This window comes from Nicotiana sylvestris, chromosome 3, assembly GCF_000393655.2.
Source record: "Nicotiana sylvestris chromosome 3, ASM39365v2, whole genome shotgun sequence".
Taxonomy (NCBI): domain Eukaryota; kingdom Viridiplantae; phylum Streptophyta; class Magnoliopsida; order Solanales; family Solanaceae; genus Nicotiana; species Nicotiana sylvestris.
Window position 1 is genome coordinate 35206021 of NC_091059.1, and position 72089 is coordinate 35278109.

At 39.6% G+C, this 72089-nt stretch overlaps 1 protein-coding gene across 1 annotated transcript; it reads right to left on the minus strand.

Annotated features, from left to right (window-relative positions):
* Nucleotides 1-14549: 14549 nt before the first annotated feature.
* LOC138887233 (uncharacterized) lies at nucleotides 14550-17892 on the minus strand. Its single transcript, XM_070168957.1, has 3 exons — nucleotides 17042-17892; nucleotides 16091-16877; nucleotides 14550-14813 (listed from the first exon to the last, which is right to left on the minus strand). Exons 1-3 carry the CDS (start codon nucleotides 17890-17892, stop codon nucleotides 14550-14552), a joined length of 1902 nt encoding a protein of 633 aa, XP_070025058.1.
* Nucleotides 17893-72089: the final 54197 nt, after the last annotated feature.

Genomic DNA, 72089 nt, shown 5'->3' on the forward strand with positions numbered 1-72089 from the left:
CCAGGTCCAGGCCCAGGTCCCAGCAGTAGAATAATAGGCCATAGGGAACCAGTCTAAGGTTCCGAGCATATTGAGGACCCAGGGACCACTCAGGAGCCCATGCATACAGACGGGCCATATAGAGTCTCTATCTCCTTTTCCCCTTTTCTTTTTGGTGCTTATTTGGTTTAGTTGGTATTGGGGACAATACCAACTTTCATTGGGGTGGGGGGGGGGTAGGCCCTACTTTATGGATTTGGATTATTGTATATATTTAACAGTTTTTATGCTTTCTTTATTTTTCATCTTTGGTTTGTATATAATTTTAACATTTCGTTACATTTCTTAACCTTTTATTTTACTTTGGGTCTGTATATAAAGTTATATTACATTGTACATATTCATCCCATCTATTGTATATTCGATTAAATCCCCTCTTGTATATATTCATTTTACTTTCCACAATTTTTCTTTCTTAGCTTCTTATTTATGTTCGTAGCTTCTTGTTCTGAACGTTTGCAATAAGCCTTTGGTTTTCTTAATGCCACAGTTCTTTTCAAAGGTGGAGTTTGTGTGAACCGGGTGGCTCTTCCCAATGATGGATGGAGTGACAACCTTCTTAAGGGTTTGAGTTCATTTTTCTCTTTGATTTTTAGTAGTTAGTAGTAAGGGTACCTCAAGCAAAGCTTCACTTGGGCCTAGCACATTTTCCTCTGATCTTAAGGTCAAAAATAAATTGTTGTGTTTAGGATGGTGAAAGTCGTGACCTTGAGACTCTTGTGTTGACCGATAATCATCAAGTGGTTTTTCGGGACCATTGTATGTTCAAATCTTATATAATATCATTGTGGACCTCCGACTCTATGTCTTTAGTGATCCCATATCTTGTGTGGTGAGAAATCGCATTGCAAGTCCAAGTCCCAAGCCATTGGTCTAGAACTTGCACTGAATGTTTGTTGAGGCGAAATCCTAAGTGAATTCTAACTTGAGACATGATTATAGGCTCTCTTTGGTCCAAATGATAGCTTGAACACTTCCATAACCTACCAATGATAAGATCCCTAGTCAACCCTTTTGAGCCTTAGACTTTTTTCCTTCAAGAATCGTGATACAAGCCTTTACCCATTCTAAAAGATACCCTCTCTTGGCACCCGATCTTCTCTTTAGCACATGGAAAAAGTATAAATTTGGGGGGAGAGACGAGGATTGCAACAAAGTGGCAAAAAGATGCAAAAAAAAAATGAAGAAAAGGAAAGGCAATGAAAAACAAAGAAAAGCAAAAAGACAAAAAGAATGTTCAATGTGTAAGAGAATAAAAAGGGATTCAAGAAAAGCAAAGAATGAAAAGGTGTGAAAAATTGAGAAAGGAGAAAAGAATTGAAATGTATAAGAAAGAGTGATAGTGTGTCTCTCTAACCCCTTAGAAAGTAGTGAAAAAACTCAAAAAATCAAGTGAATGTGTGCCAAAATGAAACAAAAGAAGTGCTTAAGGGAAGATGGAACCTACTTAGACCAAACATTGCCTACCAGGAACCAAAAGCCTTCACTATGTCTCCACAAAAGCTCTATATGATCTCTAGTTGAATGAAACTTACATTAGTGGTGACTCACATAAGGGGCAAGCATATGGTACTTAGAGCCGGACTTGTGACTTTTCCTTGAGAGAGATGAGTGATTTTACATTAACCTCGTTCTGAGTGCTACTATTCTAAAGGTGAGGTTTGCTTATGGAGAGTTGAGGATGTGTGAGTTTGGGTTCCACAATGACCAAAGCAATAGAAAGAGCTCTTTGATGTGTTGTGTCAACTCTTGATGCTCTTGTGTCGCACTTAATCAATGGTGTTTCAAAGAGTAAATGTTGTTAATGATTCATTTGTATTGAGGGAAATTGTTAGTCCCAATTGATGCTAGATGAGGGCACTTTAGGACAACTGAATTTTCTTGGAATTTTCCTTAAGGGGTGGGTCTTATTTTGTTTGCTTGAGGACAAGCAAAAACTTAAGTTTGGGGGAGTTGATAACTAGGGATTTTGATACATTTTATACTCTTTCTTGCTTATGTTTTGATTAGAAATTTGTACAAAATAGTCCCAAAAAGCTCACAAGTTGTGCTTGATTGCAGGTTTGATCAATAAAGTGACAAGATATCAAAGATTAGCTCAAAAGGAGTGAAACTTGCACAAGTACCAAGACAAGACAAAGCTCAGGCAAAACAGGCCCAATGCGGCTGCACACTATTCTGTGCGGTCCGCACAAGTGAGGTTTAGAGAGGTTGATTTCCAGGCCAACAGGCAATGCGGCCGCATGAGATTTAATGCAGTCCGCATTGCAGTCACTACGGCTGCACTCGATTTAGTGCGGTCCGCAGAACCAAGGATCAGAGAAGTGCCAATTTGGAGATTGAAGCCAATGCGGTTCGCGCTCCATTTCACGCGGACCGCACTAGAAGCCACCGTGGCCGTACTCGATTCTGTGCGGTCCGCATTGCCCGAGTTTAGAGAGTTGGATTTTCAAGTTCAGAGCCCTAGTGCGGCGACACGTGATTTTGTGCGGTCCGCACTAGCCCCGCAGAGGTATTTTTGTCCAGATTTTTCAGCTTAGTATAAATAGCTTCTTTTTCCATTTTTAGGTCATCAGAAAGTTTAAGTACTGAGCTGCGCTCGTGACTTCGATAGTTTAGCTATTTTTAGCAATTTTAGCTTCATTTCAACATTGAATCTTCTAGTTTATCTTAGCAATTAATTAATATGAGTTTTTATTCATCTATTTCTTTATTTTCTTCTCTAATTATGAGTATCTAGACCCATAAGTTAGGGTTGTAGCTCAACCCTAGTGTGGGTAATTGATGAGTCTTGTGTTTTGATGCTTGATTGTCAATGAGTGTTTGATATTTGGACTAATTTCATGGTTATTGCTGAATTAGTGGTTGCAAACACTAGTTTGTGTTTAGTTGACTTGGGCTCTTCTTGAGAAAAAGAGCCTAAGTCTCTGAAATTGGTCCAACAAGGAATTAGGGCGTATTCAAGAGATTGATAGCCCCAATTAAAGGGTTAAATCTAGAGATAGTAATACCCGACTTGAACCTGGATTACTTGTGCAAATTTGCATACCCAATAGGCTAAATCACTCGGACCACAAGAGGTGTAGAGTGGGTAGAATCGTGCTATGTTATATCATACTCCCCAAATGTGTCAATCATGCCTTAGACTCAAGTACCCGTCAATTGACCACCTAGGTGAAAGTCACTACCCTAGTGCCTTTAAACCATTTGAACAACTCGCAGTAGTTTACTCTTACTTATTCTAGTTTAATTGTGCATTGTAGTTTATATAATTAGAAGTAAATCAAAACCCAAAAATGTTTAGAAGTACAATTTGGAATACATACACAACTCCACTTTAGATAGACACCCGACTCCAACTTCTAACTCCCTGTGGAAATCGATCCCGACCTTAATCGGGTAAAAGCTGCTTCGACCCTCTCTCGCTACTCAATAGTAGTGCAGGGTTGGCTTCGATCATTACGCTTCGCAGTAATGATCGATACAATGTAAGCCCTAGCGGCAAAGTATTACGTTAGAAGTTTCAGGTTATCAGTTGTATATTGTAAATCAATATTGAGGTGAATCAACAATGGATGTACAAAAGTCATAAAGTATGAGATGATATTAGGCCGTCATTCTAAAGATGAGCAGTAATGAGGAAGCATTAAAGGACTTAAATTTATACATATGGAATAAGCAACGAGAGTAAGCTAAGATTTGGTAGCAGACCTCAGCAATGATAAATTAAAGTAAGAGTTATGGTAGTATATTCATATGGATGGCTAAATGAACCTATGCAATGAGATATAGCAATATTTGTGAGTTCAACAAAGTACCGAGTGAAGAACTTCAGTAAACTCATAGATGCCCAAATGGACATCTTATCAAGCTCTACATATGAAGCCTAGAGATTGAGCACACTTACAAGGTCAAAAATTGTACAGGCTGCATGATGAAAGGTAGCAACAGTTACGAGATTGGAAGGATTCCGACTACAAGTTGTGGTGTGAAAAGAATGCCTAAGGGGGGAATGCCCTAGACTTTGGACTTATTCACAGAACAGTCGCCTAGATGGCAAGGAAAGTTGTAAAGTATTCGGAAAATATAAGTTATGAAAATGATAAGTGCATCAGTCAACATTCGAGGACGAATGTTCCAGGGGGGGGGGTGATGTTACGCCCCGCAATATTACGTCGATATTACGTCCCGCAGTATTATATTACGACGATGTTATCCTCTGCAGTAATATATTACGATGATGTTACCCTCTGTAGTAATATATTATGATTGATGTTACGTCCTGCAGTATTAAGTTACGACAGTGTTGTACCCGACAGTATTACATTACGGTGATATTACGCTTTGTAGTAATAAGTTATGACAATGTTGCACCCTGTAGTATTACATTACAATGATGTTACGCATTGCAGTAATAAGTTACGACGATGTTGCACCCTGCAGTATTTTACATTGAATTTGTCATAAGGCAATTGACATCAATCCAAAGAAAAGATTATTTGGGGATTATAAGGATTATGCTATTTCACAAGTTATTAGTAAATTCATGAAGGTGAAAGCGGGAGCAAGTCTAAGAAAACGAATTTTGTCAAAGTTTGGCATTTTGGGATAAAATATGGCCCGAACTAAAATACCCAGTATTTATGGACTAGTACCATGCAAAGTACCATATGACCATAGTAGTATAAAATATAAAGTATATATGAAGTATTTTAGTAATAAATGAACTTTAAGTAATTTGGGATAATTTTTAAATTATGCGGGTAATTGGTTAATTACCGGATGACGAGACATTACCCGGCTAACTAATAAGTGGATAAAATTAACAAGATCATAACTAAGGGACGTGGCAGCCCCTTTTATGTTTAAGGTGAGTCATAAGTCACCTTTACATGTGTCAAGGCTAAATTACAAAGCCTTATCCATAAAGATTCTTATATAGAAAGAAAGGAAGATAAAACAACAATTTTACAATTTGATTTTGAACCCAAAAACGTGAGCACCAGAGAAACATTCCATCTTGTCCAAAGAACTATTAGCCAAAGAGGAAAATAGCATCTTCCATTGACAATTTCACTAATTAACCCAACTAAAAATACTGTTTGCTTTGTGTCCAAAGAAGAAAAACTATAATACCAACCTAACGTAACAAAATATATCATATCTGTATGATTGCGTAAGCATACATAAGCAAGGGATTAGCGTCTAGAAGTTAGAATATATGGAGCAGGAATTGCAATCAAATTCTCTTACAAGGTTCCAATGAGAGTTTTTAAGAATCGTAGCAACGTAAAATTTTGCGGGTCTAAAGGAGTACGGTGCAATCTTCTCCAAGAATATTATACGGAATTGTTCCTACTCTAGGTATATTAAGGCTATCCCTTCTTTCTTTTGGCATGATCCATACGATATGAACGAAACGTGCAAATGCACAAATTCCACAAATGACTATATTCATAGAAATATTAGAGATATCTGTGTTCTTGAATTTCCATGTGTCATAATATTTTATCATCCGTTCCTAGGTCCCAGAAAAATATGAAAGTTGAAAAAAAGTTTACTTTATGATATTACTCAAAGGCAAAATGGTCTTATGAAATTATGAAAGATATTATTAACATATTTTTCATACATTGCATTCATGTGCATTGATCCATGACCAGACGGCGTTATATACGCGTATATGTGTATGTATATATATGTATATGGGATATTGGAAATATTATGGCATTATATACACACCACCACCTGATCAGTTGGTATACAATGATGATTTACCCACAATGACCGATATGATATGATGGGATGCCCTCAGGGGCTGATGATGTTATGAAACATGTACCTATGCACGACATGGCATTCATACGTATATGCATGATGCTAAAAGTAATTTATGATTTACAAAGTTATTCAGACTTACAGGTTGAGTCTTGTACTCTATATTTCTTCCATGTCTCTTATGTATTTATTTTATGTACCTTACATACTCGGTAAATTATTCGTACTGACGTCCCTTCTGCCTGGGGACACTGTGTTTCATGCCCGCAGGTCTCGATAGACAGATCGAGAGCCCTCCAAGTAGGCTATCAACTCAGTGGAAGATGTTGGTGCGCTCCATTTGCTTCGGAGTTGCTCGTTTGGTTAGTATGATTTAGACGTGTATTGGTTGGTATGGTGGGACTCTGTCCGTCCTTTATGACATTTATGTACTCTTAGAGGCTTGTAGATATATGTCATGTACATAAAAGATTGTACGGCCTTTTCGGCCTATGTTTTGAGTTTATAAAGGATCATGTTGGCCTATTAGGCTCGTATGTCATGTGTATATGATGATGTAATAAAAAAGATACGTTACGTTGGTACTCGGTTGAGTAAGGTACTGGGTGCATGTCACGGCCCATCGGTTTGGGTCGTGACATTCCTAGATTGTGTAGGTTGTAATCTAAAAATATTCATAGTGAAGTTGAAATCCTACCAGTGTAGATCATGATATTTTATCCCCTTGAGCAAGGATTTTTCCATAAAAGTTCCTTGTTCCATTTACTTACCGTGGCATTAGTATTATCTGTGGAAACCTATATAAAACCTGGTTTCTATATAGTTTGGTGGACTCATATATTCAATCAAAGCCCCTCTTAAATGACAATTACGGGGGCTATTGAAGAATGTGCAATGGCAGGCTATGAATGTCAAAATTCTCTATAATGGTATATGTATTTAATACTACAGAATATTCCACATTGAATTCCACCGGGTTACAGGTATTCATTTGTCTTTATTAATAATATTCTCTTAGGTGACTTCCCGGTGGCAACCGTAGCAGCTGCCCCCGGTCTTGGTTTCCATCTGTCTCCGATTCCATGTATCGCTCTGTTATACTAGTATTTAATACGAATCGATTTTACCCTATACACCAATCCTCGACTGTTTTATCACATTTGACTTGATACGTTATTTGGTATAGACTTCTGAGGGAAAGAAAGAGACCGAAACAAAAATTTGAGAAGGTAAACAAATTTGGTTTTCTTTATATCGTTTTCTTTTGAAGTAAAGGCGAGGAAGATTGTCAACATCAGTACCTTATTTTTAATCTTCTATGTTCGTCAACTTAGCATGAAAGCCCAAGAGAAATAATTTCAGTTTGTTTACTTTGTCTTCCTGTTACCCCATCCAAACAAAAATTTGGCAAGAATTTTTTTACAACTTCCCTTCCCCTTCTCTAATTTCCTCTGATTTCCAAATAATAGGTTTTCTATGTCTTTGAACTTATGTTTTGATGATCTAACAAACTTTGTCAAGAACTAGATAGGGAACCTGACACACTTGAGCTATACTGCAAGTCAATGGATTCCAGCTAAATATGAAATGCTATAGCTTCAGGGGATAGAGAACCAAACAAGGACCTAATACCCTTGTTGTTCCCTCATAGCAGTACGAAGTCAATGGGACACAGTTGGAAGCGACGTGACTGCCTGCACTGTTTCTGCCTGCACTGCACTGTTTCTAGTGGCCACTTATTTTTTGACCAACTAAAGTGCTTACATTATTTCAAGTGATGTCATCCAGGTGTATCAACAATGAATTATATCAAAACATCACTTGAACACTTCAATTTCTCATTCAAGTCTTTTGTAAAACAGAGAAATTAATTCTCCCGAGCCTGAAGAACAAAGTTAAACGCAACTACGGACCAGTTCCTAAAGCTAGTATTTTGTTATCCTTAGATGTATAGTAACTTTGTGATTTTTCTTATTGTATCTCCTAAGTTTCTTAGTAATAAGTGTTGATTAGGAACCCTCTTATAAAATTCGTAAACACTCTAAGTTTATGTTGTGACTAGGTTTAGTCATAAGTTAAAGTCTTTGTAACTAGAGAGTGACAAAGTGGCTTGTGGTAAGAGCATCACAAGTTAGTTGAGTTGAATTCTTTGTAATGGAGTCATTACAAAGTGGATTGTAATAGGTGTTTACAAGTTAGTGAAGTTGAAAGCCTACAGGTGTAGGTCGTGGTTTTTGTCCCCTTGAGTTTGGATTTTTCCACGTAAAAATCTCGTGTCTTATTTACTTACTGTTTCATTAGCATTCTCAGTACAACCTCATAGAGGACCAGGTACTCTACTTTTTGGTGGACTCATACAAACTAACAATTGGTATCAGAGCAGGTTCCTCCTATCAGGCTAACACCTAGGAAGGATCCTTATGGCTGCTCCACCAAACTTTGAAGAAGGTCAATCTACATACCGACCACCCAAGTTCAATGGACAATACTATGGGTGGTGGAAAACAAGAATGCATGATTTTATCATGGGTGATGATTCTAAGTTATGCGATGTCATATGTGACGATCCTTATGTTCCAACAAATGTACTGGAAGAACTTCCATTTTTAATGCCAAAAACCAGTAAAGAATACACCGACGTGGACAAGAAAGCTGTGGAGAAGAATTTTCGTGCCAAGAAGATTCTGGTATGTGGAGTATGACCTGAAGAATACAATAAAATCTCCGCCTGTGACACTGCCAAGGAGATATGGGAAACTTTGCAAACAGATCATGAGGGAACCACCCAAGTAAAACAATCTAAGATCGATATGGTCACTACCGAGTATGAACTCTTCAGGATGAAGGACGATGAATCTATTCAATATATGCGCACAAGATTCACTTCCATCATAAACGATTTACACTCACTTGGTGAAACCATTCTTAGGAACAAGCTGGTGAGGAAAATCCTCAGTATTCTTCCTAGTCCATGGGAAAGCAAGGTGAATGCCATTACTTAGTCAAAGGACTTGCAGGAGCTGACCATAGAAGAGCTGGTTGGAAATCTGAAGACCTACGAGATGAAGAGGAAGATAGACAATGAAAGAAGAGAACCGAAGAAAGAAAAAAACCTGGTACTCAAAGCTAATAGTAATGACTCAAGTGAGGAAGACAGTGACATGGCTTACTTAACCAAAAGATTTCAGAAGATGGTTAGAAGAAATGGAGAAATGCTAAAAAGGGGCAGCTCTAGCAAACCAAAAAACTATGATCTCTGTCATAAGTGTGGAAAGCGTGGACACTTCATCAAAGACTGTCATCTCTTGAAGCAAGATTTCTCCAAGTAAAACCATGAGAAAGCAGCTAAGAGGAACCCGGTTCCTCTCAATGACTTCAAAAGAAAGAGATCTGCTGACCATGGGATGAAATAGGCTCTTACAGCATAGGGGGATTCCTCTAGTGAGTCTGAAGATGAAACTGATGCTGGCGATAGTTCCATGATGGCAGTTGAAAGCGAGGAAAATGAATATGACTCAACTTTTGCTTTGATGGCCCAATCAGATGGTAATGAAGACGATGACGACAAAGAGGTAAATTTCAAGGATGTTCAGAAAAATCTGAAATCCTACTCTCCTAAGAAACTTATGTCTTTAGCTAATATATTGATTGATGCCTATCATAATCTTGTGGAGGATAAGGATGACCTGATCTTAGAACTAAGGGAAGATGATAAAATAAGAGATGATCTCTTGGTAGAAATTGCATACCTAAGGGAAATAATGGAAGGACTAGAAACTAAGTCTAAACCTGGAAATATTGGAAAAGGAGAAGAGATACCCAATGAGGAACACATTAGGCTTGAAAAAATGAGTTGAAAGCTGTGAGAACTAGGATGTGCATTGAAACTGAGAAAAACAAGCACCTCCAAACTGAACTAGATAGAATAAAAAATGATCTTGAAAAGTCCCTAAAGTGGACCTGGCCCTCAGAAGCTATCACTGCCATAAACACTAATAATGGTGGAAACGGGCAGGGAATAGGGTTCCAAAGGGAGAAAACTCCTTACAACCCTCATAGTAATTACGTCACTGTTCCTGATAACTGACTTTGTACCCACTATGAGAACAATGGGCACTTCAAAGAAAATTGTCAGGCCAGGGTTCAATTTATTCAGAAAAACAAAGTGTTTGCTGAAAAAGTGACTACAAAAGAGGGACCAGGTTCCACTCACAAAAATCGCATATTACCTGCATGGACTAAGAGAGCTCTTATTCATCCTCTTGTCTACTACAAGGGACCCAAACTTTCTTGGGTTCCTAAAACTAACTCTTGATCTTCTTGTGTAGGGAACAGTGAAAGGAAGCGGTCAACAATGGTTCATGGATATTGGGTATTCAAAGCACATGACTGCGAACACCATGAACTTTCTTTCACTAAAAGCCCTGCAAGGAGGGAGTTTATCCTTTGGCAATGGGAAAAGGGGTACATTCTTGGAGTTAGAAAAGTCGGGAAATCACTCACTCATTCTATTGAAAATGTGTACTATGTCAATGGCCTTAAGTACTGTCTTTTAAGTGTCTCTCAGATCTGTGATAAAGGAAACAAGGTGGAATTCTTGTCCAAGATATGTACAGTTACTAATCTAGTAACCGGTGAAGTGGTACTTATGGTGTCACGACCCGGATTTCCCACCCTCGGGAGTCGTGATGGCGCCTATTAATGAGAGCTAGGCAAGCTAAGTCTTACTACTTTTATCTAATATTAGTAATAGCATGAAAAATGACTAAATGAAAATGCGGAATCCAACATAAATCTCTACCCAAGAACTGGTGTCACATTACTCACGAACTTCTAAGAATACTGAATACAATCGTCTGAAAGAAAATAATAAACTGTTTGTCTCGAATACAATGAGACAACAGACTAAAATAATAGATAGAGGAGACACCGGGCCTGCGATCACCTGCAAGGCTACCTCGGTATCTCACTAGTCTGACTGCTCACACTCGCGTTACTGTTGCTGCTGTCCGAAACCTGTATCTCTGCAAAAGAGCATAGAGTGTAGTATCAACACAACCGACTCTATGTGTTGGTAAGTGCCTAGCATAACCCCGGTGAAGTAGTGACGAGGCTAGGACCAGACAATCAAATAAACCTGTGCAGTTCAAGTATATATATATAGACAACAAAGGAAGTACTGGAAGCAACCAATCAATGTGGGAGGGGGGAACATGTTGTGGGGAGGTACCAATTTCAAATAGAAATATTCAATAAAAGAAGGAGACAACAAAGTCATAATATCAACAAATATCAAAAGGAATCAACAATTTTCACGGCATCACCCTTCGTGCTTTTACTCTCTTCCTCACCCAAGCAATATATAAAATAAAATTGTACACGGCATCACCCTTCGTGCTTTTACTCTCTCCCTCATAATATAATCAATATATATCAGTACAGAATGGCACATCGTACGACACGACATCACCCTTTGTGTTTTACACTCTTTCCTCACCATATCAAACAATACACGGCATCACCCTTCGTGCTTTATCACTCTTCCTCACCCAAACAACAATCACAGATAAGGGGCAAGGAAGTAAACTGGATAATAATCGGGATTCCAATAAGGGCACAACAATTAACAATAAGATTCCCGACAAGGAATATATCAACAATTCCACAATTATCTCGGCAAGGGAATAATTCAATAATTCTTTCTCTATCTTTCATTTCTTACTTAGTAATTCATTTTATAACTTGAGTCAACGCTCCTCAAATATTAAATATCACTATTTCTTTCACATGCACTTCACAACATATAGAAGTCATCATTTAGTCATGGAAGATATAACAAAATTCGAATATTCGCGATATAAGACACTCGTCACTATGCCTATACATCGTACTCGACAAATGGCAAGTAGCAACTAAGACTCAACTCCTATTCCCTCAAGCTAAGGTTAGACCAAACACTTACCTCGCTTTGCAACCGATTCAGAATTCCAATAAGCCTTTGCCTCGCGAATTCGGGTCCGAAATTCTCAAATCTAGTCATAAATAATTTGATTCAGTCAATAAAAATTATAGGAATTAATTCCATATGAAATTCTACATTTTCCATTAAAAATTCGAAATTGCACTAAAAATTCGCCCGTGGGGCCCACATTTCGGAACCCGACAAAAATTACGGAATATGAAACCTCATCCAACCACGAGTCCAACCATAACTATTTTACCAAAATACGACATCAACTCGACCGTCAAATCTTCAAATTAAACTAAGAGGGTTTTCAAGATTTTCCCAACTAAAATCACCAATTAAGTGCCAAAACTAGTAATAGATTCGGGTAATCTAACCAAAATTAAGTTAAGAACACTTACCCCGTTGTTTTCTCTGAAAATGTACCGAAAATTGTCTCTCCCCGAGCTCCAATTTGCTAAAAAATGGAAAATGAGATACTGTTCATGGCCAGAATGTTACATTCTGCCCAGAATGTTTCGGGTACTGTTCACGCGTTTTACTATTCACGGGGTATTGTTCACGTGGTACTATTCACCGGGTACTATTCATGGGTATTGTTCATTGGTACTGTTCACGAGGTACTACTATTCATGGGACTGTTCATGGGGTACTATTTCTGCAATTTTTCTAAAATTTTCTGCAATTCCGAAATAACTCCGAGACACCTCCAAAACACTCTCGAGCCCTCGGGGCTCCTAACCAAACACATACACTAACTCAACAACATCCTAGGAACTTAACCGTGCGATCAAATCGCCTAAAAACGTCATATACCGCGAATTAAGCTTTAAAATCCAAGAATTCCTTCAAATTTCATAAAACATCAAATTTTCCATTTTGAGTCCGAAACACGTCAAACGACGTCCGTTTTCAACCAAACTTTACAGAAAGTGCTTAAACCATATATAAGACCTGTAACAGGCGCCAAAACCAAAATACGGGTCCGATACCATCACTTTCTAATCAAATTTCATTTCCATTTTTCTTAAATATTTTCAGAAAACAATTTTACTCAAAAATTTCTTTCTCGGGCTTGGGACCTCGGAATTCGATTCCTGGCATACTCCCAAGTCCTATATTTTCCTACAGACCTCCCGGGACCATCAAATCACGGGTCCGGGTTCGTTTACCCAAAATGTTGACGGAAGTCAAATTTATTCATTTTAATATCAAAACTTAGCAAATTTTCACAGAATTTCATATTTGAGGTTCCGGCTACACGCTCGGACTGCGCACGCAAATTTAGGCGACAGTAAATGAGGTTTTCAAGGCCTCGGAAGCTCGAAATGGATAAGAAAACAGGTGATGACCCTTTGGGTCGTCACATTCTCCACCTCTAAAACAACCATTCGTCCTCGAACGGACAGAAGAAGGAAGTACCTGAGTCGGGGAATAGGTGAGGATAACGGCTCAGCATGTCGGACTCGGACTCCCAGGTCGAAGCCTCGGGAGGCTGACCTCTCCACTGAACACGAAGAGAGGGGAAACTCTTGGATCTTAACTGACAGATCTGCCGGTCTAGAATAGCCACTGACTCCTCCTCATAAGACAAGTCCTTGTCCAACTGGACAGTGCTGAAATCTAACACGTGGGATGGATCGCCGTGATACTTCCGAAGCATAGACACATGAAAAACTGGATGCACGGTTGATAAGCTAGGCGGCAATGCAAGTCTATAAGCCACCTCTCCCACTCACTCAAGAATCTCAAACGGGCCAATAAACCTAGGGCTAAGCTTGCCCTTCTTCCCAAATCTCATCACGCCCTTCATAGGCGACACTCGGAGCAATACCCGCTCACCAACCATGAAAACCACATCTCGAACCTTACGATCTGCATAGCTCTTTTGCCTGGACTGAGCTGTACGAAGCCTATCCTGAATTATCCTGACCTTGTCTAAGGCCTCATGAACCAAATTTGTACCCAACAACCGAGCCTATCCCGACTCAAACCATCCAACTGGAGATCGACACTGCCTACCATATAAAGCCTCATAAGGAGCTATCTGGATACTCGACTGGTAGCTGTTATTGTAAACAAACTCTACTAAAGGCAAGAACTGATCCCATGAACCTACAAAATCAATAACACAAGCTCGGAGCATGTCCTCCAATATTTGAATAGTCCGCTCGGACTGTCCGTCCATTTGAGGATGAAATGTTGTGCTCAACTGCACCTGGGTGCCTAACTCTCGTTGAACTACTCTCCAGAAATGTGAGGTAAACTGCGTGCCTCGATCCGAAATGGTAGATACCGGCACACCATGAAGGCGAACAATCTCCCGGATATAAATATTAGCTAACCTCTCGGATGAATAGGAGACTGCCATAAGAATGAAATGCGCTGACTTGGTCAGCCTATCCACAATGACCCAAACTGCATCAAGCTTCTTCCGAGTCAACGGAAGTCCAGTAACGAAATCCATAGTGATTCGCTCTCACTTCCACTTAGGAAGCTCAAACCTCTGGAACAAACCACCAGGTCTCTGATGCTCATACTTAACCTACTGACAATTCAAACCCCGAGCCACGTATGCAACAATATCCTTCTTCATTCTACGCCACCAATAATGCTGTCACAAATCCTGATACATCTTCGCGGCACCTGGATGAATAGAATACTGGGAACTATGGGCCTCCTCTAAAATCAACTCTCGAAGACCATCAACATTAGGCACACAAACTCGCCCTTGCAATCTCAAAGCTCCATCAGCATCCAATGTAACCTACTTGGCACCTCCTCGCTGCACCGTGTCTCTAAGGACACACAAATGGGGATCATCAAACTGCCGATCACAGATACGCTCCAATAATGAAGAATGAGCGACAATGCAAGCTAATATCTGACTAGGCTCAGAAATATATAACCTCACAAATCGATTGGTCAAAGCCTGAACGTCCAAAGCAAACGGCCTCTGACTGACCGGAATATAAACAAGACTGCCCATACTAGCTGACTTCCTACTCAAAGCATCGACCACCACATTAGCCTTTCCCGGATGATATAAGATAGTGATATCATAATCTTTCAACAACTCCAACCACCTCCTCTGCCTCGAATTCAACTCATTTTGCTTAAACAAGTACTGAAGACTCTTGTGATCAGTGAACAGCTCACATGTCATGCCATACAAATAGTGCCTCCAAATCTCAATGCATGAACAATAGCTGCCAACTCCAAATCATGTACTGGATAGTTCTTCTCATGAATCTTCAACTGTCTCTATGCATAGGCAATGACCTTGCCATCCTGCATCAATACTGCGCCAAGCCCAATACGAGAAGCATCACAATAAACTATATATGGCCCTGAACCTGTGGGCAAAACTAATACCAGTGACGTAGTCAAAGCTGTCATGAGCTTCTGAAAGCTCACCTCACACTAGTCTGACCATCTGAACTGGGCACCCTTCTGGGTCAACCTGGTCATCGAGGCTGCAATTGATGAAAACCCATCCACAAACCGACGATAGTAGCCTGCCAACCCCAGGAAACTCTGAATCTCTGTAGCTCATACCGGTCTAGGCCAGTTCTTGACTGCCTCAATTTTCTTCGGATCAACCTGAATACCCTTTGCTGATACAATATGACCCAGAAATGCAACTGAACTTAACTAGAACTCACACTTTGAAAATTTAGCATATAACTGACTATCCTTCAGAGTCTGAAGAACCACTCTGAGATGCTGCTCGTGCTTCTCTTGGGTGGGAATATATCAAAATATCATCAATGAAGACTATCACGAACAAATCCAAATAAGGCCTGAACACTCGGTTCATCAGATCCATGAAAGCTGCTGGGGCGTTTGTCAGCCCAAATGACATAACCAAGAACTCATAATGTCCGTACCGAGTGCGGAAAGCTATCTTAGGGACATCGGATGCCCTAATACTCAACTGATGGTAGCCAGATCTCAAGTCTATTTTGGAAAACACCTTGGCACCCTGAAGCTGATCGAACAAATCATCAATCCTCGGCAGTGGATACTTATTCTTGATTGTAACCTTGTTCAATTGCCGGTAATCAATGCACATTCTCATCGGACCATCCTTTTTCTTTACAAACAACACCGGCGCACCCCACAGCGAAACACTAGGTCTAATGAAACCCTTCTCAAGCAGGTCTTGCAACTACTCCTTCAACTCTTTCAACTCTGGCGGGGCCATGTGATATGGCATAATAGAAATGGGCTGAGTGCCCGGAGCCAAATCAATACAGATATCAATATCCTGTCGGGTGGCATACCCGGCAGGTCTGAAGGAAAAACCTCAGGAAACTCGCGAACCATGGGCACTGAATCAATAGAGGGGACCTCGGCATTGGAATCACGAACATAAGCCAAATAAGCCAAACACCCCTTCTCGACCATACGTCGAGCCTTCATATACGAAATAACACTACGAGTAGAATAACCAGGAACCCCTCTCCACTCTAAAAGGGGCAAATTCGGTAAGGCTAAGGTCACGGTCTTGGCATGACAGTCCAAGATAGCATGATACGGGGATAACCAGTCTATTCCCAATATAACATCAAAGTCGACCATATCTAAAAGCAACAAATCAACACGGGTCTCAAGACCCCCAATCACCATAATACAGGAATAATGAACTCGATCGACCATAATAGAATCACCCACCGGTGTAGACACATAAACAGGAATACTCAGTGGATCACTAGGCAGAACCAAGTACGGTGCAAAATAAGAGGACACATACGAATACGTAGACCCTGGATCATATAGCATTGAAGCCTCTCTATCACAAACCAGAATAATACCTGTAATGACTGCATCTGAAGACTCAGCCTCTGACCTGGCTGGAAGAGCATAACATCGGGGTTGGGCCCCACCACCCTGAACCATATCTCTGTGATGGCCGGCTGCTGGCTGGCCTCCATCTCTGGCAGTCTGAGCTCCACCTCTATGACCTCTACCTCCACCTCTAGCACCTTTACCCCTACCTCTAGCTGGCTGGGCGGGCTGTGAAACACCTGGTACCGATATCATGGCACGAGAACTCTGATGCTGAGAACTACCCGGTGCTCGAGGGCAAAATCTGGCAATGTGACCTGGTTCACCACAAGTGTAACAAGCTCTCGGCTGCTGACCTTATCGACCTGAATGACCACCTTGGAAACTCTGAAGTGATGGTGCACTATAAGGCTGCTGATAAGAATAGTGCGTGTGAGAACCACGACCACCTAAAGTACCATGGGAAACCTGGAGAGCTGACTGGAAGGGCCTGGGAGGATGGACTCTGCCATATGAATCTCTACCTCCAGACGAGGTACCACTAAATTTTCCTGAATGACGGGGCCTCTTATCCGACCCATGACCACCTCCCTGTGACAAAACCATCCAACTCGGTGGGCCACATTGGCCGCCTTCTGAAATGAGATCTCACTCCCGGCCTCCTTGGCAATCTGAAGACGAATCAGCTGAATAAGACCATCAATAAACCTCCTCACCCTCTCTCTCTCGGTGGGAAGTATAATGAGAGAATGGCGAGCTAGATCAATGAACCTGGTCTCATACTGAGTGACCATCATGGAACCTTGCTGAAGGCGATCAAACTGCCTCCGAAAGGCCTCTCGCTGAGTAACAAGGAGAAACTTCTCCAGAAATAACACTGCGAACTGCTCCCAAGTCAAAGATGGCGAACCGGCTGGTCTAGCTAAGCAATAATCCCTCCACCAAGTCTTGGCGGATCCAGACAGTCTAAAGGTAACAAAATCAACTCCATTGGTCTCGAAGATGCCCATGTTCCTAAGAACCTTATGACAGCTATCTAGATAATCCTGGGGATCCTCAGAAAATGCACCGCTGAAAGTGGTAGTGAAGAGCTTGGTAAACCTATCCAATCTCCACAAGGCATCGGCGGACATAGCCGCTCCATCGTCAGGCTGAGCCACTACACCCGGCTGAACTGCCATAGCTGGCTGAACCACTGGGACCTGAACCTGGGGAGCTACTGGCTCCGGAGTGCGCGTAGCAGGAGTCTGGGCCCCTCCTCCAGCCTGAGAAGGGGCCGGTGCTACCGGAAGCAAAACCGCTCGGGTGACACTCTCCATGAGGCCTACCAATCGGACTAGAGCGTCCTGAAGAAATAGAGTAGCAATAAATCCCTTTAGGACCTGAGCTGGGCCCACCAGAATTGCCTAGGCTGGAGCCTCATCATCAAAGTCAATCTGAAACTCCACCGCTGGTGCTGTTGCTCTGGGCTGAGCTCTGCCCCTACCTCGGCCTCGTCCTTGCCCTCTGCCCTTCGTCGGAGTTGCTGCTAGGGGCTCGGGCTGCTGAGCGGTAGATGAGGAAGCACGTGTTCTCGCCATCTGCGAAAGAACAGAGTTGAAAGGCAATTAGTATTGAGGAACAAAACCACACAACAAAAAAGAAGAAATGTGAAGTTTTCCTAACTCGGTAGCCTCTGGGGGTAAATACAGACGTCTCCGTACCGAGCCCTCAGACTCTACTAAGCTTGTCCATGAGTTGTAAGACCAATGTAATATAGAGCTCTGATACCAACTTGTCACGACCCGGATTTTCCACCCTCGTGAGTCGTGATGGCGCCTACTAATGAGAGCTAGGCAAGCCAACTCTTACTACTTTTATCTAATATTAGTAATAGCATGAAAAATGACTGAATGAAAATGCGGAATCCAACATAAATCTCGACCCAAGAACTGGTGTCACATTACTCATGAACTTCTAAGAATACTGAATACAATCGTTTGAAAGAAAATAATAAACTTTTTGTCTCGAATACAATGATATAACAGACTAAAATAATAGATAGAGGAGACGCCGGGCCTGCGGTCGCCTGCAAGGCTACCTCGGTATCTCACTAGTCTGACTGCTCACACCCGCGTTACTGCTGCTGCTGTTCGAAACCTGTATCTGTGCAAAAGAGAACAGAGTGTAGTATCAGCACAACCGACCCTATGTGTTGGTAAGTGCCTAGCATAACCCCGGCGAAGTAGTGACGAGGCTAGGACCAGACAATCAAATAAACCTGTGCAGTTCAAGTATATATATAGACAACAAAGGAAGTACTGGAAGCAACCAATCAATGTGGGAGGGGGGAACATGTTGTGGGGAGGTACCAGTTTCAAATAGAAATATTCAATAAAAGAAAGAGACAACAAAGTCATAATATCAAAAAGTATCAAAAGGAATCAACAATTTGCACGGCATCACCCTTCGTGCTTTTACTCTCTTCCTCACCCAAGCAATATATAAAATAAAATTGTACACGGCATCACCCTTCGTGCTTTTACTCTTTTTCCACACAATATAATCAATAGATATCAGTACGGAATGGCATATCGTACGACATGACATTACCCTTCGTGATTTACACTCTTTCCTCACCATATCAAACAATACACGGCATCACCCTTCGTGCTTTATCACTCTTCCTCACCCAAACAACAATCACAGATAAGGGGAAAGGAAGTAAACTTGATAATAATCGGGATTTCAATAAGGGCACAACAATTAACAATAAGATTCCCGACAAGGAATATATCAACAATTCCACAATTATCTCGGCAAGGGAATAATTCAATAATTCTTTCTCTATCTTTCATTTCTTACTTAGTAATTCATTTTATAACTTGAGCCAACGCTCCTCAAATATTAAATATCACTATTTCTTTCACATGCACTTCACAACATATAGAAGTCATCATTTAGTCATGGAAGATATAACAAAATTCGAATATTCGCGATATAAGGACTCACGGTCATGCTAGACACCAGCGTATAGACACTCGTCACTATGCCTATACATCGTACTCGACAAATGGCAAGTAGCAACTAAGACTCAACTCCTATTCCCTCAAGCTAAGGTTAGACCAAACACTTACCTCGCTTTGCAACCGATTCAGAATTCCAATAAGCCCTTGCCTCGCGAATTCGGGTCCGAAATTCTCTAATCTAATCATAAATAATTTGATTCAGTCAATAAAAATTATAGGAATTAATTCCATATGAAATTCTACATTTTCCATTAAAATTTCGAAATTGCACTAAAAATTCGCCCGTGGGGCCCACATTTCGGAACCCGACAAAAATTACGGAATATGAAACCTCATCCAACCACGAGTCCAACCATACCAATTTTACCAAAATCCGACATCAACTCGACCCTCAAATCTTCAAATTAAACTAAGAGGGTTTTCAAGATTTTCCCAACTAAAATCACCAATTAAGTGCCAAAACTAGTAATAGATTCGGGTAATCTAACCAAAATTAAGTTAAGAACACTTACCCCGTTGTTTTCTCTGAAAATGTCCAGAAAATCGCCTCCCCGAGCTCCAATATGCTAAAAAATGGAAAATGAGATACTGTTCATGGCCAGAATGTTACATTCTGCCCAGAATGTTTTCGGGTACTGTTCACACATTTTACTATTCACGGGGTACTGTTCACGGGGTCCTATTCACCGGGTACTATTCATGGCTACTGTTCATGGGTACTGTTCACTGGGTACTATTCATGGGTTGTTCACGGGGTACTATTTCTGCAATTTTTCTGAAAATTTTCTGCAATTCCGAAATAACTCCGAGACATCTCCAAAACACTCTCGAGCCCTCGGGGCTCCTAACCAAACACATACACTAAATCAACAACATCCTACGAACTTAACCGTGCGATCAAATCGCCTAAAACGTCATATACCGCAAATTAAGCTTTAAAATCCAAGAATTCCTTCAAATTTCATAAAACATCAAATTTTCCATTTTGAGTCCGAAACACGTCAAACGACGTCCGTTTTCAACCAAACTTTACAGAAAGTGCTTAAACCATATATAAGACCTGTACCGGGCGCCGAAACCAAAATACGGGCCTGATATCATCACTTTCTAATCAAATTTCATTTGCATTTTTCTTAAATATTTTCAGAAAACAATTTTACTCAAAAATTCATTTCTCGGGCTTGGGACCTCGGAATTCGATTTCAGGCATACTCCCAAGTCCCATATTTTCCTACAGACCTCCTGGAACCGTCAAATCACGGGTCCGGGTTCGTTTACCCAAAATGTTGACGGAAGTCAAATTTATTCATTTTAATATCAAAACTTAGCAAATTTTCACAGAATTTCATATTTGAGCTTCCAGCTACGCGCTCGGACTGCGCACGCAAATTGAGGCGATAGTAAATGAGGTTTTCAAGGCCTCGGAAGCTCGAAATGGATAAGAAAATAGGTGATGACCCTTTGGGTCGTCACATATGGCCAAGAGATACAAGAACATCTATGTTGCTGATTTCGAGTCCTTACAAAGTGGTGATCTGAGTTGTCTGAAAGCTGTTGATGATGATACTAAACTGTGGCACAGAAGATTGGGGCACGCAAGCTATTCTCTTCTGAACAAACTAATTCAAAAGGACCTGGTCCATGGTCTGCCCATGTCAAAGTTCAAGGTGCAAAAAGTGTGTGATGCCTATGTGAAGTCCTCTTTTAAGTCTAAAAGGGATGTGATCACCTCAAAGCCACTCGAGCTTCTGGTTATGGATCTACGTGGTCTTATAAGAGTGCAAAGCAGGGGAGGAAAAAGATACTTTTTCGTGATAGTGGATTACTACTCCAGATTCACATGGACTCTATTTCTTAGAACTAAAGATGAAATTATTGAGGTGTTTGTGGCATTTGTGAAGAAAATCCAGGTGAATATGGAGTCTAGAGTCACATGCATTAGATCACATCATGGAGCAAAATTTGACAATGCCAAATTTGATGATTTCTGCAATGAAAATGGCATCACTCACAACTTCTCAACTCCCATAACTCCCCAGCAAAATAGAGTAGTGGAAAGGAAGAACATAACTCTTGAAGAGATGGCAAGAACAATGTTAATCGATAGTGGAATTGCAAAGAACTTCTGGGCTGAAGTAGTCAACACTGCCTGCTACTTGATGAATAGGTACATGATCAGATCACTTCTGAACAAAACCCCATATGAGTTGCTGAATGGAAGGAAACCCAAGCTGACTCACCTAAGAACATTTGGGTGCAAATGCTATATTCTCAATAATGGAAAGGATTAGCTTGGTAAATTTGATGCCAAGAGTGATGAAGAAATATTTCTGGGCTACTCTTCTCAAAACAAAGAGTACAAGATATACAATAAGCGGACTCAATGTGTTGAGGAAAGTGTTCATGTTATTTTTGATAAGTCTTTTCCATCATGTGAGAAGAATGATGAAGAAGATCAAGATGGAGAACCCTTACTAGTCCCTGGTGAAGTCATTGACATGATAAATGGAAAGAAAGATATGATGAGCCAAGTAAAAGAGATGAGTGAAAACAATGCTTCCTCATCTTCAATGGAACCAGATACTTCAATTACAACCACTGAAGCTGAAGAAAGAGTGTTTGACGCAGTTCAGGGTACTCCACTAGCACCTGAGAGAATAATACAGGAAAACCAGTCAAATATACCCACATTCTCTACAAATGAACCTCAGACGTCTAACTGGAGACATAAAAGCTCTCATCCTCTTGACAACATAGTCACCCCTCAAGATTCCAGAGTACAAACCAGGTCAAAAGCCAAAAATTCACTTGTCTTCTTAGCCTTTCTCTCCTAAATGGAACCCAAGAATATCAAGGAAGCCTTGAAATATGCATATTGGATTACAACAATGCAAGATGAGTTACATCAGTTTGAAAGGAACAATGTCTGGCACCTGGTACCTAGACCCTAAGACTGAACCATTATAGGAACCAGGTGGGTATTCAGGAACAAGCTTGATGAACATGGAAATACCACAAGGAACAAGGCCAGGCTAGTGGTTCAAGGATACAATCAGGAGGAAGAATTGATTATGATGAAATGTTTGCTCCAGTCGCTCGCATGGAAGCTATTAGAATTCTAATAGCTTTCGCATCTCATATGTAATTCACCTTGTTCCAAATGGATGTCAAAAGTGCTTTTCTGAATGGAGTTCTTAAGGAAGAAGTCTATGTGAAGATACCTCCAGGGTTTGAATGTCATGAACACCCTGATATGTATTTAAACTGGACAAAGCATTGTATGGGTTGAAGCAGGCTCCTAGAGCTTGGTATGAAAGACTGTCAAAGTTCCTCTTAGAAAATGGTTTTAAAAGAGGGAAAATTGACAACACCCTATTCCTTAAGAAATGGGGAAGGAACCTGCTCATTGTTCAGGTCTATGTTGATGACATCATTTTTGGGGCAACAACTGAGTCTCTATGTGAAGAATTTGCAAAACTCATGGGAAGTGAGTTTGAAATGAGCATGATGGGGAACTGAACTTCTTCTTGGGTCTTCAAGTAAAACAGTCCTCAAAGGGTACATTCATTTGTCAGCAAAAATACATCAGGGAGATTTTGAATAGGTTTGACACAGAAGCATCAAAGGTGATAGATACTCCCATTGCGACGACCACTCGACTGGACATGGATGAAACTGGATCTCTTGTGAATCAAACCATGTATATAGGCATCATTGGGTCTCTTCTCTATCTTACTGCCAGCAGACCCGATATTGTCTTCAGTGTAGGGCTATGTGCAAGGTTTCAATCAAATCCCAAGGAATCTCATTTGAAGGCTGCCAAAATAATTCTAAGATACCTTAAAAGAACACATGACCTGGTTCTTTATTATCCCTCAGGGGACAGTTTTAATCTCATTGGATATGCTGATGCAGACTGTACAGGTTATCTTGCGGACAGGAAAAACACTTCTAGAATGGCTCACTTTCTAGGATCATGTCTCATCTCCTGGGGAACAAGGAAGTAAAATTCAGTTACCCTTTCAACAACTGAAGCAGAATATGTAGCTGCAACATCCTACTGTGCTCAACTTCTATGGATTAAGCAGCAACTAGAAGATTTTGGGGTACTTACTGAGAGTGTGCCTCTTCTATGTGACAACACCAGTGCACTCAACATGGCCAAGAATCCAGTTTAATAGAAAAGGACCAAGTATATTGATGTTAGGCATCACTTTCTAAGGGACAATATGGAGAAAGGGTTGATCTGTATGAAATTCTGTAGCACAGAAGACCAAATTGCAGATATCTTTACCAAAGTATTAAGTAGGGAATATTTTGAAAGAAATAGAGTAAAGTTGGGGATGCTAAAGCCCAATTGAGGACCCGATTCCTCATCATTTGGCTATGAAAATCACCTTCAGGTAAAACTAGCTAAAAGTGTTTTCTGGCCAAGTCTAACTCACTTCAATACCATTGTAGGTAAACACACATGATAAGTATAGAAGCTATAAATACAGTTCATGGACGATAAAAGAGGATTGGTAATTTCAAATAACAGGTCAAGAACCTGGTTCTTGTACCTAAGGTGAGTAGTTCTGTGTATTCTTTAATATACGTCTTAAAAAGGTACAAAACACAACTACCGTGTCATCCACCTTTTCAAATCCTGTTGTCACGTCTCTTCACTTCAAATTGTTACATCTCCCTCTGAAATGTTGCACTTCTCCACGCACAACCGCCATTTCAGAACTGATCCCTATCTCTCTCTTTATAATTATCCATCCTTATTAAAACCCTTTTCTTTTCTCCACAAACCATAAATCTTCAATTAGAACTTCTTAGAGTACCTTCACTCCATCTTTTCAATGGCTGATACAAACTCCGACATTCCTACCTCAGTCATCCCTGGTACTGAAAATCCTGTGGAGTCTTTCGTCCCCTCTAAGTCTTTTATAACTGCAACTACTCTCCCCACTGAAATCACTCATCATCTAGATTCCCCGTCTCTCTCCATTTCAGAAACCCCTAAAATTGTTTATACATCCTCTCTATCTTCTGAGGTTCCCACTAATCAAAGAACATATGGAGAACAATGTCAAAACAATGAGGTCGCGGAGGTTTCTGCCATTGTTACTGTAGATTCTATGGTGGCAGTAGTGCTGATTGGGGAAGAAAATACTTGAACCATGTTTGTGGTATCTGCTGACAGTGTCCTTCATGAGATAATTTCTAAGAAAAACGAGGTACATGGTATGGGGGAAGAAGGAGCCATACTGACTATTGAGGACGTTGCACTAGCAAAAACTACGGGGCCCTCACATGAGGCACCTGATCCCTCTCCGGAGGACCCAGGTTAGGGGTCTCATTCCCAGGACAGTTATGCTCCTGCATTTGCTATTACACCTCTAGACATTCAAGCTCATGAGATGAAGTCCAGTGATGAGGAGGATTTAGACAACATGGCTCTTGATGCATTCATAATTAAGCAAAGGGTGGTGTCCACTCCTGAGTCTTCTACCAAGCGACCTACTACCAGGTTACAAACTAAAGTGGCCTACGACTCTGCCCTTCAAAAGAGTAGAAAATAGTAAGAAGCAAAGGCGGAGGTTGTTGAAAGATAATGTGCCCGTATGTGGTAAAGCAATCCCTATGATAGAAGTGGAAGAGGACACACCAGAGGAACCTGGTTCATTGGTGAGACTGTCCCAGAAGAAGAAGAAGCCTGATTCAGTAGAGAGAGTTTCAACCCCCAGTTCCAAGTTGAAGGATGTTGTGAGCGGGTACTCGATGTCTGATGAGGATGTGTTAATCAAGTCTAAGGGAAAAGAGAAATCAAGTGGTGGGAAGTCCAGAAAACGCAAGTCTAAAACTGTTCAAGAATCTGGTTCTGTGAAGAGACTGAAGAGTGAAGGCAGTTTCGTTTCAGAATGCTCTAGGCATCAAAAGGTTCTGCTGGGTCGTACGTTTGACCCAGCTATCTCTGAGATGGCTTGTATGCGACAAGTTCTTGAAATGGTTGAGGTTCAACGATGGTCACATCTATTCCAAATAGATGCACCTAAGGTATGTGAGTATGAGGTTCAAAGCTTCTTTGCTAGCCTCTTTCCTATTAAGACCGACCACATTTGTGCTTTGGTGAATGGAGTACATATCGTGTTCGATGTAAAGGTGCTTGGGGAAATTCTTAAAGTTCCTATAGTTGGTGTGTCCAGTGTGAAGAATGTGTGTTAGTATAATTTTCGAAATGCTGTGGTAAAAGACAATGCAAACCAAAATGGGGATCAGATCCATAAAAAGGCACTACTCCCTATTTATCAACTGCTTTTCGAATTGGTAAACAAAGTTCTATTACCTCGTGCTGAAAGTAGGTCTAACCTATTTTTGATGGAACAAATGGATAGCTTTACTCCTGTATGCCTGCCTGCTATTATGATGGAACACATGCAAAAGGTAGTAACCTTCAAGGATGGTAATCATGGTCTTCCCTATGGGTTTCTGCTTACGTGATTGTTTAAGTTCTTCGAGGTGCCACTGGTGCAAGGCAAGGTAGGGACTAAGAAGCAGAATTTCTCACAGACAACATTGAAAGAATGCGAGTGCATAGAAAATAATAGGGGATGGGGGGGTGGGTAGGAAGTACATCAACCGTCTCACAGCTCATTAATGCTCAAAATAGTGCAACTGAGGAGATTCACCGGTTGAAGGCTAGGAATGCTATCCTAGAAGGTTAGCAAGCCCAAGGGGTTCTAGCGTCAAATGATGAAGTAGCTCGTTTGACAAAAGAGAATGTTGATCTCAGGGCACAAGTAGTGAACCTGAAAGCAAAGCTGCTCAATGATCAAAAGTCGGCCAATGCCCGAATAGACCTAGTTCTCCAAACACTTGCTGCATCCTCCAAGCCCTCTACTCACAGTGCCCTCTAAGTACCCTTTCAGTGACCAGTTTCTGGAATGTTCTTTTAAGTATTTTTTCTCTGACAGATGTTTTGTTTTCTTTTTTGATGTGGTTGGGATGAAACAATATTGCTCCCGTCTTAACAGTCCAATGTTGCCTTTGCTTTTTAAGCAAAGGCATATAAAATCTTTCTCTATATAAAATCTATCCTCTTTTATTGTCCCATTGCTTGAATTTTAAATTATCTTCTCTATCATGTTGTGTGCACATATGTGGCATGAGTTAGCTAGGTTGGACTTCTTTATGCTGTTTGACTATTTGTGTCTTTTTAATGATGCCAAAATGGGAAAAATAAAAATAAAAGGAAAGGGACATAAAGTCAGGGGGAACTTATGAGTTCCTGTTACTTTATCTGGTTCGTCTTGCTCTAAATACACATTATCAATGTTTAAGTTTGTTATCATCAAAAAGGGAAAAATTGATAGGTTTTCAATGTCTTTGAACTTATGTTTTGATGATCTAACAAACTTTGTCAAGAACCAAATAGGGAACCTGACACACTTGGGCTACATTGCAAGTCAATAGATTCCAGCTAAATATGAACTTTTATAGCTTCATGGGATAGAGAACCAAACAAGGACCTGATACCCTTGTTATTCCCTCATAACAGTACGAAGTCAATGCGACACAGCTGGAAGAAACGTGATTGCCTGCACTGTTTCTGCCTGCACTGCACTGTTTCCAGTGGCCACTTATTCTTTGACCAACTAAAGTGCTTACATCATTTCAAGTGATGTCATCAAGGTGTATCAACAATGAGTTATATCAAAACATCACTTGAACACTTCAGTTTCTCATTCAAGCCTTTTGCAAAATAGAGAAATTAATTCTCACGAGCTTGAAGAACAAAGTTAAACGCTACTACGGACCAGTTCCTAAAGCTAGTATTTTGTTGTTCTTAGTTGTATTGTAACTTTGTGATTGTTCTTATTGTATCTCCTAAGTTGCTTAGCAAGAAGCGTTGATTAGGAACCCTCTTATAAAATCCGTAAACTCTCTGAGTTTATGTTGTGACTAGGTTTAGTCATAAGTTAAAGTCTTTATAACTAGAGAGTGACAACGTGTCTTGTGGTAAGAGTATCATAAGCTAGTTGAGTTGAATTCTTTGTAATGGAGTCATTACAAAATCGCTTGTAATAGATATTTACAAGTTAGTGAAGTTGAAAGCCTACAGGTGTAGGTCATGGTTTTTATCCCATTGAGTTGGGATTTTTCCACATAAAAATCTCATGTCTTATTTACTTACTGTTTATTAGGATTCTCAGTACAACCTCATAGAGGACCAGGTACTTTACTGTTTGGTGGACTCAAGCAAACTAACACCAAAAATATGTAGTTATTTTGAATCGTGCATGTAGGAGTAACATACGGGCGGATCGAGTCGGATATGGTTAGGATTGAAAACGGGTAATGAAAAAATGGATAAATTATCCGATCCGGCCCATATTTAATACGGATAAAAACGGGATAACCGGCAGCGAATTATTTTATTATCCATGGCTTCTTGCATATGATCATTTTTTGGAGAATTCTTAGTCTCCCTAACTTGAGGAACCCCCAATTTGAGACTTTACAAATGTAAAAGTTAGACCCATTGGTTATCCATTGGTTAATATGGTTCTTATCCGTATTTGATCTGTTTTTAAAAAGTTCATTATCCAACCCATTTTTAATGAATAATATGAATGCTTAACTGTTTTCTTTTAACCATTTTGCCATCACTATATGCATGTGTTCGTTTAAGTAATAAGATGCTCTTCAGAGGGATACGAAGAAAAACATCCATATATTTTATCAACTAGTAAGTGCGGTACATTATTGAAAATTGAAAATTGATTTTTTATTTAAAAAATTTCTTTAATTATGTTGTTTTCTACATTGCTTTCAGGTTTTCCTTTAATTATGTTGTTTTCTCCGTTGCTTTCAGTTTTTGTTATTCTGCATACGACATTAATTTTTTTTTCTTCCTTTCTTCAGACTTTTAATTTGTTATTCTCTGCATATGTCTTTCTGCTCAGTTTTTTTTATAATGGTGTTTGCTTGTTTCTATGGAGATTTGGACTTATTTGGGACTTATATATGAAGTTGGTTGAACAGATTTGGGATTTTGTTTGATCTTGCAAACCGCGTGAAACATGAAACGATATTTGATGTATAGTCCAAATTGGAAAACCAAAAATCAAATATAATTTGCAACTCTTTTCCTTTTTCTTCAATCGTTGACTGCAGTTTCTGTTTTTTCTAGCTACAAGATGAATCCAATGAGATTTGAAGGCATTTGATTCTCCTCATTTATTTTCCAAGACGTTTCTCATAATTTATCATGGGAAACATTCACATTTGTTTCCTTCAAATTTTCACATTTATATTCTATACAACAACAACAACCCAGTATAATCCCAGTTAGTGGGGTCTGGGGAGGGTAGTGTGTACGCAGACCTTACCCCTACCCTGGGGTAGAGAGGCTGTTTCCAAATAGACCCTCGGCATCATTCCCTCCAAGAACTTCCCACCTTGCTCTTGGGTGGACTCGAACTCACAACCTCTTGGTTGGAAGTGGAGGTTGCTTACCATCAGAACTATTTGGAAATCCAAAAGTCGATTCTTGAATTCTCTTAATTGCACCTCTTCTTTTCACTTTTCTTTCTTCAATTTCTCCCATCACTTTCCTAACAATGGTAACTGTGAGTACGAGATTTTTGCCCTATATGAGAATTACTCCCAAAAATTCAAAATAAAACAATTTTTCTTTGTGTGCAATGTTTGAATTTTTCGTGGCACTTTTGGATAATTATTTATATTTTGTTTGTGCATGTTTATTTGTTAAATTAATAAAAAATATAAAAAATATATCACATTTGCATTTAATATGTAATTCTACAATTAGGAGTAATTAAGTTTGTTTTACAAAATGAAAAAATTACAAAAATATGCATCTTTTGCATTTTTAGCATTTAATGTCCAAATTGTGTGATTTTATTTTATTGATGTTTAATTTTCGGTGATAATTATTATTAGAAGTTAATTAGTATTTTAAGATAATTTTGGTTTTTATAATTTAATTTCATACATTTTAGTTTTATCAATAAGTGAAAGAAAAGAGAACAAAAAATAGACGAAAATCGGATTGGGCCTCTTCTTCAATTTTAAACCACAGGCCCAAGGATACCTAACCTTCCCCTACGACCCGGTCCATTTCAAACCGGGTCGACCCAGTCCATAACCCCAAAAACCCAACACCCCTATCTCCCTATCTTTCATTTCACAAAAAAACAAAACCCTAAAACAAGACCTAACCATCCCCCCCCTCTCTCTTCTTCTTCTCCAAGCTTCACTAAGAACCCCTCCCATGGATGCCCCCCACAGCAACACACACACCCCCACAACAACACACACACCCCCCACAGCAACACACACACACACAGCAACACACACACACACAGCAACACATATACACACACACACAGCCCTCGTCTTCGACCAAACGACCCTACTGTGTCACCATGGTTGTTGCCTTTTCTTCTTCGTCAAGCTCCAGCAGCCATTGCGCGAGCTGCCAGGCTTCACCTTCTTCGTCGTCGTCACGTCGCCGGAAAACCTTCGTCGAAACCCAGCTCCACCAAGCCAGCCCGTCGCTGCTGCTACTCCGCCACTGCTGCTGCCCGTCGCTGTTGCTGCTCCGCTCCTGCTACGTCTGTCGCCACTGTTGCTCCTGCTACGTCCATCCATGGACGAGCTGCAGCTCGCTAATGCTGCCTTCTGCTACATCCAGCCATGGACGACCACGGACTGCCCAGCATGACTGCTTCACCGCCTCCTCGAAGCCACGGTTTTGTCTTCAAACGACACCAAACGACCATCTTCTTCGATCATCCGTTTGTGGTCCTCTTCGGCGTCAAGTTATTTTGGTGGGATAATTGTTTCCGGGTAGATTTGTTTTCATTCGAGTTCATCGTCGTTCCGATCCGGTTAGTGGGTTTAAGTTTCATTTCTGTCCGTAGTTTGTTTTGATATTCTCGGATCTTAAATCAGTAGATGTTTGATTCTTGTTTTTTGTTCGTGTTTATCGTTTCTTGATTATTGCTTCAGGTTATTTCATTTGTTCTAGTTTATTTTTTTGTTAGTTTAATTATAATATTGTTAGATTTAAGTTGAAGTTCAATTAATTATTTCTTTAGTTTATTTTTATTCATTTAAAAAGATTTAATTTTAATATAAAAATATGTTAGTTTGATAACTTGAATCTTTCGTTTTGATTGTAATATTGTTAGATTTAGTTTGAGGTTCAATTGGTTATTTAATTTAGTGATTTGAATTTGTTTATTTGTTCCGTTTAAGCTTAATTTGAATTTAAACTCAGTAATTTGAACATGCTTGTTTGTTATTGTTGTTGAATCTGAAAATAGGATGTTGTTTAAAAATATTGTTCAGTCAAAATAATTCCGGCTGTTTCTTTGTTGTTCATCGTTTAATTTGAATTTGTTGATTGAATTGGATTAAAGATTGGTTATAGCTGCTATATTTTGGTTAATTGATTAGGTGAATTGGTTATAGCTGTTAATTGGATTTTAGTTTTTAGACAATGTTTGAAGTTTGAACAGATTTTTGAATTAGGCCAGTAACAGTAGTTTTAGGGGTAATACAGAAATTAACCAATTGTAGATTTATTTAATTTGAAGTGCTCCGTCCACTAGACTTAATAATATTAAAATATTATAGTGGGGGACAAGACATATGTTAGTGGGGGACAAGACATAATGATGTAAAGTAAAAAGAAAAAGGGATAATGATGAGGTCTTCTTTGACCATTCAAAAATAGGGGAACCGTGGGGTCCGTGTTGACTACTTTTACTTAAGTTAAAAATCAGAAATAGTATAGGTAATAATAAAAAGTTAAAAGTTATACATAGTAGAAGAATATTGGGAAAAAAGAAAAGAGGTAAAAAAGAAAAGGTAGTCTTGCTTTGGGTATAAGAGGACTCATTTGACACTTGAAGAAAAAAAAGGAGAACAGAGGGAGAGAGAACAAAACTGAAAAAAATCTTCTACTTTCCTTCATTGTTTGAAATCAGCATTAATTGCTATTGTTTCATTGAAGCTTGAAGCTTCTTTCTTGGGTTACTACTACACCAATTTGCAAACTCTGTTACTGGTCTATTCCTGTGTTGCTGGACTGTTGTTGCTGTGCTGTATTGTTACTACTGCTGCTGATTCTCATCTTCCTCTTCTCTTGTATTCAATACCGGGTACATGGATGTAACTTTGTCGATATTGTAAGCTGAAAAATGTGAAAGCATGAATACATATGAAGAATGGAACTTTGAAGTTTTAATTTCGCTTTTTCTTCGTTTCTTTTAGTGATTGTATTTAGGCTATTTCATGTATTACTGTTTAATAATTGGAATAAGAGGAAAATAACATAAGTTGGTCTTTAGTGAATCAGCTTGGCAAAACGGGTTAATTCACTAGCTATGAAGGTTTTAATATGGTCAACAGTAGGTTAATCATGAATGAGTAGCTAAATTTAGTTAAGGCCAAACAAGACTAGATAATGTTTAAGTTTAATAAACTTTCTAATAAGCTTTAGTAATTATGGTTAAATCTAGTTTCAAATGGTTGTGAATAATTAATTCCAATAGTTTTTTTTATATAACAATGCGAGCTTCAATCTAGCTATATTTGATTTCTTTTGAATATTAGTTGTCGAATTTCTTATTTTATTTATAATTTCGAATTTTCTTTTTTTTTTAGTAAAATTCCTTTCCATTAATATTTGTCTTAATCTAGCAATTAGTATGTTACGTTTTCTTAAATTTTTGAAAGCTCCTAATTAATTAGGATTTTCTTTCTTTATTTTAGAGACTAATTTTATTAGAAAAATGTAGTCATTTTAGGATTGTCCATTTTAAAAAATAAATGAGCCTCGCCTCGCCTAGTAAAACGTATATATTGCGGGGCCCTCACAAATGTATGTATTAATTACTTAGAACTCGGGATCGGCCGCTTAGCGAAATTCACGATTCTTTTTCCAAAAATAACCACGCGCTAGTCGTTTTAGGCACGCATTCTAATAATCTTACCTTCTTAAACTCGGGTGTGCATTTCATGCGACCCAAATCCAAATCCCAAAACATTGAATAAAATGTGTTCCGGATTGCGGGTGCATTTCATGTGACGCAATCCAAAGACATGTTTTAAACGATGTTCACATTCTTAAAAATAATAATAATAATAATAATAATAATAATAATAATAATAATAATAATAATAATAATAATAATAATAATAATAATAAAAGCGGCTAAAAGTTAAATTTGCACATAAGTTCATAATCGTATAAAAACCAGATATTTAAGCCAAATATGACAGTGGAGCGACCGTGCTAGAACCACGAAACTTGGGAATGCCTATGACCTTCTCCCAGGTTAACAGAATTCCTTATCGGGATTTCTGGTTCGCGGACTGTTAACAAAGTCATTCTTTTCCTCGATTCGGGATTAAATCGGTGACTTGGGACACCATAAATCTCCCAAGTGGCGACTCTGAATTAAATAAACAAATCCCATTTCGATTGCCCTTTAATTGGAAAAACTCCGTCTGCGCCCATGCGGGCGCGAGCCAAAAGGAGGTGTGACAGCTCTGGCGACTCTGCTGGGGACGATACCCAGAACCTCTGGTTCAGGGTTAGAAATCGAGCTTAGAATAAATTGTTATGTTGAGCTTTATCTGTTTTGTTACGTGATCGGTGCTTAATATGCTAGTTGACTGCTTTTACCGCTTTGATATTTCGTGAACTGTATATAAACTGTGCCGAAACCCATCTCCTCCCTGAGTCTTCTAAATCATGAAGAAGGGTGCACTTCGTGTGACTTCTTTTCTGTTTAGAGTCAATCCCATTTTAGAACGAGGTTCGGATAAGTTGCAAAGCCGGGTTGAGCTTCTGTATCCCCGGTACGCTGCCCCCTCGGCTCGAGCTGTCCGCTTGGGTAAGCCAGGTCTAAAACAAACACTCAGGTTCTGAACCTAGAATAACTCAACTTCATGCCGGATCCCTATTAGGAACGCTTATCTGCATCATGTGCATTTTTGACTTAGGGGACTCAACACAGGGGTTGGGTCCGTCTAGGAATAGCAACCTGAAACAGAAACGACCATCCTGATGCATCCTACTTACGCTCTGTGCATTTATTTGTTTCGAACCCGCATGTTGACCGACTTCTGAATCTAAGGGGATGTTAGAAAATTTTGGGAAAGTAAAACCAGTGTCCAAGTACTGTCAGAACTCTGCCGAAATTTTGAAAAAAAAAAATATTTTACTTTTAAAAATTGTTTGTTTACCCAAAAAGCAGAAAGTGTGCAGGAAAGAGTCCTTTATTTTAGTTTGCTTTGTTTTCAAAAAAAAAAACGGAAAGCAAATTTAGTTTCTTTTGCTATAAAAAAAAAAGGAAAAAATATGTTTGTTTTCGAAAATTAGTTAGTTTATCTGGCGAACTACGCTGGTTTGATTCTCACCGAATGTGGGATACGTAGGCAGCCCTAATCGGGTCCAACCTCCCCTTTTGCTAAAATAGCCAAAAAATATGTCAAATTTTAATTTCATCATAAAGAAGTCGGGTGACGCTGTTTTGTCAAAACATAGCCGAATGTTCCCGAAAGGGACGCCGGAAGGCTGACTTTGCATAAACAGCCACCTTTGGGTTATTTTTTTTAGATTTGGTCCAGTTGACCCACACAACCTTAAAAATCTTCGTCCCCGAGGCGCTGAAAAGCCGTGTTTGCAATATTGAGTTTTCTATTTTGAAAAACGAGAAAAGGTCACAAATATGTAGGGTGACGCTGTTTTGTCAAAACATAGCCGAATGTTCCCGAAAGGGACGCCAGAAGGCTGACTTTGCATAAACAGCCACCTTTGGGTCATCTTTTTTAGATTTGACCGATTGACCCACACAACCTTAAAATTTATGTCCCCGAGGCATTGAAAGGCCGTGTTGGCTATATCGGGTTTCCTATTTTGAAAAACATGTCAAAGCTTTTGTCATAAATAAGTCGGGTGATGTCCAACCTCTCCTTTGCAAAAATAGCCAAAAAATGTCGAATCTTTGTCATAAATAAGCCGGGTAATGCCGCTCATGTCAAATATAGCCAAATATTCACAAACGGGACGCCGAAAGGCTGATTTTGTATAAACAACCACCTTTGGTTATGTTTTGATTTTTGACCCTCGCAGCCTTAAAATCTTCGCCCCACAGGCGCTGAAAGGCCGTGTTTGCAATACCGGGTCTTTTATTCTAATTTGAAAAAAAAAACAAGAAAAGAGTCATAAATAAGTTGGGTCACATCGTTTTGTCAAAAATAGCCGAATGTTCTCGAAAGGGACGCCGGAAGGCTGATTTTGCGTAAACGACCATCTTTGGTCATTCTTTTGGGTTGCTACTAGTTATCCCGCACAACCTTAAAATCTTCATCTCTGAAATGCTGAAAGGTCGTGTTTGCAAAACTAGGTCTTTTATTATTTGAAAAACAAGAAAATAGTTAGTGGTCAAGTGAATACTGTTTGGTTTTTAGTTAAAATAAGCCGGCCTGACTTCGGTGATGTCTTAAACCGTTCCTGCCGAGATAGCCTTAGAGTATCTTTCAGTCGTCGAAGGGCTATTTTCATAAAAGAACAAACAAGTTTGTGAAAGGTCATAAAATAGTCCTTCCCGGCCTTAAAATTCATGTGAAATTGAGAAGGGGCCACGTCTGAAAAACAACCATTGGGTTAAAATTGGCATATAGGGGAAGGAATCTGGCTGTTTGTTTTTGAGTTTGTAATTCTTTGATTAGAGTATGCGAGTTATTTGATTTTCTAGTCCATTTGTTGTCTTTTGTCAAAGTCTGTTAATATGGTCAGTTTTTTAAACTTTTATAATCAAGTTTGTTTTATTATGAAAATTGAAAAAAAAAGTTTTATTATTATTTATCTTTTATTGGCATAACTACGCTCGGTCTGATTCATGCGGGGACATGATACGTAGGCAATCCACATAAGATTCGACCATCACTAAAAAGAAGAGGGGGGAAAGGCAAAATGAATAAAAGAAAGAATATAAGCTGGAACGACGCATGCAGTCGAAGCAAAAATATGATAGAAATGGTTAACTGCCTAGGAACATTGCATTCCCCAATATGAAATGGCAATATGTGTTAAACTCTAACGCTAACAAGTTTGTTGTTCTATACCAGAGAAAGAGATTTCAAAACAGTTAGTTTGTTAGAGCGTACTAGCACCGTACCATTATCAAAAAAGATCGAAAGGGCCCATACCAGAAAGCATGACTGGCTCAGACAACAGTGTTGAGTCAGAAAAGACGACAAGTCAAATGCTAAAGGAGGCCATGGAAAAAATGGAAAAGATGAGGCTAGAAATGAATGAAATGCAGCTAGCCTTAGCTAGAGCCCAAAAGGGGCCTGAACCACCTGTTACTTCTATTCTTCCCCCAGGACACACGCCGGAATACCCCTCTCCCAGCCCTTTAACGAGTTTCCCAAGCCATCACTACTATCAGGGAAGAGAGGCCTATGATCCCCAAGCTCTACCACCCAATCAGAATCCTCCTCCACCAAATGTTCCCGTCTTTGTGGCGCCTTCCCCAGCCCCATTGCACAGATCGTCTAGTGAGCCATTGTTTCAGGCTCACGATACACAATATTACCCCCTGAACTCACATTCAAAGCACCCGAGCCACATACCTATAATCCCCACTTTGAGGTCTCGGCGGAGATTGAAAAGCCGGCTAAGAGCCCAGAGTAGGATGAGGTGATGCGAAAATTTAAAAGCCTGGAGCAGTCCTTCAGGAACATGCACGGGTTAGGCAACCAGGTCAGCGTGGCTTACAAGGATCTATGCCCTTTCCCTGACGTCCAATTACCAGCAGGGTTCAAGATGCCCAAGTTCGATTTATACGAAGGGCATGGCGATCCTATAGCACATCTACGGGGATTTTGTAGCAAGATGAGAGGAGCGGGGGGCAAATATGAGCTACTGATAGCTTATTTTGGCCAGAGTTTGAGCGGGTCGGCACTGGAGTGGTATACAAGACAAGATCCGAGCAGCTGGTACACCTGGGATGATCTGGCACAGGCTTTTGCAGCACACTTCCAATATAACCTTGAGATCATCCCCGACCGTCTCACACTGTTAAAACTTGAGAAAAATCCTAGAGATAGCTTCAGGGAATTCGGATTCCGTTGGAGAGAGCAAGCGACAAGAGTCGATCCGCCAATGAGGGAAGGTGAAATGGTAGACTACTTCTTACAAACGTTGGAGCCAACCTACTTTGGTCACCTGGTGATGTCGGTTGGTAAATCTTTCAATGAAGTAGTAAAAATGGGCGGCATGGTTGAAGAGGGACTCAGGTCCAACAAGATAATGAGTTATTCGGTGATCAAGGCCACAACTCAGGCTATTCAAAGTGGCATGGGAGGTGCGCTCGGGAAAAAGAAGAGAGAGGAGGTCGCAACAATCGAAGCAAGTACTTGGTCCAGATCAAGAGGTCCAGGTCTTTGCTATCAAACCAGACCCCATTTCCCAAACTATCCACACAATCCATACAACCCTCCACAACCATATTATCCACCACAAGAGCCCCATTTCTCCGTCCATCATGCCCAAACTTACACCCAACCTTCGGCTCGTCCGCAATGGCATGCGCCGGCTCCCCAACATACATATCCACCTCCACAAAACACATATCCACCTCCACAAAACACATATCCACCACCGAGAGCACACATGAATCCTTCAGGGCCAAGCTTCCGTGGAAATCAGGCTTTCAAGAACGAAAGGATGCAAAAGCCGAGAACATTCACTCCGTTGGGAGAAACCTATACTACTCTATTCCACAAGTTGAGACAGATAGGCCTATTAAGTCCTATTGAACCGAAATTGCCAAATCCCCTTCCTAGAGATCTGGACCACTCAGTAAGCTATGAATATTGTTCGGGGGCTCCCGGGCATGATATTGAGAAGTGTTGGAAGTTGAAGACTGCCATACAAGATCTTATTGACACAAATAGGATCGAGGTTCAGGTACCAGAGTCACCCAAAATCAATGAAAACCCATTACCGGTGCACCATGAGGCCCACACGATCGAACTAGTGCATGAAGGGGGGACACTTAAAACACCCTCACAAACGGTAATGATGATTCGTGCTAGTCCGAACGAAAATTCGACCGGTGGAAAGGCAGTGGTACAGTTGGGAAAGGCAGATGACAAGCCATTTGTGGTAATGGGGAAAAGTTCGTCTGTTGCTGCCAAGAAGCCGGAGACAGCCAAGGCAGTGCTGCAGGGAGTATCAAGCACACCAGTGTTGGTGGTAAAGGGGGTCCATGTAGAACCAGTTGTTATCAGGCCAGTCATGCAGTTGCCGATAACAAGTGAGAAAGCTATGCCGTGGAGCTACAGTCAAGTGATAGTGATGCATAAGGGAAAGGAAGTTGTGGAAGAAGTATGCGAAACTCAGGGACTAACTCGTGCGGGAAGGTGTTTTGTTCCTCTGAATTGAGAAGGATCAATCCTCTAACAATAAAGAAGCCCGTAATGGAGGAAGAAGCAGAGGAGTTTTTAAAGAAGATGAAGGCACAGGACTAATCAATTATAGAGCAGTTGAGGAAGACCCCGACCCAGATTTTGTTTCTATCTTTGTTAATCCATTCAAGCGATCATTGTCAGGCTTTATGAAGATTCTGAACGAAGCCTATGTCCCGGACAAGCTCTCAGTGAACCATTTGGAGAAAATAGCGCACAAGATCTTTGAAGTAAACCGAGTAACATTCTCTGACGATGAGTTACCGGTAGAGGGTACTGTCGCACCTCCTTTTTCTGCCCCTGCGGGGGGCGAAGGGAGTTTTTCCAATTAAAGGACAATCGAAACGGGATTTGTTTATTTATTTCAGAGTCGCCACTTGGGAGATTTAGGGTGTCCCAAGTCACCAATTTAATCCCGAATCGAGGAAAATATTCGACTTTCCAAATGAAGTCTGCGAACCAGAAATTCTAAGTAAGGAATTCTGTTGACCCGAGGGAAGGTGTTAGGCACCCCCGAATCCCGTGGTTCTAGCACGGTCGCTTAAACTGTTGTAATGGCTAAAATATCTGATTTTAATACATGTTCAAAAACTATAGTGCAATTTTAACTTTTAACCGCTTTTATTGTTATTATTATTATTTTTACAAGAATGTGAACATTGTTTAAAACATGTCTTTGGATTACGTCACATGAAATGCACCCGCAATCCGGAACACATTTTATTCAATGTTTTGGGATTTGGATTTGGGTCGCAAAAATGCGCACCCGTGTTTAAGAATGTATTATTATTAACATCGTGCCTAAAGCGATTAACGTATTATTATTTATGGGTAAGACCGTGGAATTCACTAAACAGTCCATCCCGAATTCTAAATACTCAATTAAACATTTATTGAGGGCCCCGCAATTGGTGCATTTTATTGGGCGAGGCTCATCTCATTTATTCTTAAAAGACAATCCTAAAATGCCTACATTATTTTCTATTAAATCTGTCTCTACAAAATAAAATAAAAAAAATGTCTTAATTTATTTACATGCTGAAATTAACCAATAATATTTACTCTAAACAATATTTCTACCAAGTTCCTACTAGATGGCCTATTCGTTTGATTTTTGACTCTACGAAGTTACTACACCATTTATTTATTTAGGCAATATATGCAGATAGTTCAACTGTTAAGCTATCGTCGAATGTTCCACTATGTGTATTAAATAGCTACATGATTTTGATTTTTTTGCAAGCTAAATAATTTGTACATACAAATAAAAATCAGAATATAATTAAAGCTAATTCAGAATTTCAACTCTTCATTTATCGTATTCATGCTTCATATTCGGATTACAATAACCAGCTTTTCAGTTGTGTACCTGATATTGGAAGCAAAAGAAAATGAAGATGAGAATAAGCAGCAGTAATAACAGTACAACACAGCAACAACAACCCAGCAACAGTAACAACCCAGTAACAGACCGGTGGAGTAGTAATCCCAAAACAAATGCTTCCAACTTTTATGAAAACCACAACAATTAATGCTGATTTCAAACAATGAAATAAAGAAGAAGATTTTTTTTTTTAGTTTTTTTTTATTTTGAAAGTTTAAATATTTTCGGAATTTTCTCTCTCTTAAATGTTCAGCACTTTTTCTCTCTCTTATTTTCAGATTCGTTTCTCTCTCTCGTTCTTCTCTTCTCTCTGTCTATCTGTCTGTGTTTTCTCTTCAGATTCAAGACTTCTATATATATCCCATCCCATAAATCTTTTAATCAATTTAAATCAACCTATTTTCTCTACCAAACCCATTATCTTCCCACTCATCCCCATTACATTAAATAAACATATCACACCACCCCATTATATTTTGTCCCTCATGCCTAACATAAACAAATACAAGATTCCCCCACACTAAAATTTGTCTTGTCCCCCCTTTATATTAAATAACTATATCACAACCCACCCCATTTCATTTTGTCCCCCATGCTTCACATAAAAAATTACAAAATGTACAATTCCTAAACTACCCCTCCGACCTTACTGAAATTACCAAACTACCCCTGAACGTACTGCAAATTACCAAACTACCCATCAACTATAACACATCAATTAATCAAACTTAACCAAAATATAGACAATATGATTAATTTCTAACAATGTTCAAACAACAAATTTCATGAACATGATTTCTTCAACATTTTAACAACAAATCCCATGAACATGATTTCAACAACATTTCAACAACAAATCACATGAACACAAATTGAACAACAAAGCACAACTAAAATTTGATTGAAAAATATTTTAGCAACAAACAATCCTATTTTTGGATTCAACAACAACAACAAACAAGTATATTTATATTTCTAAATTCAATAATATTGAACTTAAAATCAACTACTCTAACAACATTACAACAAATAATTCTTATATTAAGCTTTAAACAAAATTATGAGACCAATTCAAGAAATAATCATAAATGATAAACAAGAAATCAAACTATACAAAATTCGGATTCAAGATCATCCAAACAACGTATGAACATGAATGAATCTATTTTTTTTAAAACAACAAACATGACAGATTTAAATGACTCAAACAACATTAATAATTTCTGGAAAATACATAACACATGAAACAAATTGAAGAAATAATTAATTAGATTTCAATTTGAATCTAACAAATATTAAACTAACAAATATTTATCTAAACAATACTACAAACATGAAAAACAACTAATTAATCTTTCATTTGAAATCTGAAAAATTAATTTAACAAAGCACATGAACATGAACAAAACCAAACATTTACCGATTTTATATTCGAAAATATTAAAACAAAATACAGACAAAATAAAACTCAAAAACTACTAACCGGAGATTGTATGGACTGTTTCGACGAACCTCAAAATGGGAATAAATCTGTCCGGCCTCACTGACGAACTCAACGACGAGCTCGACCAAACGATGATGACCGAATCTAAGAAGTTGACTGAAGCACCGAGGAAACACTAGCAGCGGTTGATACGAAACAGAAGGAGCTGGGGTACGTTCGGCAGAAGAAACAGCGATGGAACAGACGCAGCAAAAGTGATGCTCGAGCAGCAAAATCCATGGACGACGACGAGGAAGAAAAACTGAAACAGTAGCAGCAACATCCATGGATGGACGACGAGGAAGCAAACTGAAACAGTAGCAGCAAAATCCATGGACGAGGGAGATGGACGCGAAGCTAATACTCGACAGCATCATCGACGAAAGATGGCAGAACGGGTTGGACGCGATGGCAGCGTTCGATGAGAGCTGGTCGCGACGGGGTTGTTTGGACGTGACTGAGTTTGGACAACGCAGCAGCAGTTGCTGCTGCTTGACGTGGAAGGAGGGATCATTTGGGCAAGATGGTGAGGAAGACGATGGCGGACATCAGTGGTCGTCGGATTTAATGGAGAATCGCCGGAGAGGTTTTGGAGGGGTGACGATAGTTTAGGGTTTGGTTGGTTTGAAGGAGAAGAACGTGAGGCAGCAGGTACGGGCAGCCATGGGAGTTGGGTGGTTTTGAGGTTTTGGAGAGGAAGAAGATAGGGTGGCCATTGTTGGCTTTCTTGAAGCTTGAGGAAGAAGAAGAAGATAGGAGGGGGGGGATGGCTTAGCTCTTAAGGGTTTTCTCTTCTTTTTTTTTTGTTTTGTTTTGTAAAAATGATAGGGGTGTTGGGTTATGGACTGGTTCGACCCAGTTCGAAATGGACTGGGTCGTAGGGAAGATTGGGCCATTTTTTGGGCCTGTGGCTTGAAATCGAAGAAGAGGCCCAATTCCGGCTTTCTTTATTTTTTGCTCTCTTTTCTTCTTTTATTTTTCTAAAACTAAATTATAAAAATACTTAAGCTATTATTAAGAACTAAATTAAGTTATAAAAGTGCAAATTAATTCCAAATAACAATTAACGCACAATTAAGTAATGATTAAGCATAAAATAGTGTATTTGGACGTTAAATGCTAAAAATGCAAACGATGCCTATTTTTGTAATTTTTATTTTTTTGTAAAACAAATTTAATTACTAAAAATTGTAGAATTAAATCCTACATGCGAAAGGCGACATATTTTTGTATTTTTTATTAATTTAGCAAATAAACATGCACAAACAAAGACAAATAATTATTCAAAATATCACAAAATTGCACACCAAGAAAAATTACTTTATTCTTGAATTTTTTGGGAGTAATTCTCATATAGGGAAAAAATCACGTGCTTACAGCTGCCCCTCTTTGCCCGAAGACACGAAGGGTTTTTGTGCAAAGATAAAGCGAGCGATTTTTTGCCCATCCGAGTACTCCGTGTGAAGCATTTTTTTTTGAAAAAGATTTGACCGAACCTTTGCTTCAAAGGTTTCCTACATATCCTGGGCTAAACAGGAATCAGGTCAATGTAGTTCGGGAAATTTTGGTAGCTGGGACTACCGTGAGACTACAATGTTACTGTTGTTGCATGCTATTACTACTGCTTACCGATCTCCTTGTTACACTGTGCTTAAAAGAAAACAAGAAGCTAGGCTAGAGTACAATTTGTTTTTGTTGCCTTGCTTCCTTGTCTGCTTGCATTTCTTCCGGTGCTTTTCTTCTTTTGACACATGTACTTGAGTTTGTACTGTGACCTCTTGTTGCAACCTTCTGTTTCCCGGTGCCGGGGAATTTTATTGTTTCCTGCTGGGGATTCCTATTGTAACCCTCTGTTTTATTGTCCTCTGACTTGATCTTGAAATGTATGCCTCTGTTCTATGGGCGGGCTCCCAACTTCAATACTTGAAATTAAAGACTGAATGTATTCCTCTGTTATATGGGCGGGCTCCCAACTTCAACACTTGAAAATTAAAGACTGAAATGTATGCCTCTGTTATCTGGGCGGGCTCCCAACTTCAACGCTTGAAATATAAAGACTGAAATGTATGCCTCTGTTATCTGGGCGGGCTCCCAACTTCAACGCTTGAAATATAAAGACTGAAATGTATGCCTCTGTTCTATGGGCGGGCTCCCAACTTCAATGCTTGAAATATAAAGACTGAAATGTATGCCTCTGTTATCTGGGCGGGCTCCCAACTTCAATGCTTGAAATATAAAGACTGAAATGTATGCCTCTGTTCTATGGGCGGGCTCCCAACTTCAACAACAACTTTAAAAATAAATGTCATTCCTCTCTTCAGGCGGGCTCCTGACTTCAACAACTTCTAAAATAAAATGCATTTCCTCTCTTCAGGCGGGCTCCTGACTTTAACCGATAAATCGCCGTTCTATTCTTCACGGGGGCTCCTGACTTCAACCAATAAATCGCCATTTTATTCTTCAGGGGGGACTCCTGACTTCAACCAATAAATCGCCATTCTATTCTTCAGGGACGGCTCCTGACTTCAACAAACTTTTTTTTTTTTTCAAATTATCCTAGGAGAAAATTCATCAGACTAGATTTTGATCCTAGTAGAAGATTCATCCGACTAAGATTTTATTATATTATCTTGGGAGAAAAATTTCATCAGACCAAGATTTTGACTCTAGGAGATAAATCGTCAGACTAGGTCCATTTTGTTGTGATCTTAGGAGAAAGATTCATCGGACTAAGATGTTATTTTATTATCTTGGGAGAAAAATTTCATCAGACCAAGATTTTGACTCTAGGAGATAAATCGTCAGAATAAGTCCATTTTGTTGTGATCTTAGGAGAAAGATTCATCGGACTAAGATTTTATTATATTATCTTGGGAGAAAAATTTCATCAGACCAAGATTTTGACTCTTGGAGATAAATCGTCAGACTAGGTCCATTTTGTTGTGATCTTAGGAGAAAGATTCATCGGACTAAGATGTTATTTTATTATCTTGGGAGAAAAATTTCATCAGACCAAGATTTTGACTCTAGGAGATAAATCGTCAGACTAGGTCCATTTTGTTGTGATCTTAGGAGAAAGATTCATCGGACTAAGATGTTATTTTATTATCTTGGGAGAAAAATTTCATCAGACCAAGATTTTGACTCTAGGAGATAAATCGTCAGACTAAGTCCATTTTGTTGTGATCTTAGGAGAAAGATTCATTGGACTAAGATTTTATTATATTATCTTGGGAGAAAAATTTCATCAGACCAAGATTTTGACTCTAGGAGATAAATCGTCAGACTAGGTCCATTTTGTTGTGATCTTAGGAGAAAGATTCATCGGACTAAGATTTTATTATATTATCTTGGGAGAAAAATTTCATCAGACCAAGATTTTGACTCTAGGAGATAAATCGTCAGACTAGGTCCATTTTGTTGTGATCTTAGGAGAAAGATTCATCGGACTAAGATTTTATTATATTATCTTGGGAGAATAATTTCATCAGACCAAGATTTTGACTCTAGGAGATAAATCGTCAGACTAGGTCCATTTTGTTGTGATCTTAGGAGAAAGATTCATCGGACTAAGATTTTATTATATTATCTTGGGAGAAAAATTTCATCAGACCAAGATTTTGACTCTAGGAGATAAATCGTCAGACTAGGTCCATTTTGTTGTGATCTTAGGAGAAAGATTCATCGGACTAAGATTTTATTATATTATCTTGGGAGAAAAATTTCATCAGACCAAGATTTTGACTCTAGGAGATAAATCGTCAGACTAGGTCCATTTTGTTGTGATCTTAGGAGAAAGATTCATCGGACTAAGATTTTATTATATTATCTTGGGAGAAAAATTTCATCAGACCAAGATTTTGACTCTAGGAGATAAATCGTCAGACTAGGTCCATTTTGTTGTGATCTTAGGAGAAAGATTCATCAGACTAAGATTTTATTATCTTAGGAGAAAAATTCATCGGACTAAGATTTTCTATCTTAGGAGCAAGATTCATCGGACTAAGATTTGATATCTTAGGAGAAAAATTCAGCGGACTAAGATTTAATACCCTATCTTGGGAGAAAATTTCATCGGACCAAGATTGTATCGGGAGGGAAATTCATCAGACTAGGACTTTTTATCCTAGGAGAAAAATGTAAAGATCAATGATTTGAGAAACTTACCTTTGCAATTTCTTCTTTTCTTTTCTTTTTCCTTTGTGCCGCTTTGTTCTTGCTTGCTGGGGATAATACCACTGTGGGAGTCTCCTTTCTTCCCCTCCTTCAAATTCAAAATTTTTTTTGGGTTTTGTTTTCCAGAATTTATTTTCTCTCAACACTGCTGGGGATAAAAGTGTTATCTTCTTGGGATAACGTTGTTGAGGATAACGCTGCTGGGGAATTTTATCCTTCCAAATCGATGCTTCATTCTTCTGGAAGCTGCTGGGGATGATAATGGCTCTTTGCTTTTCTAAACACAAATGTCATCCCTTTGTTCTGTCTGCTGGGGATCAACTTCCTTCATTGGAAACTTATTATGTCGGGGGCAACACTGGTTCAAAGACCACTTCCCTTGAGACTGGTGTTATTTTTATTCTTCCTCGAATGGGTACCTGACTTCCAGAAAATTTTCCAAATGAAAGGAAAATTTTCTGCCCCAGTTTTACAGTCTCCCTTATGGCATGCATTTTCCGACATCAATGCCATTTCTTTTACCTGTTTCAAATTAAACAAAATTTGTTAGTTTAAAAAAAAGGGTGGTTGGTTGTGATACTCCTACTAGGGATGGTTTTCCCTTTCTCCTTCCTTGCTCTGTGTTCCACAACTTGTTGGGTATGATATTATTTGCTGGGGATAATCCCTTTCCGCTGGGGATATTCCTCTTCTTTTGTGGCACAGCTCGGAAATTGGCTTTTCCCCGACTTTTTAGTCTCGCATGAATTTCCCAAATCATGCTCATTGCTCTCCTTGCTGTGTTCATGGGCCTTGGCCTTGAGGTTTATAACCTTTGGTTTTGCAAGGATATCCTTCTTAACACTCGTCAATCCTTCTGTCAATTCCCTTTTGCTGGGGATATCTTTCTTGACACTGGCCTCGCGCTTGTTCCTTGCTGACTATACCACTTGGATGTACTAGTCAGATCTCCTCTTGCATGATTGGAGAGTTGATGGCCTATTTTGAAGTCATTTCCCACTGGTACTGACCAAACAGACTCTACTGGGGAATTTTCTATAAAAGGAGAAAGATAAAAAGGAACAGAATAAAAGACAAAGGAAAAAATGACTCTTTAACAAAAGAAACTATAAATAAAAACCTATCAAATGAAAACACTGACTCTAATGGTCATGACATGCATATGTGGCCTATCCTTCGTCATCAATCGTCTTTCAAGGTCTTCCCTTGACTATTCCCCATCTGATTCCCAATCTTATTCGACTTGTAGTGCCCGAAGGGTTTTCACTATCAAGCCTCTCTCATTTTGGGTTTTTCTCTCAGCTTTCATCGCCTTATGGTGTCCGTGAAGATTTTCACCGATAAGACTCTCTCATTTATATCACTTTCCAGCTGGGGATTTGGAGTGTTGCCGGTATGACTCTCTCTGCTGGAGATTAGAGTCCTTTCTGCTGTGGAACAGAATGTTATGTTCGCCGGTAAGACTCTCATTTGTCTGACTTGGCATCTTTTGAAGACTGGTCAGAAGGTCTTTCTTTGGACCGTAATGTGGGTTTTGGATAGGGCTAGAAAAAAAAGGGTATTAAAGGCTCAAAAATGCATTAATTCTGGGTTATTAGTTACAACTTTCGGAACTAGATTTATTTACCACAAACGCAACTTTTGCCCCAGTTTCTTGCTTGGGGATATTTTACTTGATTGATTTATATTTTTTCAAAACTATGACCGAGCCGTGAAGCGCCTACGTATCCTCTTTGAGGAATCAGGGCGCCTACGTATCCTCTTTGAGGAATCAGGTCAAACGTAGTTCCCAATTCCTCTGTTTTCTTCTGACTTTCTTTTGTTTTTTTGTTATCATTTTTCTCTCATTTTTCGTTTTTTTTTGTTTATTTTTTCCTTTACCTTCCAGGCTCGTATTTCCTAGTCGTTGCTATTGATTCCGAACGAGGGGTATGAAAGAAAATAAATAAGGCTCAAAAGGGATAACGAAGGATAAAGTGTTTAGGTAGCAGAACAAAATGCCTTCGTCATTCCAGTCTTCAAAATATGCCAAGTGCAAACAACACGATTGAACATAGATTTATAGTCTCTTCCGATGGTGCTGGACTTGACAATTATGTTAAACACTTGCTTTTTCATTTGTCATTTCTAAAGCACTGCTGGGCGACACTCTCACTCTCATTCTCATGAACGACCCTCATGCCAATTTGGCGAACCCTGCATTTAACGGTTTTCTTTATGTTTAACTTGCCCCAGTTCCACATGACTCGGGCTTCAAATAATCTCAAACCGTTCTTATTTCCTTTAAATGCTTTAATCACCTTCCGAGGGTTTTATGATTAACTTTTAAGATTAGGCCCAATATGTGCGCATGTCATGTCACGAGAATCAGCGCTGAATAAAAAATGATAAAAGGACTAAACAAAAGATGACTGGAAACAATAAAAGACCGACTTTTGTATTAGACTACCGACGAAATGGTTTGAATAATAAAACAAACAAAACAACCAGAATAAAATCCTAACACAGCCTCGACAAAACTTAAACAAACTGATATGACAAACTGGAAAGATAAGAAGGTTTGACACAAGACAATATTCGGATTACAATCCTAAGAATAATCCGGACAACAGAAATGACAACAAAATAAGCCACCACAAGCTTCTCTCTTGCTAACCAAGGAACGGAGCGTCCTCCCACTTTATCAAAATTGGCATCTTAGCCACTGAGCGTTCACATCAATACTGCCAAGACCATTATCAGCTTTAATATCATCAACCTCCGTCAACAAGTCCCCAATAGGATTCGAGTGCTTCTGTTATCAGGCCCGATTCCCGCAGAGTGTGTATCATGAGGTGCAAGTAAAGGATTCTGCGCGATATTCTGGGTGTCATTGTCCGGATTACCACAAACCAACCACCTTCTTTCTTTGTGATTCGAAACAACAGGTTAAAATGGACTCAGTCGGTCCCCATTATTAACAACATTTTTTTTTCATTTTTTTTCTTTTTATTTTTTTTTTCGATTTTTTTTTCATTTTTTCTTTTCTTTTCTTTTTTTCGATTTTTTTTCATTTTTTGTTGTGGTCGAATCTTATGGAGATTGCCTACGTATCATGACCCCGCATGAATCAGACCTTGCGTAGTTCAGACCAATAAAAGATAAACAATACTAATCATTTTTTTGATTTTCATATTAAAATAAACTGGGTTTCAAAGGTTTGAAGATGACCTACAAACTCGAAAATCAAACAACCCACATATTCTAATTAAAGATTTATAACCTCGAAACAAAAAAGCCAGCTTCCTTTCCCCGTTTTGACAAATGCAACCAAACGGCTATTTTTGCAAATGTGGCCCCTTCCAAATCTCACATGAATTTTGAGGCCGGGGAGGATTATTTTGACACTTTACAAACTTGTCCGTTCTTTTACGAAAATAGCCTTTCGACAACTGAAAGATACTCTAAGGCTATTTCGGTAAGAACGGTATAAGACGCGGCCGAAGCTGGCTCGGCTTATTTTTGACTAAAACGGTATTCACCTGACCGTTGACTCTTTGTTTTTGTTTTTCAAATTACATTAAAAACCAGGTGTTGCAAACACGGACCTTCAGCGCCTCGGGGACGAAGATTTTTACGGCTGTATGGGTCAACTGGACCAAAATCCTAAATATGACCCAAAAGGTGGCTGTTTATGCAAAGTCAGCCTTCTGGCGTCCCATTCGGGAACATTCGGCTATTTTTGACAAAACAGCATCACCCGACTTATTTATGACTCTTTTTTATCTTTTTATTTTCAAAATAGAAAACTCAATATTGCAAACACGGCCTTTCAACGTCTCGGGGACGAAGATTTTTAAGGCTGTGTGGGTCAACTGGACCAAATCTTAAAAAATGACCCAAAGGTGGCTGTTTATGCAAAGTCAGCCTTCCGGCGTCCCTTTCGGGAACATTCGGCTATGTCTTGATAAAACAGCGTCACCCGACTTCTTTATGACTAAATTAAAATTTGACATATTTTTTTCGGCTATTTTTAGCAAAAGGGGAGGTTAGACACCACCCGACTTATTTATGACAAAATTAAAATTTTGACACGTTTTTATTTATTTATTGATTTTTGGCTATTTTAGCAAAAAGGTGGGGTTGGACCCGATGAGGGTTGCCTACGTATCTCACATCTGGTTAGAATCAAACCCGCGTAGTTCGGGCCAATTAACCGAACTATTTTAAAACAAGAATTTTTTTTCTTTTTCAGCAACAAATAACAAAACCACTCTCAAAGCACGACTCTTTTCATTTTCATTTTGGCATTTTCATAAACGAATAAAAAAACTATTTTAAAAGTAAGACTCTTTTTCATTGTCATTTTCAGGGGAAGACAAACTATTTTCCTTTTTTATATTTTTTATATATTTTTTTTAAAAAAATAAGACAAAACAACGACTTTTTTTTTCCTTTGCTTTTAGTAAAACAAACTAATAAGACATTTTTTTTTTCATTTTCTCAAATTTTCTGCAAGAGTTTTGACGGTATTCGGGCATTAGTTTTTTTTTCAAAATAAACAATCAATTCCCTAACCGCTTATTTTTCTTTCCATTTTAAAATATTGTTCTTGATATTCAAAAGTCAGCCAACACACAAGTCCGAATCAAATAAGTGCGCAAGTAGGAGCAAGTAAGATGCATCAGGATGGTCATTTTCATTTTTGGTACACCTGTCCTAGACAGACCCAACCCCTGTGTTGAGCCTCCAAAGTCAAATGCACGTGATGCAAACAAACGTTCCTACTAGGGATCCGGCATGAAGCTGAGTTATTCTAAGTGAAAAACCTGAGGCATATTGTTCTAGCCCTGGCTTACCCAAGTGGACAGCTTGAGCCGAAGTGGGGGCAACGTACCGGGAGCACAAAAGTCTACCCGGCCTAGTTACTTGTCCCAACTTCGTTTTATTTGGTATGACTTTTAACAGAAAGGTGGGCCACGCGCATGTGTACACCATAAATTCGGAAGACTCAGAAAGAAGAAGGGTTTCGTAGCAGTTTTATATACATAATTTAGATAATATTAAAGTGGTAAAAGCATCATTTAGCACATTAGGCATATATCATGTAAAAATCAGATAAAAAATAAAGCCAACTATAACAGTTATTTTAAGCTCGAATTCTTGAACCCTGAACCAGTGGTTCTGGAACTCTTATCCCCAGCAGAGTCGCCAGAGCTGTCGCACCTCCTTTTTCCGCTCCCGCGGGGGGCGAAGGGAGTTTTTCCAATTAAAGGGCAATCGAAACGGGATTTGTTTATTTATTTCAGAGTCGCCACTTGGGAGATTTAGGGTGTCCCAAGTCACCAATTTAATCCCGAATCGAGGAAAATATTCGACTTTCCAAATGAAGTCTGCGAACCAGAAATTCTAAGTAAGGAATTCTGTTGACCCGAGGGAAGGTGTTAGGCACCCCCGAATCCCGTGGTTCTAGCACGGTCGCTTAAACTGTTGTAATGGCTAAAATATCTGATTTTAATACATGTTCAAAAACTATAGTGCAATTTTAACTTTTAACCGCTTTTATTGTTATTATTATTATTTTTACAAGAATGTGAACATTGTTTAAAACATGTCTTTGGATTACGTCACATGAAATGCACCCGCAATCCGGAACACATTTTATTCAATGTTTTGGGATTTGGATTTGGGTCGCAAAAATGCGCACCCGTGTTTAAGAATGTATTATTATTAACATCGTGCCTAAAGCGATTAACGTATTATTATTTATGAGTAAGACCGTGGAATTCACTAAACAGTCCATCCCGAATTCTAAATACTCAATTAAACATTTATTGAGGGCCCCGCAATTGGTGCATTTTATTGGGCGAGGCTCATCTCATTTATTCTTAAAAGACAATCCTAAAATGCCTACATTATTTTCTATTAAATCTGTCTCTACAAAATAAAATAAAAAAAATGTCTTAATTTATTTACATGCTAAAATTAACCAATAATATTTACTCTAAACAATATTTCTACCAAGTTCCTACTAGATGGCCTATTCGTTTGATTTTTGACTCGACGAAGTTACTACACCATTTATTTATTTAGGCAATATATGCAGATAGTTCAACTGTTAAGCTATCGTCGAATGTTCCACTATGTGTATTAAATAGCTACATGATTCTGATTTTTTGCAAGCTAAATAATTTGTACATACAAATAAAAATCAGAATATAATTAAAGCTAATTCAGAATTTCAACTCTTCATTTTTCGTATTCATGCTTCATATTCGGATTACAATAACCAGCTTTTCAGTTGTGTACCTGATATTGGAAGCAAAAGAAAATGAAGATGAGAATCAGCAGCAGTAATAACAGTACAACACAGCAACAACAGCCTTACAACAGTAACAACCCAGTAACAGACCGGTGGAGTAGTAATCCCAAAACAAATGCTTCCAACTTTTATGAAAACCACAACAATTAATGTTGATTTCAAACAATGAAATAAAGCAGAAGATTTTTTTTTAGTTTTTATTTATTTTGAAAGTTTAAATATTTTCGGAATTTTCTCTCTCTTAAATGTTCAGCCCTTTTTCTCTCTTATTTTCAGATTCGTTTCTCTCTCTCGTTCTTCTCTTCTCTCTGTCTATCTGTCTGTGTTTTCTCTTCAGATTCAAGACTTCTATATATATCCCATCCCATAAATCTTTTAATCAATTAAAATCAACCCATTTTCTATACCAAACCCATTATCTTCCCACTCATCCCCATTACATTAAATAAACATATCACACCACCCCATTATATTTTGTCCCCCATGCCTAACATAAACAAATACAAGATTCCCCCACACTAAAATTTGTCTTGTCCCCCCTTTATATTAAATAACTATATCACAACCCACCCCATTTCATTTTGTCCCCCATGCTTCACATAAAAAATTACAAAATGTACAATTCCTAAACTACCCCTCCGACCTTACTGAAATTACCAAACTACCCCTGAACGTACTGCAAATTACCAAACTTCCCCATCAGCTATAACACATCAATTAATCAAACTTAACCAAAATATAGACAATATGATTAATTTCTAACAATGTTCAAACAACAAATTTCATGAACATGATTTCTTCAACATTTCAACAACAAATCACATGAACATGATTTCAACAACATTTCAACAACAAATCACATGAACACAAATTGAACAACAAAGAACAACTAAAATTTGATTGAACAATATTTTAGCAACAAACAATCCTATTTTCGGATTCAACAACAACAACAAACAAGTATATTTAGATTTCTAAATTCAATAATATTGAACTTAAAATCAACTACTCTAACAACATTACAACAAATAATTCTTTTATTAAACTTTAAACAAAATTATGAGACCAATTCAAGAAATAATCATAAATGATAAACAAGAAATCAAACTATACAAAATTCGGATTCAAGATCATCCAAACAAAGTATGAACATGAATGAATCTATTTTTTTTAAAACAACAAACATGACGGATTTAAATGACTCAAACAATATTAATAATTTCTGGAAAATACATAACACATGAAACAAATTGAAGAAATAATTAATTAGATTTCAATTTGAATCTAACAAATATTAAACTAACAAATATTTATCTAAACAATACTACAAACATGAAAAACAACTAATTAATCTTTCATTTGAAATCTGAAAAATTAATTTAACAAAGCACATGAACATGAACAAAACCAAACATTTACCGATTTTAGATTCGAAAATATTAAAACAAAATACGGACAAAATAAAACTCAAAAACTACTAACCGGAGATTGTATGGACTGTTTCGACGAACCTCAAAATGGGAATAAATCTGTCCGGACTCAACGACGAACTCAACGACGAGCTTGACCAAACGATGATGACCGAATTTAAGAAGTTGACTGAAGCACCGAGGAAACACTAGCAGCGGTTGATACGAAACAGAAGGAGCTGGGGTACGTTCGGCAGAAGAAACAGCGATGGAACAGACGCAGCAAAAGTGATGCTCGAGCAGCAAAATCCATGGACGACGACGAGGAAGAAAAACTGAAACAGTAGCAGCAACATCCATGGATGGACGACGAGGAAGCAAACTGAAACAGTAGCAGCAAAATCCATGGACGAGGGAGATGGACGCGAAGCTAATACTCGACAGCATCATCGACGAAAGATGGCAGAACGGGTTGGACGCGATGGCAGCGTTCGATGAGAGCTGGTCGCGACGGGGTTGTTTGGACGTGACTGAGTTTGGACAACGCAGCAGCAGTTGCTGCTGCTTGACGTGGAAGGAGGGATCATTTGGGCAAGATGGTGAGGAAGACGATGGCGGACAGCAGTGGTCGTCGGATTTAATGGAGAATCGCCGGAGAGGTTTTGGAGGGGTGACGATGGTTTAGGGTTTGGTTGGTTTGAAGGAGAAGAATGTGAGGCAGCAGGTACGGGCAGCCATGGGAGTTGGGTGGTTTTGAGGTTTTGGAGAGGAAGAAGATAGGGTGGCCATTGTTGGCTTTCTTGAAGCTTGAGGAAGAAGAAGAAGATAGGAGGGGGGGGGGGCAGATGGCTTAGCTCTTTAGGGTTTTCTTTTTTTTTTGTTTTGTTTTGTTTTTTAAAAATGATAGGGGTGTTGGGTTATGGACTGGGTCGACCCAGTTCGAAATGGACTGGGTCGTAGGGAAGATTGGGCCATTTTTTGGGCCTGTGGCTTGAAATCGAAGAAGAGGCCCAATTCCGGCTTTCTTTATTTTTTTCTCTCTTTTCTTCTTTTATTTTTCTAAAACTAAATTATAAAAATACTTAAACTATTATTAAGAACTAAATTAAGTTATAAAAGCGCAAATTAATTCCAAATAACAATTAGCGCACAATTAAGTAATGATTAAGCATAAAATAGTGTATTTGGACATTAAATGCTAAAAATGCAAACGATGCCTATTTTTGTAATTTTTATTTTTTTGTAAAACAAATTTAATTACTAACAATTGTAGAATTAAATCCTACATGCGAAAGGCGACATATTTTTGTATTTTTTATTAATTTAGCAAATAAACATGCACAAACAAATACAAATAATTATTCAAAATATCACAAAATATCACAAAATTGCACACCAAGAAAAATTACTTTATTCTTGAATTGTTTGGGAGTAATTCTCATATAGGGCAAAAATCACGTGCTTACAGGTACTGAACACAACAGAGCACTCTACCTGACGGTAAAATGCGAAGAATCGGTGGTTACTCGAGCACTAATTGATAATGGGTCAAGTGCCAATATTTGTCCTTTGGCCACTCTGAACAAACTAAAGGTTGCTAATGATAGGATACACAAAAACAACGTCTGCTTCCGAGGTTTTGATGGGGGCGGTACTGACACAGTGGGTGATATCGTACTGGAATTAACCATTGGTCCAGTCGAGTTCACCATGGAATTTCAAGTGATAGATGTGGGGGTGTCGTACAATCTTTTGTTGGGACGACCCTGGATCCACGTAGCTAAAGCAGTGCCTTCTACAGTGCATCAAATAGTCAAATTTGAATGGGATAGACAAGAGATTGTGGTACACGGGGATGACGGCACACATACCATCAGTGATGCTATTGTACCCTTCATAGAAACCGACGATGACAAGGGCCCATGGGTTTATCAGGTTTTCGACGCAGTCTCAGTAGACAAAATTCCTGAGGGTGAGGGCCTTCCACTTCCTAGAATCACAACAACAACCTTCATGATAGCCTCAGAGATGTTGAACAGTGGGTTTGTACCAGGGAAAGATCTGGGGATTGATCTGCAGGGAATGATCCAGCCAGTTTCCTTGCCTAAGAACTTGGATACTTTTGGGTTGGGATTCAAACCTACCGCAGCGAATGTAAAACGGGCCCGCAAATTGAAGAAAAGAGTCTGGGTTCTTCCTAAGCCAATCCCACGCCTGTCTAGATCGTTCATCAAAGCAGAGTGCAGAAAGTTGCCAGTCCCGAAAGTTCTTGGACCCTTGATAGGGCCAGATGGAGATTTGAATGAGGGCTTTGAAAGAATGTTCGCAGATGTCAACATGATAGAAGTTGGAGAGGGTTCCAGTAAGGCAGACATACAGTTTGTGGGTTCTAAGGCCAAGGTCAACAATTGGATAGCTACTCCTCTTCCTACTCGGAGGGAGTCCTGGTAGTTGGCTTTGATTTTCCTTTTTTGCTTTCTAGATTATTCCACGGTTGTAATCCAGATTCCTTTTTATTGTGTTCAATATAGTGTGAAACCCTGTTATCCTATAATTCAATAAAACGAACAGTTTCTTCTTTATTTCTTATTTTATAAGTTATTTTTTAATTTTGTTTCCTTCGTTTCTTTTTTTGAACAGTTCTTTTCATACTGGTTCTAACGACATGGCATGCACAACGGATCTTCAACCTAGTCTAAAAGATCAATATGATTCCGAACTAACTATACAAGAGGTCGATTATGATAGTGAATCGGAATACGATGAGGATGAAGCCTTCGAGGAGATAAACAAGGAGTTAAGCCAGTTTGAAGAAAAATCCAAGCCCAACTTAAATGACACAAAAGCCATCAATTTAGGGGATTCCGGCGATATCAGAGAAACTAAAATAAGCATCCACATTGCACCAAATATCAAGGAAGAATTGATCAAAACACTTATTGAGTTCAAAGATGTTTTTGCATGGTCATATGATGACATGCCGGGGTTAAGCACAGATTTAGTGGTTTATAAATTGCCTACTGACCCGGCATGCCCTCCCATCAAGCAGAAATTGAGGAAGTTCAAAACGGATATGAGTGTGAAGATTAAAGAGGAAGTAACCAAGCAGCTGCAAGCAAAGGTTATTCGTGTCACTCGATATCCTGATTGGTTGGCTAATGTGGTGCCGGTGCCAAAGAAAGATTGGACGATCAGGGTGTGTGTCGATTACCGCAATCTGAATAGGGCAAGCCTAAAGGACAACTTTCCTTTACCCAACATCCATATCTTGATCAACAATTGCGCCGGACGTGAGCTCGGATCTTTTGTAGATTGCTATGCTGGGTATCATCAAATTCTAATGGATGAAGAAGATACGGAAAAGAGGGCATTCATTACACCGTGAGGAACTTATTGCTATCGGGTGATGCCATTTGGTTTGAAGAATGCTGGGGAAACGTACATGAGAGCAATGACTACTGTGTTTCATGACATGATCCATAAAGAAATCGAGGTGTACGTGGACGATGTGATCATAAAGTCTAAGCATCAGGAAGACCATGTAGCAGAACTGAGGAAGTTTTTTCAAAGACTTAGAAGGTATGATATTAAGCTTAACCCGGCTAAATGTGCCTTTGGTGTTCCATCTAGAAAGATGTTGGGATTCATCGTCAGTCGGCGAGGTATTGAACTGGACCCGTCAAAGGTCAAATCTATCCAAGATTTGCCACCGCCGAAGAACAAGACAGAAGTAATGAGTCTGTTGGGAAGGTTGAACTACATCAGCAGATTTATTGCTCAACTCACATCAACTTGTGAACCCATCTTTCGACTACTGAAGAAAGATGCTGCGATAGAATGGACGGCAGAATGTCAGGAGGCATTTGACCGGATCAAAGGATATTTATAAAATCTACCTGTATTGGTTCCACCTGAGCCGGGGAGACCATTAATCCTTTATTTAACGGTCCTGGAGAATTCGTTTGGCTGCGTGTTGGGGTAACACAACATCACAGGAAGGAAAGAGCAAGCCATCTATTATCTCAGCAAGAAGTTTACAGTCTATGAGAATAAGTACACTCAACTTGAGAAGACATGTTGTGCTCTAACTTGGGTAGCACAGAAGTTTAAGCATTATCTGTCGTCACATACTACTTACCTTATTTCACGTCTGGATCCATTAAAGTATATTTTCCAGAAGCCTATGCCCACAGGAAGATTGGCAAAATGGCAGATATTACTCACAGAGTTCGACATTGTCTATGTGACGAGGACGGCCATGAAAGCCCAAGCATTGGCCGATCACTTGGCTGAGAATCCTATTGATGAAGAATACGAGCCTTTGAGGACGTATTTTCCAGATGAAGAAGTGATACATATAGAGGAGTTAGAACTGAATGAGGAACCAGGGTGGAAGCTTTTCTTTGACGGGGCTGCTAATGCAAAAGGAGTTGGAGTAGGAGCGGTACTTATTTCTGAAATAGGACATCACTATCCTATTACAGCTCAGCTACGTTTCTAATGTACCAACAACATGGCTGAATATGAGGCATGCATTCTGGGCTTACGTTTAGCTGCGGACATGGATGTCCAGGACGTCTTGGTCTTGGGAGATTCGGACCTTCTGGTACATCAGATCCAGGGTGAATGGGAAACACGAGATTTAAAGCTTATACCATATCGACAATGTTTGCACGATCTGAGCAAGTGATTTCGATCAGTGGAGTTCAGACACATCCCGAGAGTTCACAATGAGGTTGCCGATGCTTTGGCCACTTTAGCATCGATGTTTCACCATCCAGACAAGATACATGTTGACCCATTGCATATTCAGGTTCGTGATCAACATGCTTATTGCAACATGATAGAGGAAGAAATGGATGGGGAACCATGGTTTTATGATGTCAAGGAATACCTCAGGATGGGGATATATCCGGAGCAGGCAACCAGAGATCAAAAGAGAGACATTAGATGATTGGCAAATGGATTTTTCATTAGTGGAGGAGTGTTGTACAAAAGAACCCCAGATCTGGGATTATTGAGATGTATAGATGCGGGTCAAGTCACGATAGTGATGACAGAGGTACATGCTGGAGTCTGTGGGCCCCATATAAGCGGATATGTATTGGCAAAGAAGATTCTGCGAGCGGGATATTATTGGCTCACTATGGAGCGGGATTGTATTAGTTTCGTGCGGAAATTCCATCAATGTCAGATACACGGAGATTTGATTCATTCTCCGCCAACAGAATTGCATACAATGTCAGCGCCATGGCCATTTGTTGCGTGGGGCATGGATGTCATTGGACCCATTGAGCCGGCAGCTTCAAACCGTCACAGGTTCATTCTAGTAACCATCGATTATTTCACCAAATGTATGGAGGCCAAGACTTTCAAGTCAGTGACCAAAAAGGATGTGGTGGATTTTGTCCATTCCCATATCATCTGTAGATTTGGGCTCCCGAAAGTGATCATCACGGACAACGGTGCTAATCTTAACAGCAGTTTGATGAAAGAAGTATGTCAACAGTTCAAGATTACACATCGTAATTCCACCCCGTATCGTCCCAAGGCGAATGGTGCAGTTGAGGCAGCCAACAAAAACATAAAAAAGATTTTGAGAAAGATGGTAGAAGGGTCCAGACAGTGGCATGAAAAGCTACCATTTGCATTGTTGGGTTATCGCACTACTGTTCTTACATCAGTAGGTGCAACTCCTTATTCGTTGGTATACGGAACTGAAGCAGTGATACTAGCAGAAGTTGAAATTCCATCCCTTTGGATTGTCGCTGAAGCCGAGATTGATGATGATGAATGGGTCAAAGCCTGACTGGAGCAGTTGAGCTTAATTGATGAAAAACGATTGGCAGCAGTATGCCATGACCAGTTATATCAGAAGAGAATGGCAAGAGCATACAATAAGAAGGTGCACCCTAGGAAATTTGAAGTAGGGCAGCAAGTATTGAAACGGATCCTCCCACATCAGATTGAGGCAAATGGCAAGTTCGCCCCGAATTGGCAAGGGCCGTACATTGTGACCAGATTATTATCCAACGGCGCTTTACGTCTGACAGATGTCGAAGGAAGATGCATCGACATGGCTATCAATTCTGATGCAGTCAAGAGATATTATGTGTAATGTCTTTTGTTGTTTATTTGTTTGTTTGTAATTAGTGCTTATCGGATAATGAAATGACGGAGGCAATTCTCTCTTCTATCCAAACACTTTTAACTTTTGCTTTACCCCTTTGAGCCTTACTTATTCTTTTATACCCCTCTCTTGGAATCATTAATGAAAAAGAAAAAATGAAAAAGAGAAAAGAAGGAAAAAAAGAGAGGAAGGTCGCAAGAAAAACAAAGGAATCAAGTGAACTACGTTCGACCTGATTCCTCAAAGAAGATACGTAGGCGCCTCACGGCTCGGTCATAATGTAACAAAAATCAAAAATTCCCCAAGCAAGAAAACTGGGGCAGAAGTTATGTTTTTAAATTTTGAAAAAAAAGAGTTTGATTCCAAGAGTTGTAATGTTTTACCCATCAAAGTTATTTTGAATTTTATATCCTTTTCTTCTAAGCCCACATAAAACCCATATTGATGTCCAAAAAAAAAAGACCTCCCGATCAGTATCCGAGAGGTGCCAAGACAGGCAAATGAAAGCCGAGAATAACGCGCCGGTCCTCGACTGAATAAGGATCATGAGCTTAAAGAATTGATAGCCATAAGAATTCCCAGCAGAGAGAATCTTACCGGCAACACTCCAAACCCCAGCTGAGAGAAGCAAAATGAGAGAGTCTTATCGGTGAAAACCTTAACAGGCACCATAAGGCGACGTAAGCTGAGAGAAGCAGAATGAGAGAGTCTTATCGATGAAAACCTTCATAGGCGCCATAAGACGACGTAAGCTGAGAGAAGCAAAATGAGAGAGTCTTATCGGTGAAAACCTTCACCGGTACCATAAGGCGATGGTAACTGAGAGAAATGAGAGAGTCTTATTAGTAAAAATCCCGCGAAGGGCACTATGAGGCGACAAGATAGATTGGCGGAAAGGATCCGCATTTTGCGAAGAGGTGGGCACCTATTTATCCCGAGCAAGTGAAGACATCAGAAAGATTGATTGACACAAATAGACTGGGTTGATTAATCCGGAATGCACAACATGATCGGTTATATCACCCAGATAAGTTCATTTCTTTTCTTTTCCCCATCATTTGTTCAGAAAGATTTTCTCTTTTTCTATCTTTTCATTTCTTTGTTTAAAATACTTTTTCCAGAAATTTATTTTTTGAGAAAGGTCTTTCAAAGCTTACTACCAGTTGCCAAAATGGTACAACGTAAAATGTGAAGAGGACAGGCCAGAGACAAGGCAATAAGACCAAAAGACATTGGTTGCAAGGCCGAATAATATTGGTCTAAAATGGCAAGGAAAGTACGGGGAAAAACCGGAAAAAAGCATGTCGAGGAAATTGTGGGCCAAGTTCCAAGAGGATCCCCAGCAGAACTCCGACCGATTATCGACCAAGTTCCGAGGTGGTCGGACAACACAGAGTGGGAAAGGAAGAAAGGAAAATTCATCTTCAGCAAAATAACCCCCGGCACGTTTTGAGACACAGAACGGGGAAGAGATAAATGGGAAAACCATCCCCAGCAGAATGTTATCCCCAACAAATAATGTCATCCCCAACAAATTTTGGGAACGCGAAACAGGAATAAGGGGAAGGGAACAATCATCCCCCATTAGGAGTGACATGACCACTCGCCATATTTAAAAATAAAACTAACTAAATTTTCTTTGATTTGAACAGGAAAATAAAGTGTTGATGATGGCCGAAAGACACGCCATAAGAAAGATCGCCAGAACTGGGGCAGAAAATTTTCTGCCACAGTTGAAAATTTTCTCGGAGAATCGAGGAAACAAATTCAAGTTATTATATAACAATTAGGCGCCCACCTGTATAACAAGGGAATACTTTTCATGTCTTAGCATTAGGCGCCCACCTGTATAACGAGGGAATATTTTTCAGTCTTTGCATTTCTGGTCTTGAAATCCGTAACCCACAGAAAGGCAGAAGGTTACAATAAAAGATCCACAGCATAATGCAGGAAGCCACATCCTCAAGCGGACAGAACAAAATGATGCAAACTGGTGTTCAGGAAAGCAAAAGGCTGGTGTCATCCCCGTTAGTTCTCGGAAGAAAGAAGCACCGGAATAGACGCAAGCCGACAAGAAAGCAAGGCATCAAGAACAAATGGAAGATAGATGGGATCTTGTAATCCGTAGTCTAGCCTAGCTTCTTGATTTTTCTTTTAAGCACGGTGTAATGAGGAGATCGGTAAGTAGTAGTAACAGCATGCAACAACAGTAATAGCAAAATTGCAGTCCCATGGTAGTCCCAACTACCAAAACTTCCCGAACTACATTGACCTGATTCCTGTTTAGCCCAGGATATGTAGGAAACCTCTGAAGCAAAGGTTCGGTCAAATCTTTCAAAAAAGGCTTCACACGGAGTATACCAACGGGCAAAAAAATCACTCGTATCCGCTCACTTTATCTTTGCGCGAAAACCCTTCGTGCTTCCGGACAAAGAGGGGCAGCTGTGAGTACGTGATTTTTGCCCTATATGAGAAATACTCCCAAAAATTCAAAATAAAACAATTTTCCTTTGTGTGCAATGTTTGAATTTTTCGTGGCACTTTTGGATAATTATTTATATTTTGTCTGTGCATGTTTATTTGTTAAATTAATAAAAAATATAAAAAATATGTCACATTTGCATTTAATATGTAATTCTATAATTAGAAGTAATTAAGTTTGTTTTACAAAATTAAAAAATTACAAAAATAGGCATCTTTTGCATTTTTAGCATTTAATGTCCAAATTGTGTGATTTTATTTTATTGATGTTTAATTTTGGGTGATAATTATTATTAGAAGTTAATTAGTATTTTTAGATAATTTTGGTTTTTATAATTTAATTTCATACATTTTAGTTTTATCAATAAGTGAAAGAAAAGAGAACAAAAAATAGACGAAAATCGGATTGGGCCTCTTCTTCAATTTTAAACCACAGGCCCAAGGATACCCAACCTTCCCCTACGACCCGGTCCATTTCAAACCGGGTCGACCCAGTCCATAACCCCAAAAATCCAACACCCCTATCTCCCTATCTTTCATTTCACAAAAAAACAAAACCCTAAAACAAGACCTAACCATCCGCCCCCCCTCTCTTCTTCTTCTCCAAGCTTCACCAAGAACCCCTCCCATGGCTGCCCCCCACAGCAACACACACACCCCCACAACAACGCACCCCCCCACAGCAACACACACACACACACAACAACACATATACACACACACAGCCCTCGTCTTCGGCCAAACGACCCTACTGTGTCGCCATGGCTGTTGCCTTTTCTTCTTCGTCAAGCTCCAGCAGCCATTGCGCGAGCTGCCAGGCTTCACCTTCTTCGTCGTCGTCACGTCGCCGGAAAACCTTCGTCGAAACCCAGCTCCACCAAGCCAGCCCGTCGTTGTTGCTGCTCCGCCACTGCTGCTGCCCGTCGCTGCTGTTGCTCCGCTCCTGCTACATCCGTCGCCACTGTTGCTCCTGCTACGTCCATCCATGGACGAGCTGCAGCTCGCTAATGCTGCCTTCTGCTACGTCCAGCCATGGACGACCACGGACTGCCCAGCATGACTGCTTCACTACCTCCTCGACGCCAGGATTTTGTCTTCAAACGACACCAAACGACCATCTTCTTCGATCATCCGTTCGTGGTCGTCTTCGGCGTCAAGTTATTTTGGTGGGATAATTGTTTCCAGGCAGAATTGTTTTCATTTGAGTTCGTCGTCGTTCCGATCCGGTTAGTGGGTTTAAGTTTCATTTCTGTCCGTAGTTTGTTTTGATATTCTCGGATCTTAAATCAGTAGATGTTTGATTCTTGTTTTTTGTTCGTGTTTATCGTTTCTTGATTATTGCTTCAGGTTGTTTCATTTGTTCTAGTTTATTTTTTTGTTAGTTTAATTATAATATTGTTAGATTTAAGTTGAAGTTCAATTAATTATTTCTTTAGTTTGTTTTTATTCATTTAAAAAGATTTAGTTTCAATATAAAAATATGTTAGTTTGATAACTTGAATCTTTCGTTTTGATTGTAATATTGTTAGATTTAGTTTGAGGTTCAATTGGTTATTTAATTTAGTGATTTGAATCTGTTTATTTGTTCCGTTTAAGCTTAATTTGAATTTAAACTCAGTAATTTGAACATGCTTGTTTGTTATTGTTGTTGAATCTGAAAATAGGATGTTGTTTAAAAATATTGTTCAGTCAAAATAATTCCGGTTGTTTCTTTGTTGTTCATCGTTTAATTTGAATTTGTTGATTGAATTGGATTAAAGATTGGTTATAGCTGCTATATTTTGGTTAATTGATTAGGTAAATTGGTTATAGCTGTTAATTGGATTTTAGTTTTTAGACAATGTTTGATGTTTGAACAAATTTTTTAATCAGTCCAGTAACAGTAGTTTTAGGGGTAATACGGGAATTAACCAATTGTAGATTTATTTAATTTGAAGTGCTCCGTCCACTAGGCTTAATAATATTAAAATATTATAGTAGGGGACAAGACATAATGACGTAAAGTAAAAAGAAAAGGGGATAATGATGAGGTCTTCTTTGACCATTCAAAAAGAGGGGAACCTTGGGGTCCGTGTTGACTACTTTTACTTAAGTTAAAAATCAGAAATAGTATAGGTAATAATAAAAAGTTAAAAGTTATACATAGTAGAAGAATATTGGGAAAAAAGAAAAGAGGTAAAAAAGAAAAGGTAGTCTTGCTTTGGGTATAAGAGGACTCATTTGACACTTGAAGAAAAAAAAGGAGAACAGAGGGAGAGAGAACAAAACTGAAAAAAAATCTTCTACTTTCCTTCATTGTTTGAAATCAGCATTAATTGCTATTGTTTCATCGAAGCTTGAAGCTTCTTTCTTGGGTTACTACTACACCAGTATACAAACTCTGTTACTGGTCTATTCCTGTGTTGTTGGACTGTTGTTGCTGTGCTGTATTGTTACTACTGCTGCTGATTCTCATCTTCCTCTTCTCTTATATTCAATACCAGGTACATGGCTGTAACCTTGTCGATATTGTACGCTGAAAAATGTGAAAGCATGAATATATATGAAGAATTGAACTTTGAAGTTTTAATTTCGTTTCTTTTAGTGATTGTATTTAGGCTATTTCATGTATTACTGTTTAATAATTGGAATAAGAGGAAAATAACATAAGTTGGTCTTTAGTGAATCAGCTTGGCAAAACGGGTTAATTCACTAGCTATGAAGGTTTTAATATGGTCAACAGTAGGTTAATCATGAATGGGTAGCTAAATTTAGTTAAGGCCAAACAAGACTAGATAATGTTTAAGTTTAATAAACTTTCTAATAAGCTTTAGTAATTATGGTTAAATCTAGTTTCAAATGGTTGTGAATAATTAATTCCAATAGTTTTTTTTTATATAACAATGCGAGCTTCAATCTAGCTATATTTGATTTCTTTTGAATATTAGTTGTCGAATTTCTTATTTTATTTATAATTTCGATTTTTTTTTTTTTAGTAAAATTCCTTTCTATTAATATTTGTCTTAATCTAGCAATTAGTATGTTACATTTTCTTAAATTTTTGAAAGCTCCTAATTAATTAGGATTTTCTTTCTTTATTTTAGAGACTAATTTTAATAGAAAACTGTAGTCATTTTAGGATTGTCCATTTTAAAAAATAAATGAGATGAGCCTCGCCTAGTAAAACGTATAGATTGCGGGGCCCTCACAAATATATGTATTAATTACTTAGAACTCGGGATCGGCCGCTTAGTGAAATTCATGGGTTTTTTTTTTCAAAAATAACCACGCGCTAGTCGTTTTAGGCACACATTCTAATAATCTTACCTTTTTAAACTCGGGTGTGCATTTCATGCGACCCAAATCCAAATCTCAAAACATTGAATAAAATGTGTTCCGGATTGCGAGTGCATTTCATGTGACGCAATCCAAAGACATGTTTTAAACGATGTTCACATTCTTAAAAAAAATAATAATAATAATAATAAAAGCGGCTAAAAGTTAAATTTGCACATAAGTTCATAATCGTATAAAAACCAGATATTTAAGCCAAGTATGACAGTGGAGCGACCGTGCTAGAACCACGGAACTTGGGAATGCCTAACACCTTCTCCCAGGTTAACAGAATTCCTTATCCGGATTTCTGGTTCGCGGACTGTTAACAGAGTCATTCTTTTCCTCGATTCGGGATTAAATCGGTGATTTGGGACACCATAAATCTCCCAAGTGGCGACTCTGAATTAAATAAACAAATCCCGTTTCGATTGTCCTTTAATTGGAAAAACTCCCTCTACGCCCCTGCGGGCGCGGGCCCAAAGGAGGTGTGACAGTAACGATTCAACTTTCTATTATCTTCTTTTCTCTTTTCCTTTGTGTGAAATATCTTTTACAATAATCATTATTAGGGTGTGCTTATCGGGTGGATAATTATGTTTAACGGTTCAGGTTATCAGTTATCGGATTATGTGATGACCCAGCCGGTCGTCTTAAGAATTAACGCCCCGATTCCCTATTAATTGCTTTCCCCGAGTTTATTTCTGTTATTTTAATTTGCCGGGATGTTCGGTTTTAAGTTTCGGAGAGTTTTGGGACACCTAGTCCCTAAATGAGAGCTTAAGTGTTGGAAAGTTGACCATAATCGGAACAATGTAAAGATGACCTCGAAATGGAAATTTGATGGTTCCGTTAGCTCCGTTGGGTGATTTTGGGGGTTAGGAGCGTGTTTGGATTGTGTTTTGGAGGTCCGTAGCTAATTTTGGCTTGAAATGCCGAAGGTTGAATTTTTGAAGTTTCCGGTTCGATAGCGAGTTTTTTATCCGAGGGTAGGAATGAAATTCCGAGAGTTGCAGTAGTTCCGTTGTGTCATTTGGGATGTGTGTGCAAAATCTCAGGTCATTCGGACGTGGTTTTGTTGGGTTTTTGATCAAAAGCGGAATTCGGAAGATTTTGGAAACTTAGGCTTGAATCCGATGTGTTTTGGTTGTTTTGATGTTGTTTGAGGTGTTTTGAAGAATGATATAAGTTTGAATAAGGTTTTAGGATATGTTGATGCCTTGGGTTGAGGTCCCGGGGGCCTCGGGGTGATTTCAGATGGTTAATGAGAAAATTTAGAAAATGTTGTTGCTGCTGTATTTTTGCTGCTTCTGGTATTTTTGCATATGCGGTTTGGGGACCGCAGAAGCGGATTTTGGCCTTTCCTTCAAGTTCCACAGATGCGGAAGGGACACCGCAGAAGCAGTGTCGCGTCTGTGAAAATGTAATCTAAGATGCGGTTTATTGGTATTTAAATGAAAGTCGCAGATGCGACGAAGTTTCCGCAGAAGCAGGACCGCAGATGGGGTCCCAGGGTCGCAAATGCAGAAATCGTTGGGCAGAATATATATATAGTTGCCTTCGCGAATTTGAGCTACTCTTTCACCATTTTCATCTAGGTTTGAAGCTTTTGATAGAGATTTTTGAGGAAAACAAAGGGGAATCGCTTGGAGGTAACATCCTTGACTTCATAACTCGTTTTATGTGATTAAAGACCTAATTAGTGGTGAGAAATTTTGGAAAAATGGGTAATTAGGGCTTGAGGTTAAGAGGCCTTTAAATGAGGATTTGAGGGGCCATTTGACTCCGATTTCAGTGTTCTTATTATGTATAGACTCATGAGAGTACGAGGTTTCCAAAAATATAATTTTTACCCGATTCCGAGATGTGGGCTTGAGGGGCGTTTTGGTCATTTTACATACTTTCGCGAATTAGCTTAGACTTTAATTGTAGAATCAGTAATTGAAGTGTTATTTACATCATGCAATTGAATTGAATAGATTAGGGCCATTTGGAGTCGAGTACTCGTGGCAAAAGCGTGGTTTCGGGTTGACTTTGAGCCGGTTCGAGGTCAGTGGCTTGTCTAACCTTGTGTGGGGGATCTTCCCCTTAGGATATGATATATTTGATAATTGAAATGCCTTGTACTTTAGGTGACGAGTGCGTACTTGAGCTAATTGTTGAAAATTCGGGTTTTCCTTAAGTATTTCAATTGAGTTCTTTTTTCCTGTTTTATTTTACTTATGAATTTAGCATGTTGCTAGTTTAGAAAAACATGTTTAGTTGACTTAATTGCCTATTTGCTTAAACATCCTTAATTGCATTACGTGAAGCATGTTAGGCTAGAATTAACTGCTTACTTGGTACCAAATTTAGCTTAATCGGGTATTCTTGTGTTGCTGCTGTGTGTTTTTACTTTGGGACTATGAGACGGCATCCCGGTAGATCCCCTGTATGTATTTATGATCTGAACTGAGGTGCAGTATACCAAGAGATCCCTAGCACGTATATTGAGGATACCAAGATATCCTCGAGATACCAAGAGATCCCTAGTATATATTGAGGATACCAAGAGATCCTCGGGATACCGAGAGATCCCTAGCATATATTGAGGATACCAAGAGATCCCTAACATATATCGAGGATACCAAGAGATCCTCGGGATACCAAGAGATCCCTAGCATATTTTGAGGATACCAAGAGATCCCTAGCATATATTGAGGATACCAAGATATCCTTGGGATACCAAGAGATCCCCGGTTATCATCCTTGTTATGAGTGGTACTTACTTGTGGTTTACCTTCATCTTTGTTTTCGTTATTGTAGTCTTATTATCCTGTGTAGATTCTTACTGTAGATTGTCAATTGTACTGCTTATATTTTCCTGTCATCTTTATATTTATTTAATCTCAGTAGGGCCCTGACCTTTCTTGTCACTACCCAACCGATGTTAGGCTTGGCATTTACTGAGTACTGTTGTGGTGTACTCATGCCCCTTCTGCGCATATTTTTCATGTGCAGATCCAGGTATCGCTACTCAGGCCTACCATCCTTGAGAGAGGCGACTGTTTAAAGACTTTGAGGTACATCTGCCGCATCTGCAGACCGAGAAGTCCCTTTCTATTCTTGCTTTTAGTATTTAGCCCTTCTATACTTCTGTTCTTATTAGACAAAATTCCGGAGTTAGAGCTATGCAATATTTCTTTTTCTTAGCTTGATTCGTAGGTTTCCGGGTCTTGGATTTAGATATTGATTTTGAGATCTATATTAATATGGTGTATGCCGAGCGACACATTTAACACTGTTATTGCCTTATTTCTGTTTATAAATTGTTTTACTTCCTAAAGTTTAGGCTTACCTAGTCGTAGAGACTAGGTGCCGTCACGATGGTTCACGGAGGGTGAACCAAGATCGTGATAAGTTGGTATCAGAGCTCTAGGTTCATAGCTGTCATGGATCACAAGCCGGCTTATTAGAGTCTCACTGATCGGTACGGAGATGTCTGTACTTATCTACGAGAGGCTATGTAATTGTTAGGAAAATTTCACTCATTTGATTTCCTTGTTGTGCGACATTTTGACATCCCAATTCTAAACTTCTATCTTCTATTCTCTCACAGATGGTGCGGACATGCACTACCCGAGATGATTAGGCACCGGTACCCACTTGACCAGGTTCGGGGTAGAGGCCGAGGAAGCACACGTGGTGGAGCCAGAGCACTTGCGCGAGCTGCCGCCGAGGTACCATCAGAAGATCCAGTCAGAGTCCAGGCACCTGCTACACCTATCGCTACCACTACACCTAAACTCCAGCGAATGCATATTGTACAGGTCCCTGAGATTATTCCTATACCGCCTGCAGTGCTAGTTCAGCCCGAGGATAGGGTAGCAGCTTCCGAGGATGAGCAGTTGAGGCTTGAGATGTTCAAGAAGTACAAGCCCCCTGTATTTAGTGGTCTAGCATCGGAGGATACTATGAGATTTCTTGATGAGTGTTACCGCATTCTCCGTACCATGGGTATCTCAGGATCGAGCGGGATTTCTTTCACTACCTTCCTACTTCGAGGAGCCGCCTATGAGTTAGACAGCCCAGATGAGGCTACTTCACTGACTTGGGCCCAGTTTTCAGATCTGTTCCTGAGGGAGTATGTTCTTTAGAGCCTTAAGGATGCATGGCGCGCGGAGTTTGAGCATTTGCGCCATAATGTTATGACTGTTTCAGAGTATGCTGTCCGTTACACTAGTTTGGCTAGGCATGCACCGGCCTTGGTTTCTACTGTTTGCGAGAGAGTTCGCCGGTTTATTGAGGGCATTATTCCCAGCATCAGGTCTAGCATGGCTCGTGAGTTGGAGATGGATATTTCTTATCAACAGGTGGTGAGCATTGCTAGGAGGATTGAGGGTATGCATGCTAGGGAGAGAGAGGATAGGGAGGCCAAGAGGTCTCGAGAGTCAGGCCATTATTCTGGTGCCCGTACCCCAGCTGCAGGTCATCATGGTAAGGGTCATATGAGTCATCCTATTCATTCAGCTCTTCCAGCAGTCAGTAGTGCTCCAGCTCCTCCTAGGCCTCAGGAGCCTTATTATGCACCTCTAGTTTCCAGTACGCCTCCTGCGCGGGGTACTTTCAGAGGTCAGTCCAGCAGACCTGGCCCTAGCCAATCACAACCACCATGTCCTCCCAAAGCTTGTTTTGAGTGTGGTGACACATACCACGTGGTGAGGGATTGCCCTAGACTTGGGAGGAGTGTACCTCCACAGGCCTCTTAGCCACAACGTGCCTTGCAGAGTTCTCAGGATATGATTACAGCTCCAGTTGCTACCTACCTACTCAGCCAGCTAGAGGTGGAGGTCGGGGAGGTAGAGGTTTCCCTAGAGGGGGAGGCCAAGCCAGATACTATGCCCTTCCTGCCCGTACCGAGGCTTTTGCCTCCAATTTTGTCATCACAAGTATTATATTGGTTTTCCACAGAGTTACATCGGTTCTATTCGATCCAGGCTTGACTTACTTTTATGTGTCTTCTTACTTTGCTCCACATTTGGCTGTACCTCGGGATTCTTTGAGTCCCCCTATTTATGTTTCTACTCCTATGTGAGATTCTCTCATTGTGGACCACATTTATCGGTTGTGTTTGGTTGTTCTTAGTGGTTTTGAGTCCAAAGCCGATTTATTGTTACTCAGTATGGTTGACTTTGATATTATCTTGGGCATGGACTAGTTGTCACCCCATTATGCTATTCTTGATTGTCACGCCAAAACCGTGACGCTGACTATGCCAGGTGTACCACATGTTTAGTGGAGAGGTACTTTAGATTACACTCCCAGTAGAGTAATTTCTTTCCTTAGAGCTCAGCGTATGGTTGAGAAGGGGTGTGACGCATATTTAGCTTATGTGAGAGATTTCAGTATTGATACTGCTTCAGGTGATTCAGTTCCAGTAGTACGGGATTTTCTCAATGTGTTTCCAGTTGATCTTCCAGGCATGCCGCCTGATAGAGATATTGATTTTTGCATTGATCTGTTGCTAGGCACTCAGCCCATTTCTATTCCTCCATATCGTATAGCTCATCCTGAGTTGAAGGATCAATTGCAGGAATTGCTTGATAATGGTTTTATTAGGCCTAATGTTTCACCTTGGGGTTCTCCTGTCTTGTTTGTGAAGAAAAAGGATGGTTCTATGCGTATGTGTATTGATTATCGCCAGTTGAACAAGGTTACAGTGAAGAACCATTATCCATTGCCTCGTATTGATGATCTGTTTGACCAGCTTCAGGGCGCACGGGTGTTTTCTAAGATTGATTTGCACTCAGGTTACTATCAATTGAAGATTCAGGAGCCAGATATCCTGAAGAATGCTTTCCGGACTTGGTGTGGTCATTACGAGTTCCTTGTCATGTCATTTAGGCTGACCAATGCCCCAACAACCTTTATGCATTTGATGCACAGTGTGTTTCGGCTGTATCATTACTCGTACTTTATTGTCTTTATTGATGATATTCTGGTGTATTCTCGGAGTCGGGAAGATCATGAGCAGCACCTGAGGACTGTGCTTCAGACTTTGAGAGAGAAGAAGTTATATGCTAAGTTCTCAAAATGTGAGTTTTGGTTGGATTTAGTGGCATTCCTAGGCCATGTGATATCGAGTGAGGGAATTTAGGTGGATCCGAAGAAGATAGAGGCCGTGCAGAGTTGGCCCAGACAATCCTCAGCTACCGGGATCCGTAGTTTCCTTAGTTTGGCGGGCTACTACCGTTGTTTTATAGGGGTTTTCATCGATTGCAGCCCCTATGACCAGGTTGACCTAGAAGGGAGCTCCGTTTCGGTGGTGTGAGGTGAGCTTTTCGAAGCTCAAGACAACTTTGACCACAACCCCAATTTTGATACTGCCTATAGGTCCGGGGTCTTATACGGTCTATTGTGATGCCTCGAGGGTTGGCCTCTAAGCGGTGTTGATGCAGGACAGTAGGGTGATTACCTACGCGTCCAGACAATTGAAGATACATGAGAAGAACTACCATGTTCATGACGTTGAGTTAGCTGCCATTGCTCACGTCCTGAAGATTTGGCACCATTACTTATACAGCATTCCCTATGAGATTTATACTGACCATCGGAGCTTACAACATTTGTTCAAGCAAAAGGATTTAAATTTTCACCATAGGAGGTGGTTGGAGTTGCTAAAGGACTATGATATCATTATTTTGTGTCACCTGGGCAAGGCCAATGTGGTGGCCGATGCTTTGAATCGCCGGACAGAGAGTTTGGGGAGTTTGGCTTATTTACCAGCATCAGAGAGGCCTATGGCGATGGATGTTCAGGCCTTAGCCAACCAATTTGTGAGATTTGATATTTCGGAGCCCAGTCGGGTTCTAGCTTGCGTGGTTCTCGGTCTTCCTTATTTGATCGTATCAGGGAGCGACAATATGATAACCCTCATTTGCTTGTCCTTAAAGACAAGGTTCAGCACAGTGATGCCAGAGATGTGACTATTAGTGATGATGGGGTATTGAGGATGCATGGTCGGATTTGTGTACCCAATGTTGATGGGCTTCGAGAGTTGATTCTGGAGGAGGCCCATAGCTCGCGGTATTCCATCCATTCGGGTGCCGCGAAGATGTATCAAGATTTGAGGCAGCACTATTGCTGGAGGCAGATGAAGAAAGATATAGTTGGGTTCGTAGCTTGGTGTCTCAACTATCAGCAGGTGAAGTATGAGCACCAGAGACCGGGCGAGTTGCTTCAGCAGATAGAGATTCCATAGTGGAAGTGCGAGCGAATCACCATGGACTTTGTAGTTAGACTCCCATGGACTTTGAAGAAGTTTGATGCTATTTGGGTGATTGTGG

What these genes read in the sequence shown, in the direction of transcription:
- LOC138887233 (XM_070168957.1), bottom strand. Translation starts at nt 17,892, where the DNA reads ATGGAGAGTGTCACCCGAGCGGTTTTGCTTCCGGTAGCACCGGCCCCT. An exon ending in CCTTCCAGTCAGCTCTCCAG is followed by an intron (nt 16,878 to 17,041) that starts GTTTCCCATGGT and finishes TCACATTGCCAG; the next exon opens with ATTTTGCCCTCGAGCACCGG. An exon ending in TGGTTCGCGAGTTTCCTGAG is followed by an intron (nt 14,814 to 16,090) that starts GTTTTTCCTTCA and finishes CATCCGGGAAAG; the next exon opens with GCTAATGTGGTGGTCGATGC.